This window comes from Paroedura picta, chromosome 8 (assembly GCF_049243985.1).
Source record: "Paroedura picta isolate Pp20150507F chromosome 8, Ppicta_v3.0, whole genome shotgun sequence".
Taxonomy (NCBI): domain Eukaryota; kingdom Metazoa; phylum Chordata; class Lepidosauria; order Squamata; family Gekkonidae; genus Paroedura; species Paroedura picta.
The window spans coordinates 37,010,275-37,082,363 of NC_135376.1; the positions used below are offsets into that span (position 1 = coordinate 37,010,275).

Below are 72,089 nucleotides of genomic sequence, written 5' to 3' on the forward strand. Positions count from 1 at the left end.
ATATTTGTCCAGTGACAAGGAACTATTCAACTGAATCATCTTTTAGGGTGTGTTACTTTCCAACCCACAGACCAAGGCTAGAGCCCTGTCATTAGTCAGGCTAGTTCATTTATAACCATAAGGATAAGAAGTATTCCCCCCTCTCCCCAGGAAGAGTAGAAGCAAATGCATTTTTTACTTTACTATTCTTATCTGGAATTGGATTTGCTTTTTGATTAGGACTTAAAGCAGTTTTGTGGGGGAAAAATGGTGCCTAGATTTTCATGCCCAATCTAAGATCATGGTTTCAGAAACTGGTTTATAGATCCAATACAAACCAGAGTGGTTTGTTGTAAAATAATTTTTAAAACATGCGGTCCATCCTTCAGACTGGGGGACAGCTCTAAGGAAATTTGTTTCCAGCTGTCTTTTCTACCCAAATGCAGTCTTGAGAATGAAGTCCTCATTGCTGAAGTTAGTCTCCAGAAGGTACATAGTGCATTGTCCAATTTCAGCCATTACCTGGTGATTGTACTGTTCATTGTTCTGAGTATACAGAAATACCAGTGGAAGGAAGGTGCTATATTAATGCATGTTAGGCATCTGAAATAAGCACAGCCATACCCTTCTAAGGCCACTGATTTATAGGGGCGTAACTCTGTTTAAGACAGAAGTACAATCTACCTACTATTGTATTTAAAAAATGCACAATCTTTTCAAAATAGACAGACCACTGAATATGTAGAATTAGTGCTGCTAGCCTCCCGGTGGGAGATTTCCCAGAGTTATAACTATCTCCACGCTACAGAGATGAGTTCCCCTGGAGGAACCAGCTGCTTTTGAGGCTGGACTCTATGGTATTATACCTCACTGAGGCCCCTCCCCATCCTAAACCTGACCTCGTTAGGCTCCTCCTCCAGATCGCCATCCCCAAATTGGTGAGCCTGTTGTATGTTATTCAGTCTTCGTCCAAGCTATTAGGACATACTCTTGTTTTAAACATTTCCTAGAAAATTGGGTCTGCCAAACCTACTCAGAAAGCATAGGGACATGCTATAACACATTTCTCATAAAGAACTGTTTTTTTATACTCTACTTTTCACTACACAAAGATGTCCCAAAGCACCTTACAATCACTTCCTTTCCCGTGTTAAGCGTTCGCTTAACACGGGTCTTCCGAAGCCTGGGGCCGGGAGGCACCCCCACTCGCGGTGGCAACGTGCGTTCTCTATGATTTTAACCGAAGCGCTGCTGCTGCGAGGGCGAGCCTTATGGCCCGTGCATAATGGGCCTAAGAGAATTGCTCTGTGAGAACAGTCCTAAGAGAACTGTGACCAGCTCAAGTTCATCCAGCTGGCTGCATGTAGAGGAATGGGGAATCATTCTAATTCCCCAAATTAGAGACTGACACTACACTATGCTGGAAATTATTGCCCCAACCCTTTCCCACCTAACAATTACGTGTTGCAATGACCATCTTCTGCTTGCTGTGCTGTTCAGTGCCCCCCCCCCCCCCCGTCAACACTGGCCAGACTCTCACCCACTGGCGCCAAAAAGACAATAAGGCAACCCTGTGAAATTACTTGGGGAAACCTGTGACTTGGGTCCCAGTGTTATGGTGACCTTTAGATAGGAGGTGCCATTTCCACATTGGCTCTTCCTGTCATTCCACCTCTGGCTCCCCCCCCCTTTCCTAGGGCAGGCATATATGAAAATCCCCTCTTTAAAAGTGCTTGCTGGGTTCTCAAAGTGTCACTTGCCTGGAAACACTCAGCAGCATCTCCCTGGCTGGCTGGAAACACACACCAGTTATCCTCTTCCTGAAGCCACTTCCTCCTCCCTGTTCCTCCAGAGAGCCATTGTTATCAAGGCACAAGCAAAATATACTCCTTTCAGATAGCACATTGGTCAGGGGCCCCTTGTAGCATCCATGATCCCGCATGTCATTACTCAGGGATTTTAGTAAGATATTTTCCCTTCCATTTTATTTTTTTAATGCCTAATAGCAGCTGACAGCAAGTCCATCTGATGAAACAGTGCAAGGCACCCATCATGTTCCTGTTTGTGGAAATAGATTTCCATTCAGCCTGAAAAGAGCTGGCCAACTCAGCCTGTGTTTATAATGAAGATAATTCAGGGGAAGAAACCCAACCTTGGTATCCAGACTGACTCCCTGTGGACCCTTCGTTCTAAGGAATGAAGCAAGCCTTCTTTCGCTGCGAAAAAATCATAGGGCACAGTTCTGCTCTTTCTGGCTTGATTTAAATGTGATGCTGGAAAGGCAAAGCATTTTCCTATAGTATTTGGCACTCACCCAGTGTCTCATTTAAACTGGGCAGCTACCCAGGCAATGTGGGTCTTTATTGAGGATTGTATCGATCCCCAAGCGGAATGATGTAGCCTGTTACCCCAAACAGTTATGTCCCTCAGAATTAAGCACTGGAGGCAAACTACAAAAACTCCACACAAAATATTCTTGAATGAGGGGCCAAGCCCATTGTATTCAGGAATAGAACAGGCACTAGATTAGGGGGGTGGGGTGGAAGAACTCTGGGGATGGCCTCCTCCACCCCATGGGACCTGGAAAGGCTGCAGGCAGCTGTTATGGAACTCACTGGCAGAAGCAGCTCTCACGCAGCACGGATCTGCAGCCTCCAAGCCTCAGAGGGAAGTGGAAGGAGGAGAGGGTGGCCAGGGGTGGGGGACAGAAAGTGATTGGCTGGCCGCTGAACAGACAGGCAAGCAGGTTGGAAGAGGAGGCACTCAGGGGTGGGACACACATCTCACCAGCACCACAGGGACCTGTTATACAGTGCAGCATCACAACTGTAGACCTAGACCCTCCCACCAACCAATCTGTGCAGACAAGCCCCCAAGAAGCTCCATGGCAGCTAATCAAGACTGTGAACATGCAAGCATGGAAGCTGTCCCAATACTTTTGACGACATAAAATAACAAAAAAGCACAATTTTTAGAGAACCAGCTTCCACCCATAGTAGTTAAAGTTCAAAAAGTTCACCATCTCTCCAGGGAGCTTGGTGGGTTTCTTATTTTCTATACAGGGTGGAGGAAGCATGCTGCAAATTATTTCCCCCTCTTTGTTTTGAACCTACCAAGGAAAATCTACAAATGTCCTTAAAAAATAGATGTGGTGGGATCATTTGTTGAAACTGCAAGATATGATCGGTCCTATAGAATATGCAATAAGAGGCTGGAAATTTGAGCAGCATAGTATTAGAAAGTGAAATTCAGATAGTTGGAAGAAGCAAACAATCTAAGATCAAAATGTCTTATTTCAGTGAGGTGTGGGCACCTATGGATACACTCAAGGAACCACACTGGCACTTTGCTTTGGGTTTTTAGATCCAATGTGAAATGTGTCTTCAGTATTTTAAATAGAAAATAGAAAAGTTAATTAGATGCAGGAGACTTTAAGGCTGAAGAAGCTGCACTTCCTGAAATCTCTTCATCGTCACAAAATATGACGACATACGAATGATAACATTTGTATCTGACGGGAAAGATTCCAACTAGAAACTTCAGCAAGTGAATTGTTACCTATTGTAACATCATTTGACTCTAAAAGCAAAGATTCCTAGTAACGCTACATGAGGCAATGGGGTTGGGGTTGAAAAACACTGTGCAAGGCCAACATCTCTTGTGTAGAGAGCATCCCTGAGAACCCTGTGGCCCTGATTCTCTTAACATCAAGAAAACCACTATGGCATTAATAGAGGTAGGTGGAAGACAGCCATGTTTGCCTTTGCTCATTCATTCTGCAAGTATCCTGAAGTAACAGGTCTTTAAATATTCCTGAGCTGCACACATACTGCGATCTGAAATGAAATTCTGATAGATTACGCTCATGTACAACGGGAGAGAATGGACAGGGCTTGTTTTCCTCCACTGTCCATACCATAGAGAGCTAAGGCCTAAGTTTATTCTCCCACTCCTGGGTGAACTCCACAATTGTTCAGAGGAGACTTAGACAAACCTGTCTTTTTCACTGGACTCACACTTTGTTCTGTTGCTTCAGACCAACAGGGCTACTCAACTGACTCTCCTACAGGTTAACAAAATTAATTTTAACGAGTCATTAGCCATACTTTATAAACAAATCAGCCCAATCACATGCATGGTCAATGCATTTGATGTTTGCCAGATGTTGAAAAATGAGTTACATGGCAGCTGGAAGTCACATACATGTGATGCCATCAGCATGTGTGGACTTTTTTGCATGACACAAGAAGACCAATAAGAATGCCAGTCTTCAGAAACACATTGATAGTAGTGACAGTTCATTCGGTCATTGGACTCATATCAGTGATGCCAGAAACACATTCAGGAACACCCTCTGCCTTGTACCATCTTTTTAGACCATCATGGTCAGCATTGCCTACTCAGAATAGCTGTGGCTCTCCAGGGGCTCAGGCTGGGGTCTTTCACATCCTCTACTGCAGTGGTTCTCAGCCTTCCTAATGTTGCAACCCTTTAATACAGTTCCTCCTGTTGTGGTGACCCCCAACCATAAAATTATGCAAGCGTTCATTCACAGAAATTAAACCGAAATTGACCAATGGCATGAAGATCCATTATTCATGATTGTATATAAATTGTTTATAAGGCACTTCAGAAGGAGCGGCAACAGTGGCGCCCCCCTTGGTCTAGCTGCTCGCTCTGCTGCAACCCCTGTGAAAGGGGGTTGTTCGACCTCCAAAGGGGTCCCGACCCCCAGGTTTGAGAACCACTGCTCTACTGCCTGGTCCTTTTAACTTGAGATGTCGGGGATTGAACCTGGAACTTTCTGCTTACCCAACAGAGGTGCCATAGCCCCTCCCCTGAGGTGATATAAAAGCCTGGCATGTTTTGATTGTGTTCCACCTTAATCTATAAAATGGATGATGAAATGCAAAGCAGGGTGGGGTGAAGATGCTATGGATATTTGGACTCCCGGGTCAGCAAGTGGCTCTAGCAGTACTGTGGCTCCTTCAGACACAGCTAATTACCAGGGTTGGACCACTTGGCTTCTTGGATGGATGCTTTCAGACCTGATTCTACCCACTCTTTCAAATCTGAGTGCTTGGAGGCCCATTTTGAGTTATTGTTTGTAGAGAAAACCCCCTCTTCACCCAGTTTCCTGCTCTTTTAGTGCTAAGAGACTATTTTCTGATCCCATGGCCGCCGCCAATTTATCATTTGGTCTCAGACGGTTACATTTCCTCTAGTCTCTACAATCTACCAATTCAAGCCCCCTCATAAATCTTTCATCTGCTGTAGACTAGTGTGTGCACTCATCTGTGTGCGCACATGCATATAAATTGCACAATGGAAGCAAAGCTCATAGAAAGGGTGGCGAGGAGTGGGAGGAATGTTTGCTTATTGGGTGACCTCAGCTTAAGGTTCAGAGAACAAGTGGCATAGAACTATTTCCAAGCCACTCTTCAACCAGTGTGTAGATTGCAAACATTGTTTTAGGCAGACCATTGAGAACTGGCATCATAAATACTAGTTCAGTTTATATACTATGCCAACAATTTCCAGACAAGGAGTTGGGATTCACAAGATTACTGTATAATGAGAGCATCAGGTTACCAACCCAGTGTTAATAGGTTACTTAGCAGAACAGAACAACTTCAGGTCATGAATTTATCTATTTTATCTATTTATTTTTCTATTATCCGCCTCTCCTAGTTATTGACTGGTCTGAGGCTGGTTACAAAGGATGGAAGGCTGAGTCAACCTTGAGCCGGCTGCTGGGATCGAACTCCCAACCTCATATGGGCAGAGCTTTCAGACTGCATGTCTGCTGTCTTACCACTCTGAGCCACAAGAGGCTCATATTAAAAGTTCCTGTAGGGCCCTTAATTCTTCCAGGAGCTCATTCCACCAGGTAGGGACCGAGGTTGAAAAGGCTCTGACCCTGGTCGAGGCCAGGCACAATTCCCTTGGGCTGGAAACCACCAGCAAATTTGCACCTGCAGAGTGAAGGGCAACCAGCTGGGTGACCTTGGGCTCACCACAGCACTGACAAAGCTGTTCTGACCGAGCAGTAATATCAGAGCTCTCTCAGCCTCACCTACCTCACAGGGTGTCTGTCATGGGGAGAAGAAAGGGAAGGCGATTGTAAGCCACATTGAGAAAAGTGGCATATAAGAACCAACTCTTCTTCTTCCTGTGGGGGGAATAAGGTGATAGATGGTCCCTCAGGTATGTGGGGCCTAGACCACTGATGGCCTTGAAGGTAAATACCAAAACCTTAAATTTGATTTGGAATTAATGCAGCTGTCTCAGCACTGGCTGAATATGGGCCCTCCAAGATGTCCCTGTGAGGACCCTAGCAGTTACATTCTGAACCAGCAGCAATTTCTGGGTCAAGGATAAGGGAAGGCCAGTATGTAGAGTGAGTTACAGAAGTCTAGAGGTGGCCATTGTGTGGATCACTGTGGTTAATTGTTCTGAGGACAGATAGGGTACTAGAAAAAAGCCATGTGGGCTATTCTGGTGACCTGTGCCTCCATCGATAGAATTCAACATCTTCTGTCCCTAAACCAAGGCAATATTTATATTGCTGGGTTTCATTCAAGTACTTTTCAAATAGTTACACAAGAAAAAATCTACTTCTGCCAGATCAGATTAGACTAGTTCAAACATCAGCATCAAGCAGGCTCATCAGACACAGCAGCTAGGCCTGGTCCATTGAAATCACAGGCAGAAGAACTAGCATGGGACAAATGAAAAATAAAATTTGTATTATATTGTGTGCACATATAAAATTAAAAACATTAGGGAGTCTGAATTTACAGACATTCCTGGTGGATGAATACATCCTATGAACCACATAAAACCTTCTATATAAGAAATTCTTGGCTTAACTGCACAGCATAAGAGGTAAATCAATTCTAATGAAATTCTAATTTTTATAAAAGGTTAAATATTTAATAAATTTAGTATAATTTTATCAATTTCAACTTTAATAATTTGGTTTCTTTCTCCCTCTTTACATTTCAGAGAACAGCACTTGGTTGTGAAAAATATTACGTACTCTCTGAATGCATATTATATATATGTTTACTGTATTTGTAACCAATGAGGATGCTGTAGAAGCTGAAGACACGTCTGGTTTTGTGGTTCAGAGGGCATATTAATCTACTAGGAATGTCTGTACGTTGTAGTCTGATATTCAGACCTCTAACATTTTTAATTTTATATGTTCACACTATATAATTTTTAAACATTTGTTGTCGCTTGACCATGTTGACACAAATTGGAAGAATTCGGGTTCAGTTTGTTCCCCCTCTTTTGCTGTTTGCTTACAGTTTCCTTCCAGCATCATCTGTTGAGCAAAATGAATAGAAATCAACTTCTAGCATTCTTGGAAACATCCATCTTCTTGAACTGAGACCACATAAGGCCTTGAGAAATGTCCTTCCCAGAACTGGACCAGACGTTCAAGCCCTACCATAGAAAAGATCAGCCAGATAAGCATGTACCCACCATGGTGTACGAGTTCAAAAAAACTGTTTTGTTTCCTGCTTTCCCAAGTGCCTCTGAAAAGAACTGGATATTGGGAGGGGGGAGGGGGGCTTTCTTTTCCTCTCCTCAGGGATGGCGCATTCCACCCATATGGCATGTACGACACTCCTGTTTCCAAAATGACAAGTGACTCTGTTATCTTGATGGGCAAACAAAGGAATATTCAATAGACAATGAAATTGCACAAGATTTTTTCTCCAGGAGCTATGGCTGTTCCTTGATGAACGCACAATGGTGAACTTGTTCACTTGATGTCTGCATGCTGTAATCTTCAGAAAGAACAGAGATTACGTAAAGAAATCAAGAGTGACTAAATCCAGGCATTCATTTGGGCTCCAGCATTTGTTGTTGACAGCATAGTCAAGCCATGTTGCTTACTGGTGCCAAATTGTGCCTTTGCCCTTCATATATAAATGAAAAATGCTCGAAATGTGACCTTTGTTCTTAGCCTGCAATAAGCAGTCCTCTTGCCTATTTCACCTTTATGTCTTCAAGTTCCTTTCTTAGCACATAAACCAAATCTAACTGGAGTACTTTTGCCACCATTTTCCTGCTGATCTGATACCAAAATATTCAGACTTCAGCATACAACTGATATACATACACAGCCATCACCCTTTGAGAGCCAGAAAGATTCAAATAGATTTATCTGCAAGTCAACTCTTGCCACCAGCCAATCTTGAAAACATTATGACACATCATGCCTTGCTATATTACATCTGATCTGGAATGGTTCAGTGTTCTGATAATTGTAATAACTTTCATTTTTTTTGCTAGCCTTTCTCCTTTGCTCAGCCACAATTGGCCAGCAACCGGGAAATGCTTCTTGCACTTTGTTTTGTTCGTTTGTTTTGTTTTTTTGCTGTTCCTGCTCCTTCTTTACCTACCTGTAAATATTTGCCATTGCTTTCACCATTAGCATTCTCTACTTGTATTTCCAGAGACTCGGCAGGAGCAGAAACACACCTCAGTGACCCTACAGGCATGAAGAAGACTACAAAGTGCATTGCTACCAATGATGTAAGAATGGGATTTGAACTTTGTATGCATTGCTTGGAATATCACGATGAGAGTAACTGTAGCAACAGCAGCTCTATTTATTTGAGGGAATGGAATCTACCTTATGCTAATAAAGACCCAAGGATCATCAGTGCACCGTCTGGCTCAGTTGAGTATCTAATGTTTTAACCAAAGATTTTGCTCAGCCCTGTTAGCTAAACCAGAGATGCCATGGACTGAATCTGGAGCCTTTTGAAGGCAAAATGTGTTTTCTTCTGCTCTAGGAACAAAAAAGAATTAGAGAAGCACAAAATCTAGAAAATACAGTAAGGGCAGGTGATTTTCACTATCCTCACAGTGAGTGTAGAAATGTCATCTGGGGTCTTAATATAAGAAAAAGTTTCATTTAATCTACTAGCAACGGAATGTACCTTGGGAAAAATCAATAGGAGAATGACTCTTTACTGAAAGATGTGGAGAATTTGGCACAACTGACCATAACACTTTGGGAGTGAATTTTTTCTCCCAGAAAGTGCATCAGTCATATTAAAGTTTGGAAAGGAGATTTTACAAAAAAAAGGATGGAAGTACAGGTAAAAGTTCAGATTCCTTCAAGTAGACATGATTGCCTCATTATAAAGCAGAAGGAAGACAACAATGCTTCTGAAAGCCCCTACATATTTTCCCCAAAACATTTTACTACCAAGATTTCCCATCATTCTACATATCTATTTACAGCCATTATTTCCTTATTTACAGACATTTTAGTGCTATTTTTTCTTTGCAAGGATTGATACACAGTATTGATTCCAAGGTCATACCGTGAGGGCCATGGCATCTACTACTGGCATGTTTTTTCTTCTTGACTCTTTGAGGGAAAATATATGCCCCTTTCTTATCTCTCCAGATTCCTTATGTCTCTGGGGCTGGCAACATTGTAGGGAGACAGACTGTAGGGAACCTGTGTCCAGCCCCATTTTGAGGATTTGTGGAGCCCGTAGCACCTGATTCGAGGGGCCTTGACAGAGCACAACTTGAAATCTGAAGAACATGGCTTTGAATCAACAGAGTGTTTTTGTGTTTAAACAACTATCTCATATTTGAAATAGCTCCTTAAGATGCCCGGGTGAATACTATCCATATTTTTAGTATTTCAATTAGCAACAAAACAGTACCCTTAGTCACCATGGGTGCTGAAGTAGCATGTGCAGTGCCCTAATATCTAAGGGGGCTTCTTATTTATTTATTTACTAGATTTTTAGCCTACCACCCTCCAGGGACTCATGACAGGGTACAAAATATAAAGATCCCCATAAAACACCATAAAACCCTATCCCAAAACAGAATAGACAAAACTAAGATAAAACAAGCCAAGTCTGGCCATCATAGTGTGGAGGTCCCCTAACTGTACAGCACTATGGGGTTCCAGGAATCTCAGGGCCTGTAGCACGTGCTACTCGGATAAATTACCTCTGGCTGTGCCTACAGTTATAGCATTGTTTTCTGGCAGTATATCTGAAGGCCTATGACAGCCCGTGGCAATTTATCCGAGTCACCCGTGGTGACTAAGGATACTGTTTTGTTGCTAATTGAAATACTAAAAATATGGGTAGTATTCACCCAGGCATCTTAAGGAGCTATTTCAAATATGAGATAGTTGTTTAAACACAAAAACACTCTGTTGATTCAAAGCCATGTTCTTCAGATTTCAAGTTTGCTACATGATTACCCCATCTTAAGATTCCACTGTGTGTAGGCAGTAACTACCACATTTGGTAGATTCAGGTGTGTAGCTGTGTTGGTTTGAAGGAGCAGAATAAAGTTTGAGTCCAGTGGAACCTTTAAGACCAACAAAGTTTGATTCAGGGTTTAAGCTTTTGTGTGCATGTGCACTTTGTCAGATTTTCTTCACATCTGAATATTTCTTGCGAATGCACCTATGTATAGTAATGTCCAAGATTGATCACATTCATCTGAAGCTAAAATTCTCTTGGCTGTGTCAGTCTCTCACTGCCTAGGTAGAACAACAAATACGCCTGGAACTCTGCATGACTAATAGAGAGCCCAAGGCAGGCAGGGAGAGAAATAAATAGGTGTAAAGCCTCTTTCAGAAACGACAATGAAGAGACGCTGTAAGCAAAAAGACACGGTTGACCATGCAGAGCAAAATCAGTATTGCGGAGTAAATTCACTCTCCTGTGCAGAGATCAGAAAAATCACAATGCTTTTAGTGAGTTTTCATCAGCTTTTTCATCATGCAAAAGAGGAGACACCATGGTCATTCTGCTGCTTTAAAATGGAATGTAACTGCGAGAAATCATGCAAGCGAGTAGAATCATTATTGCTGGCACAATAGATGCGAAGTCAACATGTCATGATCTGCAGATAGCGAAGCCTCAAGAAGGAAATGAGAGCCTCTGTTGACTCTCGAGCAGATAATTTGCTTCAGAGGAAAAGAGAGAAAGGACAGACCTTGGGTGTTTTGTTCCTTTGCAAACCCCGTAGAAATTGACAAACACATCATGATGACAACCCAAACAGAATGCCAGGATGCTGCGCTTTCATCACATTTGAAGCTAGCCGACTCGGGAATTCTGTTCCCCACACAATTAATTAAAAAACCCTTCTGTCCCACACAGCATATTATATTGAATATTTGCTTTGTATTATGGTCCAGTATGGCATAATTAAAGTCAACTCAGCAGGGACATGCATTAATTCAAAAACTGCTCCAAAGGTGACAGTGAAAAAGTCCTGTTGGCAACAAATGAATCGATCCAATCATTTCTGTGGCTCCTGGCAGAGCTTACAAACTGGGAGAGAACCCGAATCAGGAGAGAAGAAGCTGACATTATAACGCTCCCAAACGACATAGTCAAACCTCTTGCAGTGGAAAGGAATCCAGCTGACAATCTCTCCGTCAACAGTGTTTCCACATAGCTGACTCAGCAGCAGCGGGAGGATGCTCTCAATTGAATAACAAATTTTCTCTAGGCTCTCATTAGTTCTTTCATCTCTGAAGCTGCTCTGCAATGCTCCACTGGAGTTAGTTTTGCCAACACTCCTCTTCTCCTGGAGTTAGTCATTGACTGGTTATAGCCTTGTCAATCTGCTGATGCGATCAATCTGTTTGTGTGACACACAAGGAGTTGATCTCTTCCTCTATTGATTGCATTTTTCACTCAGTATGTTTGTGGGAAGCAGCCAGTGAGCTAAGGGGCCAGCCTCTGTCCGGCTTCCTAGGGGTGTCAAACTGCAGTTGTGCCCATGGTTGTACTGCTGCCCATCTTCCTTAAGAGTGCAAGCAAACAGCTGTCTTTGACTTGAGCATGGTAAAGGTAAGGTCCTACCTGCCTTCTGGAGCTGTCAAAGGCCTCCATCTGCCCTCTGTGCAACTCAGCTTCTCTTGCTTGGAGGTGCCAAGTGGAAGGCACTGCTCACTATGTGACTCCTGCCTTCTGGAGATGCCAAGTGCTTCTCTACTCCCCCTGCCATGTCAAAATTTTAATTGCCTATAAAACCAGGATCTTCTTGGAAATGTGAAAATGATAAGGAAATGTGAAAATAAGGGTACAGATCTAGAAAATGTCACCCAAATTGTCTTGAAACCAATGAGACCTATAACCAAAAGGCCACAAATGCAATAAATGAGCTACAATTTTGAAACAAAGACAGACTCAAGTTGTAAAAAAACCCTGCACATACACACTCCTGTTCACTGTGCAATCTGATATTTGCAGGATGCTACAAGTGGTTCTGTTTTTATGGCAAAGGTACTGGAGTGGTTTGCCATTTCCTTCTCCAATAGATAACCTTTTGTTAGAGCTCTCAGCTATGACCTGTCTGTCTTGGGTGGCTCTGCACAGCATAGCTCACAGCTTCACTGAGCTACACAAGCCCTTCGCCACGACAAGGCAGCAATCCTTGAAGGGGATCCTAAAAAGCAGAGACATCACCCTGCCAACAAAAGTGCGTCTAGTCAAGGCTATGGTCTTTCCAGTTGCAATGTATGGCTGTGAAAGTTGGACCATAAGGAAGGCTGAGCGTCAAAGAATTGAGGCTTTTGAAATCTGATGCTGGAGAAGACTCTTGCAAGTCCTTTGGACTGCAAGGTGAACAAACCGGTCAGTCCTAGAGGAGATCAACCCTGACTGCTCTTTAGAAGGCCAGATCCTGAAGATGAAACTCCAATACTTTGGCCACCTCATGAGAAGGAAGGACTCCCTGGAAAAGAGCCTAATGCTGGAAGCAATTGATGGCAAAAGAAGAATGGGACAACAGAGAATGAGGTGGCTGGATGGAGTCACTGAAGTAGTCTGTGCAAACTTAAATGGACTCCGGGGAATGGCAGAATACAGGAAGGCCTGGAGGATCAATGTCCATGGGGTCGTGATGGGTCAGACACAACTTTGCACCAAACAACAACAACAAGTAGTACAGCCGAGGCACAAGAGTACAGTAAGTGGGGCCAGGGTGCTGAAGTTGCAGGTTGCAGAACTGGTGGTACCACCCAGGATTAGAAAGGTGGCTATTCCCTCCCAATCTATGTCAGGGTGGGGCTCAGATGCAGAGACAGGATCAGCTCTCCTTTTCAAGCCACAGCCAAACACGGCATATTTAACATATTCCTCAGCAGTATAGCAATCACCACATTGTTCCTAAATGCGTAATAGCAGCTCTGGGATATTTTTTATTCAAATGCAATCAATCATCTGTTACAAATACTTCTGCTGGATGAATGGGCTAAAATAACAGCAACTTCTTTCCATAAAGGAGATTGCAGCAACGATTTCCTGAATTTTGATGTCCAGGTACAAATGGATTTATAGGATGCAGAAACTTACTATACTCCTTTCAGGAGCATCACCTCAATTACAAAAGAATGCTAAAGAACACCAAGTCTTGCTGTGTCAAAGTAGTTGCACTACTGGCCTTACCTTAATGAAGTCCAGGAGCACCTTAATAGACTCATGATAATCATTCCAGCAAAAGCTTCCTTGAGTCAGCAGGCCCCTCACAGCTGCATGGAGTCTACAGTTCTAGGAACTGTGCTTATACTTGTCATAAGAAACAGAAAGGTGGTGGTGGTGGGGGACGACGAGAGAGGCCATTTGGAAACCACCACCAATCCATCAGTTCAGGAATGGTCCTCAGCCACAGTGGTCCTTAACCATTCTGAATGAACCTTTCTTTGGTTATTGTTTCTAATTAGCCTCTCTTTGCAACTTCTTCCCAGTCCCTCCTAATTATACAAATCTGCTTCAGACTTCCAGTAGATCTATTTTGTATAAAACAAAATTACAGTGTCTCCAGTCAAACAGGGACAGAATGTAGACAATATTGAGCTTCACTATTTCATAAATACTTCCATGGATGCTGTGGAAAAGTGAACCATTGCCTGATAGCAATCCATCTTCTATCAGTAAAGGGGAAAAGTGTTTTTTTAGAAAGCAACATGGCAGCACTTCTTGATCACCAACATGTGAGGGTAGTTTACCAGCAGTCTTGCAAACTGGAGTGGATTCTGCAATAGCCTTTACGTGAATGACTGTACTGATGTTACACGTGATGATTAAACATTTCAGCTCAGTTGTAAGGGAAGAAAACCCTAACCGATGCCTCTCTGTGTCTTTCATATGAATTTAATTTTGTTACTGGAAGTGCATCTACTGCATGCTGATGAAAGCATTACTGCCAAACTGTATCAGCTTCACTCTGTGCAAACAGAAACCAAACATACTTATTAAATTCTAGGATAGGATGAGTGGAGAAGGGATTGATGGCTCTAGAAAGGTCCAAGCAGCTGTATCTCACCACTCGTGGTAATGTTCACTAGCCTGATGCCCTTATGCATGTGACTGGCCAAGAGGGACACAAGTACATTTACTATATTCCACCTTTGCAGCTATTTGTGCTGCTTCCCCAACAAACACTGGCCTGGAACTCTTTAGAGCTTTTGCTAGTTGTGATCAAATGGAGAAAACTTGTTTCAAAGTCTATTTTTGATTCTTGCTTAGTGGGAATGGGCTGTCATTGCTCAGGAGAAATTGGCAGCTAAGAAAAAAGTCTCCAAGGATTAGAATGCAGCCATTTTACCACTGCCAAGTCACCTTGTGACAGTAATTTCTCATGCTTCATCTTGAGAGTTTGACATCCTGAAAGTATGCAGTCCAGTCCACTGTAGCTTGGAAAGTGATGCTGTATTGCATTCACTAGGTCCACATGGCGAAGACCTGGCAGTTTTTGAACTCAAATGTGAAAATTGTTGATCCCCTGACCTATCTAAAGGGCTCCCCATGGACATTGCAGTGATGATAGCATTTTAGAGGATTTTGCTACTTAAAAATGCCTCCAGGGCCTTTCTACAGCTCAATGGCAAAGAAATGGAAAGAAATAGAAAATACCAAATGTTTTAATATACCAAATGGAATACCAAATATTAGGGGTTCCCGAAGTGGGACAGTAGGGGGGTGATGAGGATTTTGGGAGCAGCAGTCTGACTCTTCCTGCTCCAGCTGCATTTTCCTAGCATGAGACGTTCTAAGGTTGCTTGCCATTGCCTGCCTCTGGGTAGTGGCAACCCTGGACTGCTTAGCTTCCTGAAGAAAACACCAGCTTCAGAAGGTAGGCTGGGTCAGATCACGTTCCTGAGTTCCTTCCCCTATTCAGAGTCTGTCTTTCGCAGACTCCACCCCAGGTCTCCAGGGATTTCTTTACCCAGGATTGGCAACCATCCCCTGAAATTTTCCATCTTTAGGAAGCCTTCTCCTACTTGCTCCTGGCTATGGGATTTTCCATGGCTTGCTTCTCTCTTTCCCCATCTTTATTTCAACCCAATAAGGACCCAAAGTAGTTTTTACAAATGACTTTTACAAAGAACTAATTTTTTTCAGAGTAAAATATGGCCACTGCACAGCTACCAAAATAAGAAGTGTAGACCAAGGATAGTCAAACTGTAGCCCTCCAGGCAGGGGACATCTGGAGGGCCGCAGTTTGACTATCCCTAGTGTAGACAATAGTTTGGGAAACACTGGAATAGATTTAACATGTAGCTTAATTTGAAATACTGCCTGCCTATATCAATGGTTGCCATGTCCCAGAGGGACTTTGCTGAGCTGGAGGAAGTGCCGGGAAGGGCAGTCACAGGGGTTAAGGGATTGCAGTACCTTTCCTACAAGGAGGGGCTGACTGTAGACTTTTCAGTTTAGGAGGAAAAATCATCAGTGTAGGGGACATACACAGGTTTACAGAATTAGGCATGTAGTGGCAAAAGTGGACAGTGAGAACTTTTTGTCCTGTACTACCAGTACTTCTCTGGTCAACAAGTAACTAAATTGTGGAATTCATTGCTAGTAGACACAATCATAGCCAAAAAAAGAAAAAGAGATGGCTTTAGTTCATGGATATGTCCACAACTACTGGCTGGGGTGGCTACAGAAATCTCACTGTTTGGAAGCAGTATGTCTCTGAATACCAGTGCTAGGAGGTCAGCATCAGGGGAAGGCTATCCATATGACCTGTTGATTGGTCCTCCAGAGCAACTGGCTGGCCATCATGTGATACAGGACTTTGGTCTATATGTAACACCAGTATACATAATTCATCAGAACTGTTTCAAGTGTACATATGGGAAGTAATTAAAAAAGAATCTAGAAGTAAATGTCCCCTGAGAAAACTGCATGTGAAATGCATAGTTATTCCAAATATTAAATTTTCCCTTTTGCACCATTTCTCTTGGTTTTGCCCTGGTGCTGCCAGTTTCTCTTGACTTCTACTTATCAATCAGAAGGTAAAACCTCTGGGTGAACATTCCATGGGTCGTGACATTACCTAGATTTGCAACATTTGACAAAATATGTAAGAATTCATTCAATTAAAATCTGATACCATTCTTGTGGGCTAAACAAGGGGTAAATATAGATTTCAAGCAGTATCTCCTAGGAGAATCCATCCACATGAAGCAGTGAAATCACACTAGCAAGAATTTTAATCCAAGTTTTGACAAGCTGACCTCTCGTCGTAGGTTGACTGGCTCATGCTTTGGCAGAACGCCTCTCTATCTGAGCAGCCAAAGCATTCTACAGCCACCTCATTCATTCTCACATTACCAAGGTTGATATATTAAGCATTAGGGCCTGTTCCCAACAATGTGGGCTTATTTTATAACCCTCTCTCATGAACAGCATGAAGCTGAAAGTATTCTGGCTATTTAATTTACTTTAATATTGACTCAAGGTGACTTCCACTTGACCCAAACAGATATTTTTCTTGTGCTTTCTTGAATCTCATTTGTCTTTCAGCACCTCTTTCAATGTGTTGTTAAAACCAGAATAAGCACCTACAGCATGTTCAGGGTGTCCAAGCCAATTTGCTCTGGGTACCAGAATCACAGGGAAAAATCAACAACGAGTTTCCTATTGCAGATTGAATTTTTCACTAAAATTGACTGGATGCCATTACGTGAGTTGCCAGGCATAGATTGTGCAATCTTGATGTGTATGATTCATATGAAAGTACTGTTGATCTCCTGGAACTAGGACTAAACATTTATGGTAGAATTTTCAAAAGTGTTTAATTCTGGTTTGGATTTGTTCCGATTAGAGTCAACAAAACAGTGTGTTAACTTCAGTAAGTAGATTTAAACAATCATGGCTTTTGAAAATTGCCATTTTGATTCTCAAATATTGTTAGAGACCTCAGCACAAACTAACTTATTACAACCCTCTAGCCAGAATCCTTGATGTCGTTTAGTACACTGTAGATCTACACCCTTTGCCTGCATTTAACTTTGCTTCATACTACTGTAGTTTCTCAGCATGTGTGGCAGTATGTCACAATGAAAAAGTTTTCTCCATTCGAGGCCTCAGTGACATAATACATGAAGAGACAAAGATTCTTCTCACCTGCTTTAACATCCCAACATCTAAGGCTTTTGGAATTTGTGTTCTCTCATCATATTGTATGAGGCTTCGAACATGGCATGTCACCCATATCATGGCACAAGTTCAAGTTGGAAACAGATGTGGTTTAGTAGCTTGAGTGTTGAATTAGGGCTCATGGAACTTGGGTTCAAATCCCTGAGCCTTCAGGGAGGCCGGTATATAAATGTGAATAAACAGATAAATAGCTATAAGGCAGTTGTTCTCGACCTGGAGGTCAGGACCCCTTTGGGGGTTGAACAGCCCTTTCCCAGAGGTCACGGCAGGGCGAGCTGCTTGGCCAGAGGGGGGGGGGGCACTTTGTTGCTCCTCCTGCAGGCGTCTGCACTCTCCTGCCAGCCGCTGACCCACATCTCTTTACTGATGTCTCCAAATCAATTTTGTCTGAGGGAGGAGGCCTGCACACGAAATCTCACAACTTGAATAAATCTTTGTTGATCTTAAAGGTACCCGACTCAATTTTTTTTCTTCCAAATCACTGGTTTTTGTTACTTGGTTCATACCCTGCCCTTCTCTCCAAAGGGGTCCCAAAGTTGGGGTCACCACAACAGGAGGAACTGTATTAAAGGGTCGCAGCATTAGGAAGGCTGAGAACCACTGCTATAAGGTATAACCTACTCCCTTATGAACCCATTACAGTCATGCTCTGAGGCTCATGTTTAGATGCCGCTTCTGAGATTAGGTAGGTGGCAAAATAGGGAGGACCTCCTTGACCAATACTGTGGAACTCTCCTCTCAGGAAGACTCATCTGTCCCCCTCTACTTCTGCCTTCCACCCGTAGGTGAAGACTTTTTGCTTCATTTGGTGTTTCCCCAGTGATAAACCCGATGCTGTTAGTTTGTATTTTTGAATATGTACTTTAGATCTAGATTGAAAGATTCCAACTATGTGTTTTTGTTGGTTTTAATGGTTTCTAGGATGGGATTTCATTATGTTTTTGTTAGTTGCTTTGGTGACTCTTAAGAAGGCAGAAAGGCAGGGTATAAATTTTGGAAATTATATTTTAAAAGGTAATTCAACCATGAAGCTTGCAAGGTGACTTTGGGCCAGTCACAATCTTTCACTCTTAACTTACCTCGGGGGAGTTAAGTACAAAACAGCGTAAGCAAAAACTGTGTGTTCTGAATTCTCTGAAGGGACAACGGCATTAAAGCTGTGACTCAAAACTCAATTTCAGCCCATTAAGTGTCTCCAAGTGGAATTATGCTGCTGCATTTCATAAATGGAAAGCAACACATAGTATTATATTGTAACCCCAACACCTTAATGATGTAGCTGTTAAGTGTCATGATATTTTCACTCCTATCTTGGTTTCTTGTCTTTTCAGTCAACAGGCAATAAGCAAAATGAACACACTTGTATCTTCCTCTGGGTTCACGGCTGTTTCTCCACTCCCCATCCCCAGCTATTGTGTCAGAACTGCCTATGCACACAATTGTTGCTAGAATATTATATCCTAGATATAGGCTAATGGTTGACTAGGAGGGCGAGAAAATAACACCAGGCATGCACACATGACTGGGGAAGGAGGGGGAATAAAAAGCAAATGCGTATTAGAGGAGGAGAGAACAACACACAAAGGTTGCTCTCCTTCTATGGTATACACAAAGCAGAACTGAATGGATGGCTTTTGGAGGGCATATCATATCTAGTGATATCAGCAGCTTGGATTTAACACACTGCAAGTCAAAAATGTGGTTCCTCAGAGTAATAGTTATGCTGCAATTTGAGTGGGACTACCCTTTCAAACAAGCGAAAGACAAATCACTTAAATATGTTTAAGAAGATTTGCAGCTGTATGCATCATTAATCACAAGCCACACTGCAGAGGCGTTACCAAATCGGCATATGAGTGGGATAACACTACTCTGCAAAATGATGAGAGCTTTCTTCAGTGAGCAGGAGTGGCTTCCCAATCAACCCCAGCATTTGAGTTAAGGGCCAATTAAGACATTCTCAAGGATCTACAAGCTGACGCAACACATCATAGTCCATGAGAGGGACTCACATTATCTCTTAATATACAGATTTGTTTTACTCTTCAAATATGTCTTTACAAATATATATTTATATATTTTATTCCTTTCCATATCAATAAAAAAAAATCCTAAACACAAACCAGTACCTTTTAAACAAGAAAAACTGAATTCTACAGTACAAAATGAAAGACTCCTAATACAGGGGCGGCTGTGGCACTTCTACCATTTGGAACATCCTGTCCGCAAAATACAAGGTCCTGTATTATTACTGCTGTGTATGACGTAAACTTGAACCAGTTTTACATGATGGTTTACTTAAAGGGGATAATGCTCCCAAGTTTTCCCCTCTAAGATCTGCTAATGAAGAAGAGGGTTAAAACATAGGGAAAGGCCACTTGTGGTTCCAACCATATTGTGCTGTCGTCTAGAAAGAAAGTTCAATTGATAAAAAAGGCTATTCCAGATACACTACAAACCTGAACACCAAAACCAATCAAATCAATTTAAATACTTTGATATGGGAACACAAAAGTTCTGGGGGTGGGATATGGGAAAAGCCATTTGCTGGTTTAGTTTTACACACAAGTACACTCCATATACTTGCCAATTCAAACAACTCTGAAATTAAGTTTGCACCATCTTTAACAATGCCAAAATTCATCAAATTCCTGTCTACATTTCAGGAATTCTGTTGGGAGTCAAGATGTCTTGCTTTCAACACAAGTGATATGCAGAATAAAACCTAGTTGTAAAAAAATGCCAGACTATTTTAAGGCACAGTGATCTGGGAAGAAATTTCTAGTGTTGCTACTGCATACCCTGGCTTCCTGATTCCTAACCATATCATGTGGACCTTCCACTGAAATCACTGGAACTTACTTCCACATCATGAGTTTGGGAGGGAGGTTTCAGAGTGTATAAATAGATCCACCAAATTATGTATTTTGATGTTAAGTGAACCCACTGTCCCCTTGTAAGCAGTGCAGAGATGGCATGTGCTTGTGTCAGACGTAGGCTCCCAGAGCTGCATGGAATTCTGTGAGGCACTGCACCAACTGCTGGAATTTGGGTCTCTCCTCCGGATCTAGTGCCCAGCAGCAAGCCATCACAGCAAATCTATAAGATAAAGCAAGCAATGGTCAGGAAGCTTGTCACATGCTCATTCTTCTTTGCTTCTTTCCTGCAGTGACAATTCTAAGGCCCGTATTTGTGACTAATTTGTCCCTATAAGGTCTGATCCTCCTTCCCTTCTGATATAGATCCAATGCTTCTCAAACTACAAACCACAACTATTTTACTTGGCTCTTCCTTTCCTAACTAAGAGCAACAACTGTTTCAATTATGCTGAGTGCATCCATGTAACATGATCCTTCCTTGGTTGCAATGGTTTTAAAGGGTTTCTTTAGTATTCCTCAGTTATTAAGAGAAGAATGTAATAAAGTTAAGCATTTAAGCATGCTCAGGTGTCATGAATATTACAAGCATCACATCTCATCCTTTGTGGTCACTCAGCCATCAGTAATAAAGCAGCACAGAATTAATTTGTTTCCCTTGTCTCTGTAACCACCTCCTGCTATGAGAAAAAGAAATATGACCCATCTGCCTACCAAAATGCCTCGCAAAAGTCCTACAAACATCAATGGCTTAAGAAATTCTTTTTGACTATTTTAATACTACCTCAGTGTAACGGGAAACGGCAGAAGTCTTATGACTCCTAACAATCTTATTAGTCATCACTTACAGTTCATCTGGACAGTTGATAGGCTGAGCTATTCTGTACCCATCTTTTAGATAGGCAGCCATCTCAAAAGGGTCGATATCAACATACGGAGTTTGTCCTAAAGTCATCAATTCCCACAAGGTCACTCCAAAAGACCACTGGAAAAAAATCCAAACATTAACAGTTGTATTTAGATGTGTTGTTCCAATTTTCTTCCAGAAGTATTAATGATATACAAATACTTAAAAAGCACAGTCTCTCTTTTCATATAAAATTAAAGTCCTTGGCTCAAGGGAAGTTCATCTGGCCTCGACCTGGGCAAGGGCGTTCTCAGTTCTGGACCCAACCTAGTGGAATGAGCTCCCAGGTGAGCTGAGGGCCATGACAGAGCTTTCAAGTTCCACAGACTCTGCGAGATGGAGCTATTCTGCTAGGTTTTTGGTTAAGAACTGGGCTCCCCACTATGAGCAACTAGATCGGTATGGCTCCTTTTACCCCCACCATGAGATATTACCTGTCTGTATGAGCTGAGGGAGGAAGGGTTTGCCTCTGCTATCATGAACTGGTTATGTTTTTAGATGTAACAGTTTTTATGGTGGGTTTTATAATCTGCTAGCCGCTATAAGTTGGTTGATGGAAATGGCAGGAGAGAAGCTGAATTATAAATAAATAAAGATAAAAGGTGTACAAAGGCTGTGTCAAGAGGCAGCTCCTTCCTCCTCCCCCCCCCCCAATGTATGAGTTTAAAGAGACCAGAAGGCCAAGGCAACTTACTAGCAGTAAGCCATGCTCTGAGGCCAGCTCCTCTTCTACCCAGCAAACTTCTGAAACCGTCAGGAAGTTGGAGCCCAACAGCTGACCACATATTAGCCTTTCCTAACTGAGAGCTCCCTCCTGATTGGGGCTAAATTACCAGGGCAGGCCATTCCTGGCTGAGTCATGACTTACTCATGAGTAAACATTCTCAGGGTAGAGGCTTTTCCTGGCCACCTGGGTCCCAGAGGGCCAGCAGGGGGGCATTTCTCCTCCAAAAGGCAGCTCACTCCCCGCCCCCATGTCCTCTATTGAAAGACCCCCTTATTAGCTCTTCCTGGCTGAGGGCTCCCTTCTGATTGGGGCCAAACTGCATGCAACTTGAGCTCATTGGCAGAGTGCTCTCTCTCTATTAGTGGCACACCCACAGGGATGGGCCAGTCTGGTGGGGAGTGATATGCCTGCATTCAATTTGAACTGACTGGCCCTCATTGGCAGAGTGTTCTCTCTCTCTATTGGCGGCACATCCCCAGAGAGGGCCAATCAGGCAGGGAGTGAGCTGTCAACTGAACTTTATTATGTTTAGTGACTAGAACAACAGTAGAGAGAATACTTTTGTGTGAATAAGTTTGCTATTTAAGCAGAAGTAGCCACATTTAACAGCTATTTTCCCCGAACAGAACTGTTCTCTCTGAATAAACAGAACAATTCTTATAGTTGCAATATATTGTCCATATTCTTCCAATCCCATTCTGCATCTTATATCATCACTACATGTATTAGCTTAACAGGAGGAACTCCCATCTGAATGTCTGGAGAGTATGATGCAAGAAATACTGACAGTGGCATCAGAATTACTAATGATATTAATTTAAAACTGATTTGTTAGTTTCATTTAAAAGTTGGTCAGATTACTTCTGAAACTGAATGTACATAAAGCAGCTTTGGTATGATTTGGTAATCATAACTTTGATCTAACTTAGTTCTGTGTTGTTTACTATGTAAATGATTCTAACAAAACAATCAGGCAAAGGAGCATCTTATCAACTAGTAAAATATATGTAGTCAATATCTCCTTTCTTCTGGAAGTGGGATTTAAAAAAGCTGGCTGCATCGGATTAAGAAACTGTGCATGTTAAACAGTTAAAGTTTAAGAAGTTGGAAATGTCTTCTCTTTTTTTTCTAATTCGCTACACTGCTTTGAGTTTGACCATTCATTCTTAGCTTGATCAACTAAATCCAAGGTGTGGCAGAATGCTCTAGCTTCTTCTGACCAGTTTTTGCTTGTACAGATCTGAAGCTTTCAGATCTGTCAAATTTGCTTTACACTTCTGAAATACAACTTTGAAATCCATTCCTGTAAGGAAATCCTTTGAAATCACTCTATCATCATTCACAAATTATACATTTAAGAGCTTAACTAACAAGAATGCTGTGCAATGCTGTGCAAGCACTGAATGCTGTGCAAGCACCTGATGCTGTGCAAGCACCTGAATGCTGTGCAAGCACATGGAATTCCTTAAGATAGGTGCTAGTCTATTTGTGATATGTCCCAGGAAACACATAGTGAAAAAAACAGGAGGTGGCATAACATCCAGCTTTAGTTGGTAACTTACCACATCACTAGCACCAGAAAACTCATTATTAACCAAACTTTCAAGAGCCATCCACCGCACTGGTCTGTTTTCATTGTCTCCAAGGCAATGGTAATCCATTGGAAATAAATCTCTGGACAGAGCATTATCTGTGATCTTTACCTGAAGTGCCTCATCGATGCTGCATATTAAAATGAATACAGACAAGAACTTAGGACAGGCCATAACACTATTTAGATATAAGTATTCTGGAGGGAAGATGGCATGGTATAGCCCATCTCTTCACATCTTGGAACTTTGATCGGAGACCACCAAGGATGACTCTGTGGAGCTGGGGTGGCCAAACTGGCTCTCCAGATGTCCATGGACTACAATTCCAATAAGGCCCAGCCAACACTGTCTAGTCTTGCCTGCATGCTGCCTTACACTGTTGAAGTATTGCAGGAGGAGCAGGCTGGCAGGGGCTCATGGGAATTGTAGTCCATGGACATCTAGAAAACTATAGTTTGGCCATGCCTGCTGAAGAGGAAGGCAATGGCAATGCTTCTCACTTGCTTTGAAAGCCCTTTGCAGTGGTTAACATAATTTGGTTGTGACTTGATGTGGCTTACATATGTATGTATGAAGTTGTGCTTTGAAGTATTCACTTAAAATACAGGTTTAACAGTTGAATTCAAGATATTTCCCTTGAGAAACACTGGCATTCAAAATTAAGAAAAAAACCCACTATTATTATGGACTAGATTTAAAGCCCATTTTATATTCAAATGAAATGGGCGCTAGATGTGAAAGGGGAACCCCCCCTCCCAAACCCCAAAGGGCCACCCCCCACCCGTGGCTCTGTGGAGCCTTCTCCCGGCCGCCGGAGCGGCCTCGCCGCATCTGTGATGCGGCAAGGCCGCTCCGGCGGCCAGGAGAAGGCGGCACGGCCCACCCCCCACCCATGGCTCTGTGGAGCCTTCTCCCGACCGCCGGAGCGGCTGGGAGAAGGCGGCGCAGCCCAGTCCCCACCCATGGCTGTCTTGAGCAGCCGGCCAGATTCCCTGGCCGGGTGAAGCAGCCAATGGGGAGCCGCGCTTTGCTTGGGCCAGGATGGACACTCGGAGGAGCCAATCAGGAGCCACTTTTTATCCCGGACAGGGCCCGCCCTAACTCCTCCCACACAGTCCTTACTCCTTTATTCAGTCCGCGGCGCTCTGTGCGGCGGGGCTGTTTAAAAAGATGAGATGAGATATGTGCAGAGGAAAGGCTCATATACCACAGGGTCTCCTGGGGACACAACCTCCTGTGGCATACCTGTGTACTACTTGGGGGTAACACTGCAAGGTAGCCCAGTCCTCAATGACAAAAAAGTAACAAAGAACATACACCCCATATCTTTGTACTTAAAAAGATTAGCAAAATGAGTCAACAAAGGGGTAGAGGCTAAACCTGCTCTCTGCCCTTGGTGAATCAAGTCACCAAGGATAACTTAATGGCTGCAGTACTGATAGAGCAATTCATAATAATCTCTGTAAGCATCTCTTTGTCATGCTGCATCTACACCTGTGAAAAAACAAACTTGTTATGGAAAAGGGTGATTTGAACACAGACCAAATAACAAGACATTTTATAGTACATGTTGAATGGACAGTGTCTCTTCAACAGTATGGTAGTACTTACACACAGTTTCTAGCAGCCAAGTCTTTGTGAATGACCTCCCTTCTAGCCAAGTAGCTCATTCCACAGGCAATCTGAATAGCCATATGTACAAGATCTTGCTGTGAAATTGCCTACAGAAAGATGGTTACAACTTATAAGGTGTTCAGAATTGAAACCTATTATTGATCAATATTCCCTAACTGCTGAAAGTACAAAGTAGTGTTTTCTCCAGTACAATGAAAATCTGTTGATGCTTGTACTAAAACCCTGGTGTTCCAAAATCTCAGTGTTTATTTGCTATCATTAGTGGTGAAAATAGAATATCAAAATGTGTTCCCCTTGCCTACTGTTTTTCAGTGGAACTAGAAACATTTGTTCCCTCAGTACTGATAACTGAAGGACATGCAGTTCCAACTTCTGGCAAAGCAAAGACAAGATGCACTAGGTGCAGAATGCAGAATTTTACTGTTCCTAGGCATACAACATCTTGTCTAGACACAGGTAACATTCCAGTTCAGAGACACGTTAACACCAACAACAGCAAAATTATATCCTGCCTTTCTGTGTTGCTCAGAGCAGGTAACCACAATAAAATCACATACAGTTAAAAATTTAAAACATTTAGTTATTACTGATGCCCCCAATTAAAACCCAGAATGGTGTGTGTGTTGGCAAGGAGCCAGTTCTTCTGTTTTTAGTAAGGCTAGACCATTCTTGGTGGATGTTATTTTAGGTCCCAGCCATGGGCCTGGTAGAATAGTTCCATTTTGCAAGGCATGTGGAACTGATCTAGGTCCCTGCAGGGCCCTGATTTCCTTTGGAAGCACATTCCACCAGCTGGGGTCAGGGCTGAAAATCTGTATTGAAATACATTAATATTAGATGACAAACTATCTTGTGCTGGATTCAAGTGGGTAGCCGTGTTGGTCTGAAGTAGCACAATAAAAATAGAGTCCAATAGCACCTTTAAGACCAACAAAGATTTATTCAAGGCGTGAGCTTCCGAATGCACAAACTCTTCCTCAGACTAAATGAAAAACCATCATAACTGAAGATATAAGGCAAAAGCAAATTATGGCAATTAGTAAGCTGAGTCATAATATCCAAATTAAGTCATATGATGCCATATGATAATTCTTTGCTAAAACAGCTAATCAGTCCTTCTGAGTTCAGTGTGTGCATGTGTGTATCCACTTAGCTTCTGAGGTGGAATTTGTGACAGGAGAGTCCCATTTAACACAGCACAGGTCTGCTCATGCCACACAGGATCCAAGTCTAGTTCTTCAAATCATACCCGGTTTATACTTAATTACTAATGATAGCAACTTTCTAAAAACAAAAGAAGCGTATTTCCTTTGAAAAAAGTTCTACTGAATAATAAAAGTCTTTGTAATGATTAATCCCTTACAGTAGCGATCCCCAACCTGTGGGGTGCGGACCACATGTGGTCCTTCGACTAATTGGAGGTGGGCCCCGAAGGATGCCTTCTTCCCCCCCCCCTGGCCCTTTACTTCACCCCTCCCCCCCCCGACCGTTTACAACACACTTTGGGTGTCATTGTCTCCCATCACTCCCAGATGGGACTATCTCGTTGCAGAGAAACAAGTTCAGGGTTCCCATTGATTTGTCATTGTCATGAGTTAAAATGTCCATGAAAATAAAATGTTCCTTATGTTCATTGTTGTGGTGTGTCTGTATCTTATTTTGAAGGGATGTTTAAACATTACCATAGCGATCAGAGAGCGTTAGGGGCAGTGGTTGAGAGTAGAGGAGTAAACTACCCCCCCCCCACTGGGCCTCAGTAAAAGGCGTTGAGTGGTCCCCGGTGAGTGGTCCCCGGTGATAAAAAGGTTGGGGACCACTGCCTTACAGAGTCACCATTGACAGTTTAAATGTTAATAACAGAACCTTTCCAAGGCAATTGGTACAATAAATTTTATATATCAATAATTTTTTAAGGACCAACCAAAAAGGTTTCTAGATATACTCCGTTTTCACAATTTTTCTCCAGTGGTTGATTCCTTATACTCTTATCAACCAATTTTTATATATATAGATAGGCCACCGGCTCTGTAAAGTATTGTGGGGAATGTCAGTCAAAAAACATGTGCCAAGCTATTTTAAGTTTGCAACCTCTTACCTGAGGATTGTTGGCTTCTACCAGTTTGCACTGCCGCAAAAACAGCTTGAGGTTCCCCCAGTTCATGTAAGGCAACATCACCATGGGCTTTTCTCCTTCTTCTATACAAACATGAGTGATAGGAAGGAGATTTCTGAAAGAAGTGATACGTTTTAGTTGGTTGCACCCAGCTGGCTGCCCCTGGAGGAGCAGGAATCAAACCTGGCTCACCAGATTACAAGTCCGCACTCCGAACTACTACAGTAAGCTGGCTCTTACTTTATTAAGATGAAAATGAAGCAACAGTGCTAACCTGTGATGAAGGCCTCTGAGTTTACAGCTTTCTGTCAACATCATTGTCACTTGAACTTCTGAGGCTTGATCTATAAAGTCAAAAGTTAGAAAAATGAGTTCATAAACTGATGAACAGGTAAAATAAATCCTAGAGAAAGACTTAAGTCTTTAGTACAGTACCATTAATTAAGGCTTCTTAAAACAGAGAATGGAAGGGCTGCAGAGTGACCTACACCTTCCGGTTAGACATTAGTTTAATTTAACTACAGCGCAGAACCACTACATACCTTTTCCTTCTAAGGGCACTCTTATGGGTTCTCTGGGCCTCGAGGTGGGTTACAATTCAAAATAAAAACCCAATATATCCCCATAAAAGTGATAAAATTAATACATATAATTTTAAAAGCCTATAAACCAAGAAATTGCGGCAAAAATTCCACCTGAGTCTAAAACCTTGATCATCACCACTCAGCAGTCTTTGGATGCAAGCTTCCTTTTATAGAGAGCTGACAAAAAAAGAAAAAAAGAATTCAGCAGATCTTCCTCTATACATACAAGGTTAAGACAAAAGACCAGTCTTAGTCTCCTTTCGACCAGAAAATCACTTCCATTTGTACTGTGCACCTTTTGTACTGTGCACCTGGCTGGGTGGGGCCCAAGCTCAAGCCTGCTTGGTGGTAGCCTGACACTCTAGTCCAGGGATTCCTAACCAGGGAGCTCTGAAGAGGCGTGGTATGGGGGGAGGGATCCAGGTTGTCTTCACAACTCCTACTCTTCTTTCCAGCCTCCATGACATGGAGCCCCATAGTAGTAGTTAAGGCAGGGGGGAAGGAGCAAAAAGAGGGCTAAAGGTGTTGATAGTGATGTCACTTCTGGAGGCATGGCAGGAGGTGACCAGCTGATATCACTTCTGGGGGTCCTCGAAGTCCAAAAAAAATGTCAGGGGCTCCTCCACAGTCAAAAGGTTGAAAAAGGCTGCTGTAATCCCTAACGTCTCACCATTTCTCAAAGAATGCTCATGACAAGCCACAATCCTCCAAAGGTTCTTTGTCTGGATTTTAAAGGGCCAACGTGCCTCATAGTTGATCTGAACAATCTGGGGTTGTTTTGGTAAACCTGCTCCGTGTATCACAGGGTTCTAAGCAATGAATTGCTGAACATAAAAAATGATTGACCTGAATTCAAGTATATACGGAAATTCAAATCTTATCTAATGAAACAGTTCCAGCACTTTCATTGTTTTTTCTTATCAAAATTATTTCCTTGTTTCTTATAAGTCAACCCGTTCCTTCAGCAAAACACATTATGTAAGTTTAACCCATACTCAGAAGGGTAGATTGTGTAACTCAATCTGTAACAAATTACACAACAAAAAATCTTGAGTCTCAATTAAGACACAACAGACAGGGAGTATTAGTTAAATACTGTGTAACGATTTTAAACCAGGGCAGTCAAAAGCAAAACAGTTCATTCTTACTATGGTTCGAGAGTATTTAGCAAGTTAAAACCTGCAAAGATTGCAGACAGCACAGGAGGGCCCAAGGAACAACTAGTTGATCAGACCGTGATCAACCACTTCCAATAAGCTGGGAATGGGCCCCAGACACATATCTAAAGCTATACTGTAATATTAAGCTGGTTTGCATGAAAGGAACTCTCTCCTGATGCCACACAAACCTCTGAGGGGGTTGTAGAGGATTCATACTTAAATATAATCCTTAACTGAATGGCATAACATGACTCTAAGGAGCCAGGGTTTAAGATGCACATGCTTATATATGCTCTGGGAACCAAGTATGAAGATGACCACATCCTCCTATAATGTCCTGATGGACAATGAAATAGTGACTGCAGGTTCTCCAGTGTTGCTTCTGTGAGTGAAATGAGCAGTGTTCCTATGAAAGTGCATACCACTTCCGCTGTTCCTCACCTACAAAAAGGCCACCCACTGGGAGTCCATAAATCCCCTCCACAGCCCACTTTTCAGCAACAGCTAAAAACTTCTATTTTGTCAGGCATTTGGCTGACTATTCTGAGCTTAATCTACAATGGCTGTTTTATGTTGATGCCTGTGCTCATGACATCTGAAAATACAAGCAAACAATAGAACGTCTATGAAATTTATATTGCGGAAAGGTCATTTAATATAAAGTAAACCAAAAATATATCCATGGATCAGTTTTAGCTATTGACGCCTTCCCTTACCATTCGGACATATCTCTATCCCCCCACATCAACTGTGCTGTGCAGCTGACCCCCTACCAAGCTTATGTGGAGGCACACTGCCCACTTATGGCTGCATTTAAGGTTTGCTGGGAATCAGCTGTCTCTCAAAAGTGTACTAACACAACACCACACTCCCTTCTGGTCTTTCAAACCACAGCACTGTGACTAGGTCACAGACTGCAGGGTTGATTTTCTATCAAGCAACCAGAAGCTTTCATCAGGTTTGCCTAAACACTAACAATGAATAAAATGAAAGCCTACCTTTTACTGTTTTGACAAACACTTGTTTTTCTTTACTAGGGTCTTTTTCTTCTATTAGAGTTCCATGGAAAATCCTCCCAAATGTGCCTAAGCATGATGAAGAAAGAAAATGAGGCTGACATCCATTTCTATACACTTCAAATAACTCATTGATGAAGGTAACAATAGACCTGCCCGTTAAGAAACTTCACATCCATGGCATTTTTTGTTGAGCATTTAATCATTCACACTAGTAGCTGCTATGATCTCTTTGCCAATGTCGAATTTAGATATGTTAAAAAAGCAGCCTTTCAATATTTGGATTGTATTTTTGTGACATCTGCTTTGCCAAACATTCTGTGGAATGTTCGTTATACTACCTACACATTAAAGTCTATTTAATAAAGAGCTTAGTGAAGACTCCAATCAATTATTATTTTTAAACATTACACCAGCAAGAATTTGTCTTGAGGGTACATGTTTCTAGGGAACACATAGAGCATGGTCCCTAAAACTATTACCAGTCTTCTGAAATCTCTTTGGAGAATTCCAAGTAAAAGGTCAAGAAGCACAACAAGCACATTGCATGCACGCCAAATCACATGAGAAATTTTTTTCCTAATACCTTCTTGAAGAACATCTTTTAGTGTTATTCTCTCTCTGGAAATCGCTATATCTTTCACTTTAGCTTTTGCCTCCAATAAGGTTACACTTTTAAGGTCATTCTTCTCTATCCGTAAAGTTGGATAACCTGAGGAGCCAGCAGACCCAAACAATACCAATATAAATACCAAATGTAAATACCCTTACCACAAAAATCCAGTTAAATCAATTAGAATAGAAATATAGGGGGGGGGGGATATCCTATGTTACTGTATAGCATGAGACAAATATTTATTGTTTTGGTCATATTTGCAAAACTTATACAGGAGTAACTACAAAATTGCTACTACCCAACAGAATACATGCATGGAAGTAACGTCATACAATATTTTTACAAGTTGACATATCATCGCCCTCTTCTGGGCTCTAAATGATATTGCTATATCTTTTAATGAACTTACTAAAATTATGAGCCACACATTTTTGGAATAATTATAGTTTCTATATGACCCCTCAAGTTCTTTAAGAAAGTTAAGAAATTCTATTGACTTCAGCAGGCCAAACGCACTAAAGGAAAGTTATGCAAGAGGAAGAATCAGCCCCTTCTTAATTCATACTGACACCAAGAGTTCCAGTTAGAGGCAACCATCTTGAACCACCTTCTTTTGCTGATTTGAGAACAGCTAGCTACTCTTGCATACTAGACATTGTGTGTGTGTGTGTGTGTAATTTGTGGAGAGAACTCTCCATGTCAATTCTCCCCCTGTTTGCATTTCCTTGATTTAGGATTAGGAATGAAACGTGAGTTGGGAGTCTCATATTCTTCTAATATGCAGTTCCTTACACTGGCAGCCCAGAGAAACCCAAGATATTCAGATCTCAATCCGTAACTTTTCAACTGGAACTAGCTGCCCAGTATCAGTTTGGTTTCTTAGAACAGATTCCTTCCTTGACAGAAACCACTGTTATTAGATTAATACTTACTAGTAATTGGTGTTGCATTGTTGGGTGTGTCAGCCCTCAGGTACTGTGTGGTTTGAGTGGAAGGCTGAGATAAGCCTTGAGAACTGCTGCTATCACTAATGCTGTTTTAGGGGACAATAAAACAATGTTTGTAACAGCTTTTCATTTCCTGTTCAAAACCCCCAACATTAATCTGTACTAGTAACAGGACATCACTTTAACTGCAATGGTCCTAAGCAGTATACTGTGTATGAAGCTGAATACTGCAGCTACAGCAAGTCAGCAGAACTGGACTCTCTCAAAAATATAACCAAAAGATTTCAAGTAGTATTCCTTAAAACTGGCAATAAAACCACCCAACAGCATTTTAGGGCACTGAAGTTTATCAAACAACCTGCAGTTGAAACTATTCAACTTGACTCAAGATTTGAAGTTATCAGAAGAAAGAAGAAATCAATCATAAAATCCCAAGCATATGGGCTATTAAGATCTTGGCTTTATATTTCAAATCAGAGTAAAAAGAAAAACATATTTTATCAAGTATGAGTTCAACTGGTGATATGTACAATGTGAGACTATAGCCTTGCGTAATTTTGTTGCTCAGGCAGCAGCACTGATCCACTGACCATTCCACACACACATACCATTTAAGGCCAACCAAAATCACACAATAGTGTACAAGCTTCAGTTTTGTCCCAAACATTATCAGGCTGAATGTTGGAAAAGTTCCCCTTTTGTGTATGCATATGTTTTAAACAACCACAACATACTGCATTGTGATATTTTGGTTGGTCTGAATAGCTTTCATTATTTTTGTCGCATTCCCAGTGCCCTGACTTGGATGGTCCAGGCTAATCTGATCTCATCAGACCTTTGAAGCTAAGGAGGCTAAGGAGGGTCAGGCACGGTTAGTTGGATCCAGGGTTGCTATGCAAGGCAAACAATGACAAAACACCTCTGAATATCTATTGCCTTGAAAGCCCTATGGGGTTGCCATAATGTGTGTGTGACTTGATGGCACTTTTCACCACTGGGGTTTACAGTGTAGAACAAGCATTGGACTGGGCATGATGGTTTTCACACCTTCAGAGATGTAAGTGCTCTGGGGAAAATGTCTTATTGTTAATTAAATATTAACATTGACCTCAATTGAATGATAAATTAAATATTTTATTTATTGTTTCAATTTATCATTCAGTTAATACTGCGCTTTCAAGAAGACTCAGGGTAGGTTATAACATCAATAAAATATACAAAAAATAAAATTAAATACAGTTAAAATATTTTACAATAGTATTTTTATATGGAAATGGGTGGGTGGGGTTCCCACTTAACATGGCCCTCACTGAGAAGTACATCCTAGTGGCTACTGGCGGAGTAGTCAGTGCCTAGACATTACTGAAGGCCTTAACCACAGAACTGGAACAGCTGTTTTACCACCCCTGTGGAACTGTCTAAGGTCCTGTAGGGCAGGGGTAGTCAACCTGTGGTCCTCCAGATGTTCAAGGACTACAATTCCCATGAGCCCCAGCCAGCAAATGCTGGCAAGGGCTCATGGGAATTATAGTCTATGAACATCTGGAGGACCCACAGGTTGACTACCCCTGCTGTAGGGCCCTGATCTCTTGTGGCAGGAGTGTTCCACCAGGTCAGGGCCAGGGTTGAGAAAGCCAAGGACCAAACTATGAAGCTAAGGATCAAACATTACAGGTTTCCTATAAAGCTGCCCTTAGGCCTGCAAAATCAAGTTTTCAACTCTAGTAGTCTCTTCATAATTTTTTAAAAATTATTTCTGAAATGTAACATCTCAGACAAGCAAATACATCTCACAACTTGGGCTATATGAAAAGCAAAACATCTAACTCAACTTTATGTATTTTAAAGCAGTCTGAAACTGCAAAGGTGAAGTGCTATCCGAGATTTATTTAAATGAAAGAGGTAACTGGAATTTGAAGAACAGCAAACTTTCCCATTAAAACGGATGGAATTTTAAAGCATTTTAAAATACTTCCCAGAAGTATATTGGAAATATGAAATCTTGCATGTGATGTCTCCTACCTCCAGTATATACTACATATAACCTACATATAACCTGAATCCACATCACTTTGACATGTTAAAGCTCTTAACCTACAGAAATGTCTAAATAAACCCAAAGATTTATTTTTGACACTGCCACCATCAAAGTTGAATGTGCTGTTAAATATTGAACACATTTTAATTATGGCAGAATTTCAATGAGGTAATAGATGCAAGCTCTCAGTGGGGAATTCCATCAGGCATCATCTGTCACTTGACATGATAGAACTCAGTAAAGGAATGCATGAAGCATTAAAGAACTACCTGCCCCAAATAGGATTTCTAATTACTCCTCATGAAAAGAGAACATGTTTCTACTTAGCATGTATCCCCTGCTCAGTGAAGTTCCACCTTCATGCTATATGGGCTCCTAACCTGATAGTTAGTGAGATGGTTAAGAAAATATTCATAGAAGTGTACAAGCCTGGGGAGGATACCAAGAAGAACCAGCTCTCCTTACAAAGGAATGTTAGCTGGGGTCCGTTATGACTGCTTCTTCGCTCCGAGTCAAAATAACCTGTCAATTTAGGTAACTAAAAAAGCATTACATGGCACGATCTAGGAGTCTTAAGAAAAACAAGATAGCAATGGAAACATTTTAAGTTCTCAATATCCACACTGCCACAACTCTCTTGCGAGGCATATAGCAAAGCCAATAAATATAATGTAAGAAAATACAGATCCATGCTTTGTTCTTTACCTGTCTTCCAATTCTATTCTCTTCATACTGTGAAGATGCAAAACAGCTAGTATTATTGCTACCAGGAATATGACTGCACAGCAAACTCCTACACTGATATAAAACACACGAGTAGAAGTGGTGGGAGCTGCATTTACAGGATCAACTGAAATTGAAGTGTAAAGTATTACTGCAACAAAATGGAAATAACATTTGCCCGTTTCAATGAATTTTATATACAACTGTGGAAGGAATAAACTTGTTCTCCCCTTTTCATATTATGCTAGCATTATTATACTTTAATTCATAATGCAAAAACATGGCAAAGGAAAAAGGCAGTGGCAGGATTATTTTTAAACTACTGAACCCAATTACTAGTAAATCTAGAGACAAAACACTGTAGCATCTAGATACAGTGATACCTAGATGTCTCCCCCCCTTTTCATTTTTTGGTACTAGTATAAAAGGAGGATGAAATATTCAAATAAATGCCTAGTACACCTGGGGGGAAATAAAACTGGGAATGTTTATCAAAGTTAGTTTGAGGATAAACCTTGGGAACAAGATTAACATAGTTTTGAAGGTATGCAATTCCATAAATGTTGGCTCCCAAGCTGAAATTTTAGTTCTTGGACTTTTAATTTGAAAAGCAGAGTGACTAAAATATATAAAGTTGAATATTTTATTTGGAATTTTCATGCACATGCTGTCTATATACCTTTATATCAAAAGTTTAATTGCATAATTTCTTAACTGTATAAAAGGAGGCATTTGGATAGAGCTACTGCTTTCTTTGTGTGCCCATCCCACCACCCCTTTTTTGCCTAGGTCACTGTCTAATCCTATTCTTGATCTGCATCTACTTGGTTGAATTTATGCAGTGCATAAAAGGAACTTTTTCAAATTGATACAACATCTGAGTTGGTATATTGCCACAAGGTAAACAGGACCTTGCTTGGCATAACTGTTTTCATCGTATCTCATGAAGTATGTTAATATGACTCAGTTAGTTCCTAATGTAGAACATCAGGCAAGACAATGGGAGCTAATCATCACGATATAATTCTACTATCTAAATGCACATTTCTGATTTCTTTACCACATATTCTGGATGATCTGTTTCATCAAGTATATCAGTTCTGCTATCTGATTAGGCTTGTCTTCAGCAGAAACTCTTTCAATCTTATCAGTGGCCTTCCTTGAAGAAGAAGCATACCAAAACCTCCGACTGTGAAATCTGGTAAACAGCACAGCCTGGTCTAGTGTGCCTTGCCATCACTTTTTATCTCCACTGATTCCATAGGCAAAGTGTTGAGCAATAATTTGTACTTTACTCGATATTTCATATTTGTGTTTTAGGACAGGGGTAGTCAACCTGTGGTCTTCCAGATGTCCATGGACTACAATTCCCATGAGCCCCCAGCCAGCGTTTGCTGGCAGGGGGCTCATGGGAATTGTAGTCCATGGACATCTGGAGGACCACAGGTTGATTACCCCTATTTTAGGATATTAGGAGTTGCGACTGTTTTATTGGTTTTATATAATCAACAATGTTTCTTACTGAGGCAGTATCTTTCAAGAACCTAGAAAAAACTGGGTCACCAAATTGAGCTTGAACTTTTCACTTGAATATTCTATTGTAATAAGACTTCAAAACAACAAAGGAAGATATTTTAGCCCACAATTAAGGGATATGGGGCAGAAAAGTTTCCATTTCTAAATACATAGTTTTATAAAATCCATAATATAAACAACAAATATTGCCAATACAATATTAGCAAGTCTGGCAATTTTAAACTTGTAATTAATCTTTCATAAGATTATCCACAAAACTATGCATGTTTTACTGATTTGTAAATATGGAGTGGGAAATCAAGTTATACACATGAATTCACCTGATTAGCTTTGGTTTTGATTTGACCTGCACAGCCAAAATTCTAAAGTACGTGTCTCCTGTCTCATGGTGAGATGCTGGAATCTGAGACGGAACGAGCAAATGATACCTCAGAAAGTGACAATGAAAACGAGGTGTTCAGTAACCTCTGTAGAACAGTAAAATTATCCTGCTATAGATGAATGGGCAACCATGTCAATTGCATATCATGCACAGTATTCTGCATGTGCTAAAATTAGTTTGTTGATTCACATGTCTTTGTTTTAAAATTCAATATACACAACGTAGGGCAGGTATGATAGGCTGCAGCTATATTTTATTTTGATTAAAACTGCCAAGCCTCCAATTTGTTTGGACATTGTTTGGACTTGATTCCCCTTCCCCCCCATTCAAGTATTTGTTGAAATAACTAGGACATACCATTAAAATGGGATACTTTTAAATGTGTTTAGTAAATGTGTCAGGAAGCACTGGCAGCAGTCCCCTCAACTTGCAAGTTCTCTGGGGAGGGAGCAATGTCTGGACCCCTTCTGGAGGTAGGCAAGAAATCTAAGTCCCTGGTTGGCTCATCCCCACCTCTATGGAGACTGACAGGGGGAGGAGCTAGGATCTGTCCAGACTGGCAGCCTATTGGTAGCCTGCCATTGTGCTCAAGCAGCCAGTAGCATGTCAGCCAGGCTGAAATGCCAAGGACTGTCTTGGTCCTTTTGCCATTTAAGCACCCACCTGCCTTAAAATGGAGAGATGGGCTGGGGAGAGGCTTGCATACATGACTGCACAGCTAACATGACATTCCCAAACCATATGGAGTATAGCAGTGGTCCCCAACCTGTGGGCCGCGGCCCGGCGCCGGGCCGCAAAGGCCATGGCGCCGGGCCACGGCTCCCTCTCCCCGCCCCCCCCCGCAGTAAAAAACTTCCCAGGCCGCAATCTTGCGGCCCGGGAAGCTTCTTACTGCGGGCGGGCGGGGAGAGGGAATCAGGGCCGGGCCGTGCCCGCGCGGCCCGATCCGCGGGCGCGGCTCGCGGGCGTGGCCCGCGCGGTCGCGGTCCCCGCGGGCGCGGCCCGATGCCCTGCCGGTCCCCAGCCTAATAAAGGTTGGGGACCACTGGAGTATAGGGTTGAGGCAGGGGAACACCTCCTTTAAACTTTAAAGCCTTGCCATTGAAAAACCTGCCCATCTTATAGCCACTATATCTGATGGAGGATGGCTCATTGGCCAAGTCCCTCGTGGTAAGGCCCCAGTTTCATTTAAAGTTTACACTCCCCATATCAGCATTTTAATCCCTGATTTAGTAGGTCAAGATTTTAAAATACAGCATGGAATACCAACATTTTTGTCTTTGGCATACCCAAACTTAGTTAAAGACTGGTTCCTGACTTTACCGCCAAATGCCCAGTCCTGTCCCCCCATCCTGAAACATGACCACTATAAAAGGAAAGAGCAAGCCAATTTATTTATCTTGAAAGGTCCACAGATTATTTTGATGTGGCCTTCAACAATAAGCAAACAGTCTACATCATCCTCTACCCAATTTACTTGTCACACAATTTCAATTCACATACAAAAATGCAACATGTGTTGCACGTCACTGATGCTTTCAGGAATTTTACCCCATTTTAGAAAATTCAGGAAAAAATTGAATACTATATATTTACAGGAAAAGGACATTTACTTACAAATAGGTTTGCTGCTATTTTTGTCAGATACTGGTGGTTTTACTTCTAGTTCTAGCTCTAATGACAAGAGAAGAAAACAGTCTTTTAAAATCACTTTTCTTGTAAAAGTATGAAGTAATGCAAATGTAAAAAGCAGGTTGTGTTACTAAGGTTCTACTGAAGGATGACCATCAGCTACGTAACTATTTATTCAACAACAAAAAACTATTCTAAGGTGACAACTGAGAAACAGTCCAATATGGGTCTACAAAGGAAAAGTAACAAACTGGTGTTGAACCATTAACTTCAGCTACAGCACCAGAGAGAAGCCAGCCCTAACAGATGTTTAAGAACTTAATTCAGTACTAACTTCCAAAGACAGCAATGCCTAAACATGGGAAACTAGAGATGAAAAAGCCCAGTTAAGCTAAATTAAGTCTGAGATTTACGAAGCTCCAAACAAGGGATGAAAGCTGGATTCTTGTAGGCATTAATATAATATCCTGCATATCTCATATAATATAATATCCTGCATATCCCTAATATAATATCCTGCATATCCCTAATATAATATCCTGCATATCCCTAATTTGGGGTCTTCCTGAAAGTCTCAAAATTAATGAATCCACTGGTACCTACCAGATTAAGAAATAGTATGAAATTCTGCTCCAGTAAATAGAAAAGTATTCCCCAAACACATTACAAATGCAGCAGGTTTAATAAAAGCATTACCACTAGCAGCCCCCAATACACCTTCCTCTGCACTGATTGCATACAGGAATCACAATACCTCAGTTTGTCACTAGGGAAATGCAGCACTTTATCTGGTTCTTTGGAGGGCTGATGAAACAGAGGAGCCCAGCAGATGGAAAGGTGCCCAGAGTGATTTGCAAGCATGTACTGGGTTTAAAAAGGAGGATAAAATAAAACACATTACTTACTTTTGTAACACATTTTCCTCCGTTTGAAATTTAAAACTGTGATGTTTTTGGAAGCATTTACTGTCATGTTGAGCTGCATAAGTACCGTAACTTCAGAATCAAGTCTGCCAGTGCAAGAAAGTTCTACACGGAACACTGAAAATAGAAAAGCCATATGGGGTTCTAAAATATGAAGAAGAGTTGGTTTTATACTCCACTTTTCATTACCTGAAGGAGTTTCAAAGTGGCTTACAATTGCTTTTCCTTCCTCTGCCCACAACAGACACCTTGTTGAGGTAAGTGAGGCTGAGAGAGCTTGGACAGAACTGCAGTGAGAACAGTTCTAACAGGACTGTGACTAGCCCAAGTTCATTCAGATGGCTGCATCTGGATGAATGGGAAATCAAACCTTGCAAACTGGCATGCATTTTTATTTTCATAGTAGTATTTCACTTTGCTGCAAGTTATTTATTTTACTTAATTTCTGTGTGCATGTGCACAGCACTTCTCAAGCCTTTGAATCTAAAGTGTAGTATAAGTTCAGTTATTCTAACGCCTAGTTACGGTCACTTCTGAAGAAAACCATTTGTTTGGCATCTGATGCACATCACTGTCATGATGAGTATAAATCAACCATGATTCCACTGTTCTTTTCAGTAAGAACTGCTCACTGGTGCTCTCTGCTCTTCCTATTCATACTTAGTTGTTCTTCAGGAAGAACCTTTCTTTGAATGCCAGGACTATCATTTTCATAATGATTATATTAAGAAAACAAGTCACACTTAACCTATCGTTCAGAATTCCTTGAAGCCAACAGCAAACATGTAACTAAAGATAACAGCCATAGGCTTTGAAGAGTGGGAGTAGGTACAGTCTGACTTCTTCCCATACCAGAAAAGTAATATTAAAATCTTGAGCTCATATGGGAGCAGCCCATCTCACAGATTCTCCCTATATCAGTACTCATCATCTCAGAAACAGTCAGCTTAAGTGTTCCCAGTGTAAGAAAATCTAATTGCTAATGAAGCACTACTTACCTGATAGAGTACGAGGGACTTCTCCTTGTAGAGAAATATTTACATGTGGCGTATCCATAGCCAGAAGGTTATCAACTTGAAACCCCAGTTTATATTCAATCTGCAAAAAAATGACACAATAAAGCAAAAAGAAATACACTTAGTAATGGAGGTGCATCCTAATTTAGATAAAATAAGATTCAAAATCTGTTAAAGCTATGCACCTAAGTAAAATGATCATGGCATAAAGTCAGAGGACCTTACCAATTTTTAAATTAACTTTGAGAAAGATATGTGGCTGTATAAGGAGCAGTTGCTAAGCCCTAAGTATCCTTTTAAAATGCCCAACAACTCCTTCATAAATTCATGTTCCCACAGACTGTACTCCTGTACCCCAGCTTGTTGGAGTTTATGGAACGCAGTTCTCTTGGGGGGGGGGAGCATAAGAAGAGAGGTGGCCCCTCAAGATTGGAAGGCCCAGACCACGTATGGCCTTGAAGGCAATTACCAAGACCTTAAGCCTGATCTGCAGTTCAACTGGTAGTCAGTTCAGCTGTTGAAGAGTGAGCTGGATGTGGGCCATCCAGGGTGTTCTTGTAAGGAACCTGGCTGCTGCATTCTGTACCAGCTGGAATTTCTGGAGCTGGGATAAGGGTAGAGTGAGTTAATAACATGGATAACTGTGGTTGCGGGGGGGGGGGGGGGAATCCAACCTACTAAAAGCCTATTTGTACCTGAAAGCACTAAAGAGAATTCAAACCACTCTCTCTGCCTCAGCCAGGTTTCTCCTTTGACTACAGCAGCCTATCTCAACCAGGGTTTGATGAAACCCTGGAGTTTCCCGAATCAGCAGGAATTTATTTTGATAATATTTTTTCAAATTTGTTAAATATTTCCCAGGTGATATGGAGATATATGGTTATGTAAAAAACAAACAAACAAAAACAATGGCCAATGATGGACCTGGAGGGGGTGGAAATGGGAAGGCTTCCCAACCACATTCTGCAGGAGAATCAACAGTCACACACTGAACATTTCCTGGCACAAGTCATCCACCACCATCCATTCAATCACCTTCCTCAAGAACAGAACAATAGTTATAGAAGTCTTCTTTAGAACTAGATTCACAGCAGCCTGTTTCAAGGCTAAAGATATCACTCCATTTCTTAAGGATGTCTTTAGCACCTCTCTGACCCAATCCAAGGTTCCACACTTACAGCAGATTTTGTTTTACGTATTTGCTGGCGTATAAGACTACTTTCCCCCCCTGAAAAACATGCCTCCAAGTGGGGGGGTCGTCCTATACGCCGGGTGCACTTCAGTTGGGATAGACATAGCTGCCCATAATGGCCCATAGTACTGTAATGTAATGTAACAAACTCTATATTTTGAGTGGAAATGTTGGGGAGTAGTCTTATACGCCCAGTCGTCTTATACGCTGGCAAATACGATACTTATTCAAAATATTTCTTTGCTGCCTTTCCAGCCACATAGGTCCCAAGGCATGACCAGGAAGGGCAGTAGGACAATGGTCCAGCAAGCATGTATAGGCCTCAAACTTCCAAGGATCCTGCCCACATCCTCAGAATGAATAAACTGAAAAGTATCCAAAGAGCTGACCAATTCAGAACCTCCATCTCCAAAGGGAGTAACCCCCTGAAGTCTAATGGTAGAAGGTAAGTCAGGGAACAACTCGGCCTCTGTGCCATGTTTACTGGTCCTTCAGGGCAACTGGTTAACCACTGTATGAAACAATGTTGATCTAGACAGTCTACCGATCCAACAGTACTTGTCATGTTTTCATTTAAAGGCAGTTTTCTAATTCAAAATCTGATGTCTGCAAACAGGAAAATCAGAGCTTGACTGTTTATCACAATAAAATCAGAGTCCAGTAGCACCTTTAGGACCAACAAAGATTTATTCAAGGCGTGAGCTTTCGAGCTCACTCCTTGAATAAACCTTTGTTGGTCTTAAAGGTGCTCCTGGACTCCGATTTTATTGTGCTACTTTAGACCAACACAGCTACTCATTTGAGAATTCTACCAAACAGAAGCAATCAGACTTTTTAAAAAATCCCACATTTTAAAAATGGCTATATTTCCTGCCAGAACATTGCCTTAAATAAGATAATCTTTGGTCCATGGGGCAGTTTTATCTCTAGCTTTCCTATTAGATACAAACACTGACACACAATGGACTTTTCTGGCTTAGTGTACCTACACTGAATAAAAGATAGTTGATGCTTACCTTTGCCTTAGCATGCCAACTGAAATGGAGGCTGCTCGTCTCACTGGGTACCAAGAGATTGAATGACAAGGCATAGTGATTGATAAGATCATTCCTCACATAATAGAGTTCTGCATCAATACCTGGAATGATTTCAAATAGGAAAGAAAATAATAGGTGAGAAATCCAGCTACAGATGACTTTCAGCATAATTGACCAAACAAGTCAATTATGGTTGGGTTTAGGAATATTTTTAAAAAATAAAGCAATGTGCCACCTCATAAACTTGCTGGAGTAAAAGAAAAAAGAATACAATAAAATCATAAACGTAACACAGCAACATTATCAAAAATAAAACAAGCCATACAAATGTGCCAGGTACAAAAAAAACGGCATAAAATAACAACCTAAAAGGATATTCATAAATCAGTTCTCAGATTAGAGGAAGACAACCCCCCCCCCAAAAAAAAAGGTGAAGTCCCTCAGCAAAAAGGTCTGATGAAAAAAAATGTATCTCAATAGCAAGGCAGCAGTAGACTCCGAATGAGGACACCATTACAAAAACAAGGAGCCTACACTGAAATACCACTCTCTAGATGCCACCCATTTTTTCTTGACAGGTGGAGCTGCAGGAAACAAGGCTTTGGAAGACCTTAACTGGCCATCTGGATAGTGCGGGGAGCTGCGGTTGTATGTTCCCCCAAGTCATTTATGGCTGTAAATGTAAGAATAAGCACTTTATTCTTTATTTTATTTTTTATTTGTTTATTCTTTATTCTTATGATTTATATTCATAAGAGATAAAAACAGAAGCCTTTTCTCTTTCTTTGTGTATCTTCCCCCCTTCTTTCTCTTTAATATCTGTATTTTATGTTATGTTTTAAAATTTTAAGCATCATTTTAAAAAACATATATCACAACCATGGACTACAAATATTCTAAATACCTCAAATCTATCTCTATTTTTAGGAAGGCAATATGTGAAGGAACAATAACTATAGGACAAAAGAACACACTAACTCTTATGAACACATAAAAAGAGAATTTAGAATTTTCAAAGAATCTATTGTAGGTAAGGGAGGAGCAATTCATGCAATTGGTTTAAATAATCTGTCCCGGAAATCAACTGAATGGATCTATCTAAAATTCTTTTGACACGCAGTCTCCACTAAACAAGCTCATATGCAGAAAACGTAAGGATCAGAGATGTAGTTTCTCATTACTGAATCTTACTTATCCTAAAGCAAACCACATCACAAGGCCTACATTTTTTTGCTTTGCATTTTAAGAGGAAGCACAATGTTTTGCCAAAGCAAGTTCTAACTAATATTCATATACATTTTTGTGCTCTGCATCTGAGTAAAACCAGAGAGAATAAATTAAATCAAGCATAGAATAAGGGAGACTTGCACCATACCATAAAAAGACAATGTCATATTTTAAAGAGAACACATTCCGAAGCACAGACAAGAGCAAAAGACAGATATTTATTGTTCATCATGAAAGATGCTTCATGCACCCATATGGCCTGTCGAGGGCAAATCATTCCTCTGACTTGAGAGCTGGACCAAGTGCTGGCTGCCGACCTGGAGCTGGGCAGTGAGGGGTTGGCTGTTTTGCCTTGGCAAAGAGGATGCAAGTGGGCATCCTCATGAGGGTGCATCCTCCTGGCAAGGGAGTGCAAACTAGCCTGTATCTGTGACCCTTGGATAAAAGGCAGCATTGATCTCTGAAATGCAAAACTTGTACAATGGAACTGTGAACTCTGCATAAGAAGTGCAGAGGCTAGAGGCCAGGAGGAACAGCAGGTGGAAGAGGTTGAGTTGAGTTGACAGTTTAATTGAGTTGACAGTAGCACTAGTTTTGCTGGGTACATAGCACTGGTTTTGCTGGGCCTGCAAATTGTCCCCCTTCTGTTTCTACTGCAGAGATTTTCTGAGACTCATGATTCTGTTCTTCAAGGCTTCTATGACCCTTGTTTGTTTGTTTGTTTTTGCTGTTATTTTCCTTCATCTTCTTTGGAACCCGATAAATCTAATACACAATTAACTTGGAGGGCCTGTAGAGGAGAGTCACCAAGAGGCCCATGGCAAGCTTGGTGTCTTCAGCAAACTGGGGACCATTCTACCATGTCACAAACAGAACCAGTTTGTTTAGCATCAAATTTTTGATGGCCCACAGTATGTGAACTGAGCACCTTATGAATTGATCCATATTTTTCCAGTTAGTAGCCGTCCCTATATATATATGTTTTTTTTCAAGTGGTACTTGAATTAAAGTAGTCAAGCATTAGTGACAGAGTTTCATAAAACAGAAAAGTTCTCAATTAGCATTGGAAAGTTAGTTTTGTTTATTTAATAGGACTTCTCTTTGAACTTCAGAAATTCTCTCTGAAAAGCTGTAATTTGAAAAGCTGCATTTTGTTTTCCAAGCATTTAAATGATTTCAAACAATCACACGCAACTCTAGTGTCATTTTCCTTTTATTTTACGTATGTTCTAGAGCATCTATAAATTAAGACCAATTCTTGTAACCATTTGGTTCTCATTGTGTTAGCAACTGGGTTAAATTTTTGAAGTCGGAAATATTATTCCAGGAAAATGTTGCTTAATATTTCTGAAAGGACTTTTGTGAGGCAGCTTCCCTTTATGGGCTATGACATGGAGATGGGAAGCAAACATGAAAGATTTTACATTTAACTGGGTGCACATCCTTTCAAAACACATTAACATCGCATTTACTAAAGAACACACCTTCCTTTGAAGTGAATCTAAACAGGCACGACATCCAGTGTCTTCCAGCCAATAACTCTAAATTTCTCTCATCAGTATACTGGGCCATAGCTCACGTTACCACTATATGCTAGCATCTACTGATGCTTCAGTGCTAGCATCTACTGAATTTCAACTGATACTCATTTGAATCTATCCTTATGAAAGTTGACATAAGACTTGCTTCCACCCCCCAACTACCACTTCACTACCAAAATATTTAAATTTTAATACAGGAAAACTATGCTTTGTTTATTGGCAAAAGGTACTACAGGGCACAACACATAAATATCTACAAACTCAAGTCAAAAGAAAAACAGGCTTCTTAAAAAAATGTTTTAAGCCACTGACTGCCAAAGAGACAAGCCACACTAATGAAGACATGCTATTGCTGAGTTTAAAGTTTGTGTAGTAAAACCAAAACAAATTATATTTACATACATACACTGCTCTCAAGCAGTTATTGCTTCTTTGAGTTCCAGCCATAACCATTCAAATGCAGTGATTCCTAGCAAAATAGTCTTTAGACTATATTTTGACATACTGTTAACGGAACCGTTTAGTCCCAGATACTGACACTTGAATGAAACTTGCTTTTACGTAACACATGTAAAACTGTGGTAGAAGAATGTTCCTATCATTCCTAGTTTACATATCACTATACAAACGGTAATGCACTGGCAGGGCCACTCTGTATTGAGTCTGCCATGAAAACACCCAAGGGTCAGACATGACTCGGTGCTTGCACAGGGGATACCTTTACCTTATACATACAAGCAAGCAAACAGAGCAAAGCCATGTACTCTACCTTCGGGTAGAGAAAAGCGGCATGTAAGAACCAACTCTTCTTCTTCTACTTGACATTTGGATGACCATTTGAAAAAAGTAGTCTCTTGCCTACTGAGCAGATCAGTGCCTGAAATTGTCTAGGACTAGGTCAAAGGGCATGCTGTAACTTTGCCTCCAGAGCTGTGGTAAAGGAAGACCGCACACTTTTCTTCGCACAAGTTCAACGAAGGAACCAAAACATCACATTTACTTGAATGTCATCGGTTCTCACTTGAAGGCCATTTCCCCTCGCACCATTCCCATTGAACAAGCCTGGTACAAGTTTTCTCGGTGTGTATGTACTAAACTGAACTAACTTCAACACATCCAAGATAACAGAACCCAGAAAATAGAGCTTCAAGTCAAATATTAATTTCTGTGCATTACAGTGCATTAAAAAAAGGACCCGTCCATGTGCTGCAGAAGCCATGTGGCCAGTGCCCATACAGTTTGAGTTACCTAAAAGTCAAAGTAACTGGTCAGCTCCAAACAAAACCAATTCTAGTCAAAAAACACTTATCTGGCTGCCCACTGGAACTTTAGATTGCATATTATTGGTCCAAGATATTAATTTGCTGCACCCTAGAAATCTTCAAAAAGTCAAAGCAAGCTGATTCCCTACTACTATGAGTGTATTCAGCCTCATCACCCAACGGGCCCAAGTCTCATCTTGTTGCATCGCCACCATAGAAGCAGATCTTGAGAGTAGGCCTTTTCTTAGTATAACTAAGCCTAACTTGAAATCGGGACTCACAAAGCAAGGCAAAATGTTGTGTGTGTGAAATGTATTTCATGGTAACTGCAACTTGTTTAGAGTATGGCAGTCCAATTATTGTCAGGAGTTGGTAGGAGAACTATCTCACCCATCTTTAAACTACTATATTTAGCTGCCAGTTTGTTTCCAGGTTGAATTCAAGGTGCTAATTATGACCCTTTTACAAACCAGGACATTCTCTTCCCATATTCCCTTGCATGGAAACTGCAGTCTTCAGGCTATCACCTACAGGCTGTTCCTTGGCTTAAGGAAGGTCACCTAGCAGTGACCAGAGCTATGTACCTGTTTAATAATAGCTCTCACCCTATGAAACAGACTCCTTGAGAAAGGGAGGAGTGCTGTCTTTAGAAATTTTTAGGAGGCCTTTCAAAACTGTTTAATTTCTAGGGCTTTTAATGAAGTATAAGGCTGCAGCCATTGGAGGGGGTGGCATTGAGGTTTTCACAGTATGTGTTTTAAATGTGATTTTACCAGATACCTTTAGCTTAGAAGGAAATACCAGGGGTCTTCCGCACTCATTCATAATAGCACAATGGTTACAAATTGAAATCGCTACTGTTTTGCTGTTATGCACAATGTCGTTGACAATCTGCAACACTCCTGAAACCGATCCGCAAAAAGCGCTTCGTTGTAGCGCTTTCAGGGAAATCCCAAAAAGTGGATTCACCCTCCGGAAAGAGCTACACTCTTGCAACACTAGCGGGAAAGTTCTGTGCGTTACCATTGTTGCGGTTTCTGCAAAGTCCCTCCCCCTAGCTCTCTCCTCTGATCTTCCGGCGAAGCAATCACCATTTTTTTTTCTCGGAGCGAGAGGAGATCAATGCACCGGCGAGCCTTCGTTTACCCAGCGAGGCTTCCCTGGCTGCAGTCCCTCCCCAGAGCTGTTTTAAGTCACCAAGCACGAAGCAACACACAGCCCCATTTGCTGATTTATTTCCCCTTTATTTTCCACTGTATTTTCGGCCGAAAATCGCACCCGTGCGAGGGGGTTATTTTTTTTCCCCCACTCGGGGGGAGCGTGGCAACGATGAAACGGCAGCTCAAACACCACCTGCTAGCTAGATGGGTCTCTCCGTTGCAACATGTGTTTTTTTTTAAACCTTCCTTAAAGGGAAAGGGGCTTTTTGGGAGCATGATAACAGCCGCCCATTGGCTGCTTGACGGCCAGGGGCGGGACAAAGCTCGGCCATGTCGCTTTCTGGCTAGCGATTTTTGCCGAGACCGGAACCCTGTGGGAAACGATAGAAATGCAACTGGATTCCACTACAAAGCCAGGTATGCACAACGACGAATTCCACTATTTAAAATGGAGTTTTTTCGTTCCGCAACCAATTTGCTATATAGATCCTGGTGCGGAATGGCCCCAAGTATAAATTAGTCTTCCAAACAAATACAAATGCATTTACCAGAACACAACTAATTTTATTAACTATTCCCAGTCATTCCCACAAGATAACTCGGGGGATAGAAGCAACTCTCTCCCTGTGTAAATCACAAAGTGCACACTTGTGCTAGGTTCAACATTTACCAAATGTTAGCATAAAATTAAGCATTTTAATTAATTAAGGCTCAAAATAAGATATAGGCAGTTATACAAGTAGTGGTGGGCAACTGATGAACTGGAAACATAAGAACTACAAAATATATTGCAGCCAACACTCGGGCCTCCAAGCAACACTGCATCAATTCTGCATGCAGAGGAACACCTGCAGCACCTTTGATATCCTACGTTATCCTATGCAAAAACAGCAATACAAGTTCATCTATCTGTTCCCTCGCAGCCTCCACCCAAATAGGGACTCCATAAAAAAAAACTGTGACCCAACTTCGCTATTAAATAGCACTCTAGCTGCAGGGGCAAATTGCCTGCCTTGAGTGTAAAAAAACGACAACATCAGACAACCACCTTCATTGCTATTGCAGCTTTGGACTATGCATCTCTAAGATGATATGACCAATTCACAGACGCATGAAAAATTATACCTAAATTTGCCCATTTGCTCGCTAGGTTTCCCATCGACATACCAATTCAAAACACTCCGGGACAAACCCCATCCCCCACAACTCGCGGGCTGCGGCAAGCGAGTCTGCCGGCCTCAGTTTTCCATTTGCAAAAGCAACTTTCACTAGGCGGTTGTGAGGGCAGGTCCGGCAAGCCCCTTGCTCAGATGAAGGGCCACCCAAAGGAGCAGGGCTGCAAAAACCAACACCCCTCCTGCCCCCCCCCCCGGTGCTCCATGCTTTCCACGCCAAGAACCAATGCAATGTGCTCCAGGCAAGCCGACCGTGCAGAAGGGCAAGGAAAGCAGGCCGTGGGGGATCGAGGCCACCCCCCTCCCCCGGAACCCACGGCCCAGCCCCGGCCTGCTTGGCTTCCTCCAGCTGGAGCCCATTAGGTCCGCGCCCGCCCCGCCACCGCCGGTCTCCGGCCCCCGTCTGCCCACTCACCGATGAGACGCCGCACCTCCTCCTGGCTCATGTAGACACTCAGGCCGGGCGCGGCGGCGGCGGCAAGGGGGGCCCCGGAGGGACCCACGCTCGGCCCCCTCAGGCTTTCGGCGCCCGTAGCCGGTGGCAGCGGCGGCAGCAGCAGGAGCAGGGCGGGGAGCAGCGCGAGGACCAGGCTGCGGCGGCGGCGACGGCCGGGCCGGGACAGGCTCGCCGCAGAGGCATCGCCGCTTCCGCCCCCCCGGCCGCCCAGCACCATCGCTCGCTCGCTCCCTCCCGGCTCCCCCACCGGGGAGGGGACGCCGCCCTCCGCCTCAGCGGCCGCTCATCCTCCGGCCGCGCGCACTCGCGCCACTCGGGCCGGATCCTGGAGCGGCCCCCCGCCCCAGAAGCGCGCAAGGCCGAATCGCGCCGACTGAAACTAGCCCCGCCTCCCCCGTGCCGAACACGCCTGCGCGCCCCTGCCGCTTCTCCTGCGCCTGCGCCCAGGAGCCCAACCCTCGCTGGCCCTGCTTTGCCCAACCGGAGTCGCGCTCAGCGCCGGGAGACGTCGAAGCCGGCTTGGGAGGGAGCCTCGCGCGAGCCCGCTTTGCACCGGGATCCGGCCATTCGGGAAATGTTAACCAGGCTTGCTTTATTTTTCTTTTTTTAAACATTATAGTTGTTAGTGGGATGTATTGCACTGGTTTTATGTTATTGCAAAAAACTTTTAACCAAACACTACCTGTTTGCAAGGCATGGTACATCAGGATATGTAGGTAGTACTGGCCTGCCAGAGATGCCAGAATGTTTGCAAAAGAATGGGACTTCGTTCCCGCTCTGTATGATCCAAGCTGGAGTCTCAAGGCAAAACAAAATTGGTATAAGGTGACAGTGAGATGTTCCTGAATACATCAAGAGACAGCAAATCGATTGGACAGTGAGTAATATTTTTGTTAAAAAGGGAAAGGCATAATGATAATAGGAATCAAGCTGTTACATGTGACTGTGTGATGAGAATACTTTCAGTGGAACACTAGTGGAGAATTAAATATTTCCTCTGTAGTGAGAGTTGCACAGTGTTAATTAAAGTTTGTTCCACAAATATGCAGTTTAAGCAGAGGTATACCCTTCTAAACTCACTGGAAGTCAGAGTATTTAGAAGGGGTGTATCTCTGCTTAGGATGGTACTGTCTCATTATGGCATTCTTTGCAAAGTTTGTACTAGCAGGTATCACATTTTCATCTGCTCCATTTTTATCGCTTTTTTCTGTCATAGAACTGGGCTGTATACATAGGTTCCCGGGAGGTATTCTATCCCAAGCATTCACTCAACCACTACCTAAATTCAGATGAATAGTCGTCTTGGTCTGCAGTAGGAGAGCAAGATTTAAGTCCGGAACGCTTTAAAGACCAACAAAGTGCTCTGCATATAAGCTTTTGAGAGTTAAAGCCCTCTTCATCAAATACCTGATGTAAGTAACTTTGACTCTCAATAGCTGATCTCCTGGACATTTAGTTGGTCTTTAAGGTGCTACTGGTCTTGAGTCTTGCTCAACTGAACAAGGGTCAGAATGGAGGAAGAAGAGAAGCTTCATGATATAGGAACTTTGTAAGCTTATGGGTGGGATTTTGATTACCCAAATTATTTACTCCTTAACACAAACCTTACTTTATTACTGCTTTATTTCCAATTTGTATCTCTTCATGCTTACATGTTTTATCTGTGTGTGTGAACAGGAATAGGATCTGTGTGAAGTTGAGGTTTTCCAGGCAAAAGAGCACTATTACAAAAGAGCACTGCTAGACATAAACTTCCTCACATGTAAAAACTCATTTTATAACTGCAGTTTAATTTTGCTTTGGGGATTTTAAAGTGAGCAACGTAAATTGTCCCCTGAAACTAATAAAGAGCTACAGCAACTGTTGCAGCCCCAGTTTGTCATTTTCATGTCTCCCCATCCCCTGAACAAACCATGCTGTGTAGCATTCTGCCTGTGTGTTGGTGGGCGAATCTCTGTTTTTCAAGGGTGCTGCTGGCATTTCATATGTAAAACATAAAAGATGCTGTACTTGCATCTTCGTGTTGTAGATCTGATCAGTATGTAAGTGATTTTCCTGAATCCCTTTGATTCCCATTCAACATCACCTTTGTCTTGTCAGTATGGGATGGTACTTTACTGGAGGGGCTGACAGTCCATTTGTAGATTTAGCTGATTCCAAGTCTGGGCAAAATGTGGAGATTATCTCACACAAGGGCCTATCGAATTCCAGTCCAGAGTCTAGATAGACCTTGTCATCCAGTGGTCCCCAACCTTTTTATCACCGGGGACCACTCAACGCCGGGGACCATTCAATGCCTTTTACTGAGGCCCGGTGGGGGGGGGGGGTAGTTTACTCCTCCACTCTCAACCACTGCCCTAATGCTCTCTGATCGCTATGGTAATGTTTAAACATCCCTTCAAAATAAGATACAGACACGCCACAACAATGAACATAAGGAACATTTTATTTTCACTCATGAAAATATTCACTATTTTAACTCATGACAATGACAAATCAATGGGAACCCTGAGCTTGTTTCTCTGCAACGAGATAGTCCCATCTGGGAGTGATGGGAGACAATGACACCCGAAGTGTGTTGTAAAGGGCCGGGGAGGATGAAGTAAAGGGCCGGGGGGGGGGGCATCCTTCGGGGCCCACCTTTAATTAGTCGAAGGACCACATGTGGTCCGCAGCCCACAGGTTGGGGATCGCCAGAGGACATTGGGAGCAATCTATTTGCTTTGGTTTGATAATAGATGAGGGAGAAGAATACAGTCCTCCTATTTTATTTGTTTTGGTTTGATAATAGATGAGGGAGAAGAATACAGTCCTCCTATTTTTGTCTCCCTTCTCTCCCAAGTTTTTGCTCTAGTTCATGGTCTTGAACCATGGCGTTCCCCCCTCCCAACAAGTTATCTTAGCATCTCTCTCTTTTCCTACCTGCCTCCAGGAATCTGAGGTTTCATGCTCGATACAAATGTTCATGTTAAAACAGCTGACTGTTCTCAAGAAAGCTGGTCTTTGAAGATAGTGGGAATGGGAAGGAATAGCTTTTGGGGGGGGGGAGGGGGTTGTCTATAACCACCCTGTCCTTGATTGTTCATCACCTGACACTAAGATTATTTCCTGGCTCTCTTAGTCTGCTGCTCAGTGTCCTGACCTTGCTTATCACTCTAGCTCCTCCTCCTCCTCCTGTTCTGTGCCTCTAATGTCATATGATTTCCCAGTACAAACTTTCTGCTGAATGGATTTCTTGATGTCTGGAAGTTAAAGGTGATTCCCACATCTGGAAAGGTTTATTTTTTATTTACTTCATTCATTCCCCACTTTCCTCTCCAATGGGGACTCTAAAGAAGATTACATCAATTTGATTTCCTTTGTTTTAATTTCACAACAGTCCTGTGAAGTAGGTTAGGGTAAGAATATGTGACTGGCCCATGGTCATCCAGTGAGTGTCCATGGTCCAAGAAAGGATTTGAACCTGAGTCTCTAAACACTAGACAGCAAAGCAAAATTACTAGAATCACTGACCCAGATTCACCCAGTCTTCAGGAGAAGCAAAAAAGTGAGTCACTCAAAGCGACACTATCTAGGAGGTGTTAACATCTGTTAACGCCAATATAGAAAAAAGTTTCAAATCTGAGGGTAAGTCAAAAGTATTGCTACTTTCATACATGCATAGGTTTATTCCAAACAAAACATGTTTAAAGTCATATTCTAGGTGGCAAATAAGCAATTCAAAAGCCAGTAACAAGCAAGATATTTCACCAATATATACGAGGAGACTATCTGGCAAGAAATCTTAGAGGCAATTCTAAAAAATAATAAAAAGGAATTTTATTGAAAAAACAAATAAAAGTGGTCACTAACAACATACATACAATGTAATCTCAATAAGCCACACAGAGGAAACTAAAGTGCAAAGGGAGAATTCAGGTCATATGAAAATCATATTTACCATCTGATGAACTGAGAGGGAGGGGTTCCAGAAGAAGTAGCCTGGCTAGCAAACTGGGTTTTGCATAAATAAGGTAGAGCCAAGTAAGATAACTAGGATAGCTTGTCTCTGCTCTCTTTTTATAGTAAATTTTTACCTTGAGGGTTAGGGGCAGGGCATGGAAGCCCAAAAACAAAGCTTTGATATGATCAGGAATGCTGTGACAAAGAAACAGAGGTTAGTTAATGAGTGAACCAGACTTTGATAAAGAAACTCTAATGGGCCATTAGGGGACCCTGAATGGGAATGGACTTCATCTGCACTCTGGTTCAGAGGGGGAATCCATGTGTGGAAGACCCTTTGTTCATGGGATTTTAATGTACCAGTAATTAAGAACAAAAGAAAGTGTGAGTTCACCAAGAAGAGAGCTTAAGGTGAAACAATACAGCATAGTAATTAGATCATTAATTAGTCCCATTCCTTTGTTCCAGTTATACTTGGGAAGAATATCCTGTCCAGCCCTCTGTGCAGATAACTGTATCACCCTTGTGACAGCCAGGAGATCTCTTGCTGGATACCTGATATCACATACAGACTGCCAGTTGACCTATTTCTGTCATGCAAAGCATTATGGATAGCCATGTGTCTGGCTTGACCTGTCTTGCTTATAGTGAAACAGAAAAATGGAGGATTGCACCTGCTTTCCTTCCTTGCACAGCAAAGGGCATGCCTGGGGCCTATCAGAGGAATTCCCCCCCCCCATAATGACAATGCATCTGCTCATTCTTCAAGGGTAACAAGGGCTGTCCTATGAGAATTTTATTAGGAAGCCTTATGCCATCCACCCTCCAGCCTGATCTTGCCCCTTCACACTTCGTTTTATTCTTAAAACTCAAAAGAACATTGAAAGGGAACACATTTGCTTCCCTCAAGGATGCCAAAACTACCGTTTTGACATGGTGTAAATCAACGAGCACAGAATTATTTGGGGAAGGGTGCTGGGAACGTTGCCTTCAGAAGTGTATAGATCAATAGTTTCACATTTTGATATTTTCGTTTAATTTGATATTTTCATTTATGCATTTGTAGCAATACTTTTTGTCTTACCCTCTTATTATGCAGCCCTCCTTTAAGTGGAGTTCTCTCTTCCTCTCACTTGTCACCACAAAAAGCCTTTATAATTGCCAGAGCCCTATATCCTCAGGTAATGGCTCAGGCCACCTTAAGTCATAGCTCCCTACATCACCAGCTCCCTCAGAGAAGAACTAGTTTTTGGCCAGGTATGCAGTTGCCATATAGGACACAAAGTCTATCTCCTAGAAGGGGCTTTCAACTACATGCAACTTTTACCTCTTCTGGACAGAATGTTGGCTATTCTATTAATTGTCCATCACCTAGAAGGGTTTGCATTTTCATCCAAGACCCTGTGAAACCAAGATCCTTCCTCTGAGACCATCAAGACACACAAAAGGACAAACTCGATCTCTGTTTTGTTTGATTTCAAAACAATTGAAAGGGTAAGTAACTGGATTTGGGGTGCAGCACTGAGGAAGGAGGTGTCTTACTACTTTCCTTCTACACCACTTCCCTGAATGAAACCATCCTAAGCAGAGTTATACCTTTCTCAGTCCACTGAAGTGAATACTTAGGATTACTGTGTAAATCCACACTCCCAAGTTGACAGTGTTTCCATGTTTTCCAAAATGATTTCTTTAAAGCATGGAACCGAGAGTGTAAGTTGCACATGCAAATACTAGTACGGTAGCAGCTCAGAAGACCAAATATGTGGAGACTTAGCAAGCTGTTGCTACTTCCAAGCAATTCCACTATGCTGTTGCACTTTGTGGGAAACAGCACAAAGGTTCCCAGGAGTGTGGTTTGTCATATGAAGTAGCTTCTGGAATATGTGGGTGTGTTATTAAGGTCTACCCCAGGACTGGCTGCACACGCTAATCGGACCTGACACTCAGTTTGTAGTGATTTGTGTGTTGACTTATGGCTACCTCATGTAAGGGGCTTGCAAGGCAAGTGAGAAACAGAGGGGGTTTGCCATTGCCTTCCTTTGCCATTTCCCTGGGGGTCTCCATCCAGAGACTAATCAGGGCTGACTCGGTTTAGCTTCTGAGATGTGACAAGATCGGGCTATAGCATGTCACCTTCTTTCCACAGGAAAGTAATGCATTAAATCTCCCTTTTGGTCCTTCTCATCAGAAAAAAATCATGAAGTCTTGTTTATAAGACTGTGCATTAGAAGGCATTAATGCTCAGGAGCCAGAGAGCCTTGCGGCAAAGTTGCTTTTATTTTCAGTGAGCTAATTTATTTCCCCCAAATGTAGCCAAGATGCGGGGCAGAAGAGCTGAAATGCATTTTGGACTGTTAAACATCTAACAGATCAGAGACAAAGCATTCTAGGCACATTAGCCTAGGAAATTAACTGTAGCTATGACTGAATGAAATAAGCAGACACATGTGGGCTGAGGCTGCAAAAGAGCAGAGCATCTGCACATTATTACAGCCTGTGGTTGGGAGCCTACATACCATTCTTTTGTTTGCCTTATAAGGGGAGTAGTGTGTGGGGCAATGGTGCTAAGCATGAAATGATTTTTCTCTAGGATTTTACGGTTGGCCATCGCCTGTGTGCCTGTTTCTGTAAGAGTCTGGAATCTTGGCCAGACTTCAGTGTAGGCTGAATATTAATTTATTCTACATTTATGGAAGGTTGTCATGGTACGTATATAACAAAGACATTTCTTGCCCCGGCTGCAAGCTGAGCATTACATTGCCAATTACCCAGGATTCTGTTTTGTGTTTAGCAGACTACGGCATAATTTGGTGGAGAAGATAATACTTCTCTTCCTTGTATCAAAAGGAATAGAGAGGGATCGTGTGACATTCTGCCTCCCTTTTTGCCGCAGAGTTGCCATTCAGGATATCCAGTCCAATCCCCTGCTCCATGCAGGATCATCTTTGTGTTCCCTCTTATTCATCCTCTGTCAGTTATGTTGTGGGTTACACAGGCTGGATGCCCACTGTAAATGTGTGGTGCCCCGCTGGGATTGGAGTCACAACCTGAATAGGAAAAAAAACTTTGTTCTATCTCATGCATTTTTTCCCAACCTGAAATGAAAAGTGTGTGTCTGTGTGTGGGGAAAGCGGAAGACCAATCAAAGCCATGCACTATTTATGTAAGAATTAAGGAGAACCCACAACTTGTGTCTAATTATTTCACAGGATGAAAAACTATTTCCCAACCTGTGTAATCCATAATGTGTGAATCAGCTGCATGGGCATCTTCCAGCAGTAAGATTGTCCCGTCCCCCCCGCCCTTAACTGAGCTCTGTTGTCATAGACATTTGCATAAGATGCAGAAATCATGCAGGGGCAGTGCTTTTTTTAGCACAGAGACAGAGAGAGATGGAAGAACTGCATCTGCTGGATTTTCAGCTGTTGCATGCCATCGTAGGCGATTTGAGAAAGGTAGCAAAGTTTACCCAGAAGCACCCTCAGTGTGGCCAGGAGAAAGAAGCAAATGGGAGAGGAGGGCATCTCTGCTCTCTCCAAGGTCTTCCTACTCCCAAGGTTGCCTGTATCTGTGGCAACACCACCTACAGCTGGAGTATAACCCAAGATGGGGAAGGGACCATAGAAAGGTTGAGGTATCAACACTCCCTCCTACTGGGATGTCTCAGATCATTATGTATAGTAAGGGCTACCAGCCTACAGGATTACAACTGATCAGGAGATCTCCTGGGATTACAACTCATCTCCAGGTGACAGAGATCAGTTTGCCTGGATAAAATGGCCCCTTTGGAAGGTGGACTCACTACATTGAAGCCTCTCCCCAAACCCTCCCCAAGAACCTTCTCCTGAGCTGCAGCCCCTGCCTCCTCCTCATGGCTTAGTGACAGAACATCAGCTTGGCATGTACAAAGTCCCAGGTTCAGCCCTTTGCACCTCCAGTTAAAGGAGATCAATAGGTGCTGGGAAAGACCTTTATCTGTGGAGTTGCTGCCAGTTACAGCAGATAATATTGAGGTACCCTGTGATGCTCTGTCTCAGTATAAGGCCAATATTGAGATGCTCTATTTCGGGATAAGGCAAATTCATATACTGATACGATAGCCACAGCTGAGGTGGCAGTTCAACTAAAGCAGCAGGAACAGGAAGCAGACCTTCAGGTCTAGTTTGCAACTCAAATGACACCTGCTGGACTTTCTACAGTTTTAGGTGGTGCAGAGTGATAAGGCAGCAGACATGCAGGCTGAAAGCTCTGCCCATGAGGCTGGAAGTTCGATCCTAGCAGCTGGCTCAGGGTTGACTCAGCCTTCCATCCTTCCGAGGTTGGTAAAATGAGTACCCAGCTTGCTGGGGGGTAAACGGTAATGACTGGGGAAGGCACTGGCAAACCACCCAGTATTGAGTCTGCCATGAAAACGCTAGAGGGCGTCACCCCAAGGGTCAGACATGACTCGGTGCTTGCACAGGGGATACCTTTACCTTTACCTAAAATGCAGAGCTTTACCACACTGCCACCTGCTGCTGTGAATGAAAGTCAAAAAATTGCAAATGTTGGTCCATTAGAATAAAAATTTGTAGGTAACAGTCACACTCCAGCCTTGTTATTTCTACTAGTTTTGTGACAACTTTCTTCCATACCAGTTCACACAGATAGAATTATCCCACATGAAATGCGATAATGAATCGACTCATCCATTTCTCATTTTAATGTGGCTTTAATATTGCAGGATGTCATTTATTGGTGTAAACCTCCTCAAGCCCTCCCACGTGGAGGGGTGGTATTAAAAAATATCAAATTATAAATAAATGAATAAATCTCAGTACCACTGAGGGTCTAATTGGATGACAAAATCAGAATTATGTGCATGAAGTTCCCAGTTGTGCTTAAGATCACATTCCTATGGGGATGCAATTTAGACTGGGACTGTGGTGCAAGGGAAAGAGAGTTTAACTCTGTCATCAGATTCCATGAGCCTAGAATGCAAAACTTGGTTTAGAATTGTCCTATCAATTTCCCCCTTGCACTGTTTTCTTAATCCAAAATGGCCCCAGGGATCTGCCATTTGGTGGAGGGCAGCTAAACACCAATTCATTCATAGGATAATTTTCCATATGGGCATCTAGAAAAGTCATGTGAGTCCAGCTTTAGTCAATCAATCCCTTGGGAAAGTACACATGAAGAACTAGGGTGTTGATGAAGAGAAGTCCAAGGCATGCTCTGGTACCACTAGAGGTCAGTGTTCCCTAAGGGTCTAATTTAATCATCCTGAAAGAAGAATACCGTCAAATACACTGCTGCACAGTGCTAACAGTTGTGCAGCGGGAAGGCCTTTCTTTTAAAAAGACAGCTTCTCACATATTTATTTTATGGGAGTCAGCGGCAGAAGCTTCCTTTCTATTTGTTTTAACTAATGGACAGCTGCTTAAAAGTTTTCCCCGTTAACTTTATTTTTATTTATTTTATTTATTGCATTTGCATACTGCCCTCCCCTGAGGCTCAGGGTGGTTCCTATTGAACATAAAGAACAATATATTGAACTTGGTTTTGGGTCAAGTAAAATATGGCAATAGTAATAATAATAATAACAACAACAACAACAGAGAACAACTATTTAACAGAACAACAATCAAACAGGCCCATGGTTCAGTTCAGGTACATGGATTCCTGGGAGGGAGGTTCAGGTGTCCAGTGGTGTTACTGGTTCCAGTTGACCTCAACCAAATGCCTGATGGAAGAGCTTCCTTTTGCCGGCCCTGTGGAACTGTTTTAGTTCTGTTAGGGCCCTGATCTCCTCTAGGAGCTCATTCTACCAGGTGGGGGCCAGGACAGAGAAGGTTCTGGCCCTAGTCGAGGTCAAGCAGGCGTCTTTAGGGCCAGGGATCACTAGCCAATTGGAGGCAGCAGAGTGCAAAGCTCTTTGGGAAACATAGGCAGAAAGGCGGTCTCTCAGGTACACTGGGCTCTAACCGCATATGGCCTTGAAGGTGATTACCAAAACCTGTAGCTTGATCCGGAGTTCTACTGGTAGCCATGGTAGTTGGAGGATGGGCTTGATGTGGGACCTCCGTAATGTTGCTATGAGGACCCTGGTCACTGCGTTTTCAACCAGCTGTAGTTTCCAAATCAAGGCTAAGGGCAGGCCTGCGTAGAGCAAGTTGCAGAAGTTCAGTCTAGAGGTGACTGTCTCATGGATCACTGTGGCTAGGTGTCCTCAGGCCAAGTAGGACACTAGGAATTTGGCTTGGCAAAGGTGGTAGGACCCTGGCCATTGCATTTTGGTCTTAAAGGTGCTATTGGACTCCATTTTTGTTGCGTTATTTCAAACCAACACACTATCCACTTGAATCTGTCCATAGAGAAGGCCAGTGGGCACAGTCAAAAGTGGATTTGAAGTCAATAAAGACGATAACATTTCTCCTTCCGCACCTAATTCTTTCTTCTGCTAGTTGACGGATAGTGTACACTTGATCAGTACAGCCTAAATCCTGCTTGCTTTCCTCTACTAGACTGTTTGTGATGTTCCTGTAGCCTTGATTGTCTGATCTTCATGAATACTTTGCTAATAACTGACAGGAGGCTAATGCCATGGTAATTCTTACATTCTTGGTTGTCATCTTTCTTCAGGATTGGCACTATGATGTCTTTCTTCCATGTTGATGGAATGCGTTCTGAGAACCACATGAATGGAGCTGCTGTAGCAGAATGTCTCCCCCAGCTTTAATCATTTCAGCAGTAATTTGGTCTGCTCCAGGTGCCTTTCCTTCAGTGATTTTATTGCCCTTTTTAGTTCAATGATAGTTGGCTCACTGTTGATGAGTATATTTTCTGGCAAGTCAATAAGTGGTGGTTCTGGTGGTGGTACCTGAGGTGTATATTTTGGGGTTATTCCACCTGTTATTATTATTTATTTATTTATACGGTCACAGATGGTTATTCCACCTGGATAGTTATTCCACCTACCTTACCCCTCCACCTCACTATATACCTTAACTTTAAAACGGCACATTCTCTTTCAGATTTGTAGATGTTTCCTGTGGCTGTAGAGCTGTAGAGCCACAGGCTCCATTGTCTGAAGCAATGAGAATCAGATACTGTCAGAGAAAGACACTTCGCCTTATGACCTGATATAGGAAAGCTGCTTTCTTCTACCGAGCTGTGCCAATCACCCTTCCATTAATGATTCTTGTGCCTTGGTTTGATTCTGAAGCATGTGGCTGATGGAAGAATTCCAGAGTTTGGATAAAATGTCCTTACGGCATGGAAGGGAAAAAAACGAGGGGAGGATGAGCTTGTGGAGGCAAGAATTCCAGCAATTCCCTCTTGTAGTGTGTCATACATACCATTATTCTTTAGCATTTTTGGCATAAACATTACCTCTATGCTGACCGACCCTTTTTAATGGGGGTTCTTCCACAATGGGAATAGGTACCAATTCTACATTCTCCCTACAGGGGATCTTGGTCAGCGTTTCTGGGACCAACATCTGAAAGGAATGTGGCCTCTGGCACCCGAACAAGAACTGACATTCCAGTCCCCTGTTCAAGAATGTGGACAGAGTGTTCGCTCCAGACTACTGGCACATGAGTTCATTCACCTTCCCTACACTGTGGTGGGAGATGCAAAGCAAGAGGGGAAATGCAGCTTGCAAAGGTCTGAAATGGTGAACCATGAAAGGATGCCTCCAGTCTTCAGACAGAGTTGCCTGCTTTTGTCCAGCTATAGGCAAGCATTGGTAACCTGCCAGCTACCCAAATGCTTCCTCCACGTCTGGAGTTCTTTAGTACTTCCCAAGAGTGGGTTACACATGTTGAGCAATTTTCCTCCCAGCCAGATCTCCTCCGCCTATTCACATTGCATAAAATCTCCATTGTGACAGCAGCCCTTGCTCTGTGGAATGTAATGTTGGGAGGAAAAGCTTGAGGGCATCGGGACTTCTTTTATTGCAATTCAAGTAAGGGAAATTAGGAATCAATGTGTTTCCATGCCTCTCTGGACTTCCATCAAGCATTCTGGAGACTCACTAGACTGGTGCAGCAGACCTTAGATTTAGTTCAGACCTTTTCATTCTAGAATATCCCTGATCTGGATAGCCCAGTCAAGCTTGATCTCGTCAGATCTCAGAAATGAAGCAGGGCCAACTCTGGCTAGTGTTTCGATGGGAGACCTAAGGTTTGGAGTGGTAGTTCCTCCAAGGAACACAAGAGGCCATGGCACAGAGGCAAGCAGTGGCAAACCACCTCCGAACATCCCTTGACCGGCTGCCAGACAATCTTTGTATCTCCTGACCCCATGATATTATATATAAATAAATACATATTTCAGAATACAAGGCCGGGCCATTTGGGGTAACCATCCTACAAAGAGTATGGGAGAGATTTCATCAGAGGCAGGCAAGGCTACCTCTCAGTCTTGCATGAAATCTGTTCTTATCACACCTTCATAGCTCATCACTACTCTACCAATTTACTGCTTGTAGTAGTAGTAGTAGTATCAGCATTACACAGCCAAGTAAAAACACCAGATAACTGCTCCATCCTTTGAACATACCCCCTTTGAAAGCAGGAAAGTATTATTTATGTAATTTGAAAATATTTTGACCCACAACTTGGGCTGTGTCTGCACTGCTGGTATTCCTGTTGAATCTAGTCAAATTTTTGTTTACAACACTGTTTATTGCACATTTGCATTCTTGTTATATGTTCTTTCCTGTACATTTGTACATACTGCACATTTCACAATTGTGAAACATAAACATTGCTAAAGCATTATATTTCCAGTGGGGGATGGCCAGAAACTCACAAGCAGCAGGCTGTGCTCAAAGCTATCCTCTGTCCCTAGCAGTTAATATTCAAAGATAAACTGTCCCCAACCATGGAGGTAATATGGCAAATAACATTGATAGACTTATATTCCTTGGATTTTGTGTTATGATATAGATGGATGCCTAAAGGAGGCAAGGAAGCAGTTTGTTGAGGTTCTGGGCAGAAAGGTCCATGGACTCGCCTATCATATGAGAATACAAGTTGGAGTCCTAAATGCTTCTCTCTTATTGTGCTATGGCCTGATATCTGCTCAGTTGGCTAACCCATCAAAATTGCTGCATAGGCACTCTAGAATGACAATGTCTTAGCTTTGGGCTTCTCTTAGGGTTCATTCCCGGCACAGCACATGGCCACTGGCATGGAAAGTCTTCCAGCAGGTACTTTCTCTATAGCAGCAAGCAGGTAGAGCAGGAATTATCAAACAGAATACCATGGCTTACTGGTGTGCTGTTGGTGCACCCAAGGTGCACCATGAAGAATTGGGAATTTTAAAATTATTATTTTAAAACCTCCTTTATATAGGCAGGTTGACCCACCTCCTCCCCAAGTGGCCAATTATGAGCCTGGAAGGGGTGATAAGGGGAGGGGCTCTGGCCAATCAAACCATCGATCTGTGTCATTGGTGGCAACTGGAGTCCAATGAAGTGAGTTCTTTCTTGGGGTTGAAGGGGGGTGGTTGGGAGGGGTCTTTGAGGTTTTTGTTTTAACTTGGGGGGTGGGCAGAGTGACCTTCTGTGAGCTCTGGGCCTTGAGTGGTGGGGAGAGGCCTTCTGCAGCCTAGCATCCACCCACAGGCAGAGACTAGGCTACAGACGGCCCCTGGATTGCTCTGGACCTTGGGTGGCAGGGAGAGGGGCCTTCTGTAGCCAAATACTCCTATGGCCTAAGTGCCCACCCCAGGGAGCTCTGGGTTCTGGGTAGCAGGGAGAGAGGCTTCTGCAACTCAAAAAAACCCCATCTTTACAGTGAAAGCCATGAACCAACTAAAAGAGGCAGTCATTGACAAAAACAAATGGCAAAAACTTTCCTATAGAATCGCCAAGGGTCGGACACGACTGAACGGATAACATCATCACCATCATCACAGTGAAAGCTGCTTATTGATGGGTTTCTCATAGACTGCGGGTCCTAGGTGTCCTATTCCACTGGGCCTCATCTGTGGCAAAAAAAATTGCTAATGGAGTAGTGGTTCCATCTGAGTGGCATCACTTCCAGGTGACATGTAACTTCCGGGGAGGGGAAGTGGGGGGGCATGGCCAATTGATAGCACTTTCAGTATGCCTTGAAGCCTGTGTTTGCTATTCCTACCCCAAATTCCATTTCCCCCCTGAAGGCACCCCAAATGAAGCCCAATGTCCATAACAGATGGGATGAACTATATATTTATTTCCTTACCATTGTTTGTTCTAACCCTGCCCCCTACCACACGCCATCCCATGATTTGGATTCTCTGACATTTCTGATGTGATTTACTGTTCCTGTTGTAAATGTTGTGGAGATGAATGTGTGAGACAGAAGAAAGGGAAGCCCCTACACACTACGGCTGAGCCCTGCAAATCAGACAGCGAGTCATTTGGCTGATTCCTGCCTTTCCCAGCCATGGTTCCAGCTGCAGATGACACACCCCATACTTTTCACAAGTTCCTCATTCCTCTCACTGATCGGCTCTATGAGGCAAAGGTTAACTCTTTTGATTGAGCTGGGCATGCTTGTTTTATTTGTTTTATTGTTCTGGAGGCTGGGATAAGGGTCACTTACTTATAGCGTGGCATCCTGAAGTCCCCAGTATGCAGGACAAAGAAGAAGTTAATACATTTTACTAAAAGGAGCAAACAATTGGGTTGCCAATTCAGGTGTTTCTCAACTGCAAACTTAAAAACTGGTTTCACAGACATTCTCTCCTCAAAGAACCTTGGAATTGTATTACTGGGGTGTGTGTTTCTGCACTACAGATGTCTCCCAGAAACTACACCAATGGCCAAAAGCATTTGGCTGAAGCCATGACAGTGCAATTAGTATAAAAGTGATATAATCTTGTGATGTTGCTCGTACACTGCATCTATATAGGTGTTTTTCTTCTTTGTCTTTGTCTTTTCTTCCAAAGTGCAACAGGGTTTGTGGTGGAGGCATATACACCATTTCATCCTCTAATCCAGGGGTAGTCAAACTGCGGCCCTCTAGATGCCCATGGACTACAATTCCCATGAGTCCCAGCCAGCGAACGCTGGCAGGGGCTCAAGGGAATTGTAGTCCATGGACATCTGGAAGGCCGCAGTTTGACTACCCCTACTCTAATCACCCACTCTCCATAGTTTTCCCATCCCTGCATGTCTTCTCAACCATGGTTTGGTACAATCTCTCCAGAAAGAATGCACTGCCATCTGGTTTTCCAAACTCTTGTGAGAATCATTCCTCTTGAGAGAGTGTGGCCCTCATTTTGATCCCAAAATGGTGGCTTCATTTGTAAGTCCCACCTGAAAGGGTAAGGAGCTCCCTAAGATATTCCAGCCCCTGAAGGCTGAGATCTTTAATGAGCTGAAGTGTAGATATAGGGAACCCCTTGATGCAATAGATTCCATAATATGTCAGTGTGGCTTCTATTACAATCCTCCTGGGTGTATGAAAAATGATGAGTGGTGAAAAAGTATAATATCCTGGAGGACTGCTGGGTATCAGGGACATAAGTACAAATTTAAGAAGCTGACTATGGAAAGTGACGCATCCTAAAGAATATATACCCACCCGTATTTTAATTACCTCAATGCGCAATCGTTCCCATGTTTTTGCATAAAATCCAGTATGAAGTAATGCAATGGATGATGTGGTGTGGTTTTGGGGCTGTGTCCATGCCCAGTGCATACCACCCACCTGCACACATGTAGTGCAAACACCACAACCATTTACCAAGCTGTATCTTCTTTCATGGAAAATCTAATATTTTCCCCTTGAATAGTTGCTAGATGGCCTGAAGCTCTCAGCATTCCTTAGAGCCCATCCAAAGTTTAGAACTGCATTGCTATGGCAATAGAAACATGTTATTTTTTCCAGCTGTCAGAAAATGTTGAATCTGGGAAATAAAATAGAAACCAAGAGGAAATTCTGATAAAATGAAATAAGCTGGAAAAATAACATTTCAGTTCCCTCTCCTGATACAGCTCTCTTTCCCATCCCACCACAAAAAAGCCAAGGGAAGTGGGAGCCCTTTTATTGGGAGGGGGGTGTCCATAAAAGGCTGGATGGCTTCCTGAATGCCCCATTTATAATGCCAGAAGAATCTCTCAGTAGGTTGTTTCTAAACTAAGTTTGAGTCTTGTGGCCCGACTTATTCAAGGTGTAAGTTTTCATGTACATGCACAGTTCCTTGGACATATTTCATTGGACTCAAACTTTGTTCTGTTGCTTCAGACCAACATGGCTGCCCTTCTGAATTTAGGCTAGTTCTGGTTATGATGATTTGTTTCCTTCAGCAGGGTTGCCAACTCCAGATTCCTGGAGATACTGGAGGTGGAACTTGGGGAGGTTGAGGTTGGGAGCTCAACATGGAATAATGCATAGAGTCTGCCCTTCAAAACAGTCATTTTCCTCCAGAGAGACTGATCTCTGTCATCTGGAGATGTAATTTCAGGAGGTCTCCAGGCCCTACTAGAGACTGGCAAGCCTAGAGACCTAATTGCTGCCCAGAGTCGATGAGCAGATGTTGTGATCTGGACTGTCCGATTAAGACCTGAGAGACCAGTCTGCATGTGGTTTTTTACCCACTACTAGTTCAAATGAATTCCTGCAGTCTATGCTGAATTCGATTTCCATTTTGATTTGGGGCACTTTAAATTTTCCCTCTTCAATATGCATGATTGATTCGTGGTGACCCTGCCATTTTCCCGCACTATTTTGGAGTGGATATAAGCTTCAATATTTGAAAGACTGCCATGAGTAAATGTGTAGATGGCTCCTTTTTGCAAGGCTTGTCTTAAAGTGACTGCACTCCAGAAGCCCTAACTTCTCTCAGCAGAGATTTGCCTCTTGGATTTATTTCCCCCCCTCTGCTGTCTTCAATCCTCTCCCCCCCCCCCCTTCAAAAAAAGAAAGAGCCTCCTGCTGTGCTTGCCTTCCCTCCCCACTCTGAGCTTCCCCAATCACATGCAGAATACTTTCTGTTTTAATGTGGGCAGGGGGTAGAGGAAGACCCATATTCAAATCAATTCAACAGAATCCATACCAGAATAAACACAGTAAGTGCCGAGTCAGCCCAGGACTCAAATTTCCACTCAGCCATGAACTCACAGGACTGACTATGGGGCCACTCAGTGTTGTCATGGAGATAAAATGGAGCAGTCTGAAGAGCTGTGTGTGTGTCACCTGAGCCTCTTGGAGAAAGGGTGTGATAAAAGTGGATAGCTAGAAGTGTTCATCACTTTTTCTGATTAGATAACCCGACAGGGTTGTTATAATGGGAGCATTTAAGAAGCAAGACTTTCATATTCATAGGTTGTCCAGTCTCAAGGCTGGAAATCTCCCAGAATTACATCTGGTCTCTAGGTAACAGAGATCAGTTCCCCTGGAAAAATTGGCTGCTTTGGAAGGTAGACTCAATGGCATTGTACTCCAATGACGTCCCTCCTGACTCCAGCTCCCAAATCTCTAATCCAGAGCTGACAATCCTAATTTGAAGCAATTTACAAAATGGCGCCAGGCATCACCAGTCCAGTACCCATCACAAACCATATCTAGCAGGTGCCAAAGATGCAATCACCATCCACACAACTGTCTGCATCCACTGCAGCTGTGATATGCCAACTGTGGAGGAAATCATACTCTCCTGGCAACTAGAGATTTGTTTCCTGCAGCAGAAATGGTACTAGGCTGAAAATGGCTGGATCTAATGGCAGGTAATGAGTAACAACTCTTTATTTTGCAAATAAGTGATTGTGCAGAGAATATGACTGAAACGGCTGTAGTTACAGAACCAAAGTCAGGCTTACTGTCAGAATAACATAAATAGGGTCAATTAAAGCTGTGGCTGCTCCCAGGCAGTAATATTGAATTTTCCAGATGTAATGTGTTAAAGACTAGCAGTTTTTTGTGTCATCTGCTGTACTCAGTTCGTATCGCATTACAACACTAAGCATCTGTTTACAACTATTAGTTATTATTATTGTACGGTTATTCACATGTTATAGACTGTTTCATGTACTGTTCTTATGATGTTCCATGTAAACCACCCTGAGCCTCCAGGGAGGGTGGTATATAAATATAATAAATTAAATAAATAAAAATAATATATGCTGCTAGTGATTTGGTTTATGGTAGAAAGCAGCATACAATATTTCCACACAAAATGGCACAGGACAAGGATTACAAAGCGGAACCCTCCAGCAGCCTGCAGAGAAGTGTGCTCTGCCTTTCACAAGCCCCCCCCCCTTACAAAAAAGCTCAAATGCATCTATTTGGTTCAGCTGACTGGGTCACATCACCAACACCCCATGACTGTTTCACCCCATGAAACAAAGCAAAATGTGGTCGGGTAATCCCCAGCTACAGGTCACTGACCTGGCACAAGGAAAATCTCAGGAGAAACTGCAGATTGGTATGTTTTCAGGAATCTAGCTGCATATCAGCATATATGTTTGTGAAATGTACCACTGTTTGTTAAAAACAGATGAGGAATGTGTCCAGAATATGAAATCAGGATTCCACCTACAGTTATGTAACTAACTTTCTATTATAAACCCATTCTTGAGTTGATCTAACAAGATGTGCATATGAAGTCACTTCTGGTCACCTATGAAGTAATGACCTTGAAAAACATCCTATCATTAACAGCCTTGCTCAGGTCTTGCTTAGAGGGAGAATTGAGTCAATCAGTGTCATTTTGAGTCTTCTTTTCCTGCTCCTTCAACTTTTCCTTGCACAGGGATTTGAAAAACAGAATTTTCTCTGCCACTGGAGAGTAAATTAGTCAAGATCTACTGGAGTTTGCAGTATGAATACAAACATTTATTTTGCTTTTTACAAAACACACCCTTTTGAGATTCCTCCTCGCAAATCGCATTGGCTTCCTGCTTCAAATCTGTCCTAAATTTGAACTTGTCATATTTTAAACAGGCTAAGCATTTAATCTGAGCTGTCTGCTGTGACCAAGTTTTAAAACAAGTTCACCCTGCCCCTGTGGATGACAGGTAGTTAACCCTTTATAGTGTGCATTCATCTGGTTTTCTATAGGAGAACCTGTAGACACCCTTGTTTTTGATGGAGAAAAGGCCATTGTAAATGTTATGTTCCTACTGAAGCTGAAAGTGCATCACTTAAGTATCTATACTCCCAAGCTTGCTTTATGCTTCCCTAACCCTGCCCCCAATTCCATTCCCCATTCCCCTAACCCTGCCCCCAATACTCTCATTCCCGCTTTTCCACCCTGTTGTCAGTGTTTACTTTCTAAAATCAAAGGTGCTGGGGCTCAAGGCTCTATAGAAATCACACTGTCTGCATGGGAGAAAAGAGGCTTTATGGTTACTTAGTTCTGAAATTTGCCAAACTGCAGCTGGGGCCTGGAGATCACCCAGAATTTCAGCTCATTTCCAGACTCTAGAGATCTGTTCCCATGCAGGGCATGACTGCTTTGGAGACTGGATTCTGTTGTGTACTGCAGAGAGAGTATCCCTGCTGAGCTCCTCTCACCACAAACTCCACCATCCCTCCTAGGCACTGCCTCCAAATCTCCATCAGTTTCTCAAGCCAGTGGTGGCAACCTTAGCGGAAACAAATGTGCAGCTCTATATTTGAGCGGAACAGTGGCATTTCAGGAAGCAGCATCTAGCCCTTTCTGCAGGGCTATTTCCACACTTTAATTAACGCCCTGAAACACTTATTATCTTTGCTGTGGATAAAATCTATATTGCACTCTGCTTTGTTCATTATGGGGCTAATAGCAACTTTGGGGGGTTGATTTAAAACATTGAGAATCAATCGTGTGCCTATGTGTTTGTGGGGGGAGGGGATAGTGTGTGTGTGGTGGGGTTATGAACTGTATTCATTGGACCAAAGATGAAGCCCTCTCTCTGAAGATACTTTTAATCTTGATACTTTTTAAAAGAAAGAAGCATCAGGAAATCCAGTCACAAATCTATCATGTTGTATCTTGTTTGGCCCTCCAGGTCAATGAACGCTGTCCTATGCCTAGTGATGCTATTACAGGTGAGCCATGGGATTGTACTTAGGTTGTGGGACAGAAATGCAGCTCAGAACAGACAGAACCCCACATGTATCCTTTCCCCTCATCCCAGACTCTGGCATCTTGCTCAACGCATACATTCTTTGATTCCACAGAGGAATTCTGTAAACATGTGGGTGATTTTCTTGTTCCAACTATTCACCCTCCCACTGCAGATCTCTACCTCTCCTCATGCTCTTCCCTGGGGTAAAGGTTGAAAATTTCCAGAAATCTTCTGCAGGATCTAAAAACATCATCTTGAGATTCAAGTCTTCCACATTTATGTCTTGTATAGATCAGATTTTGATGTGGAGAAACTTGACAAAGCAACTGTGAAGCTGGCACAGCACTTATTGGCCTATGCCAATAACAGAAACACCCTGAACCATCTTGTCCTGTTCATCTTTTCACTTAAAATCAACTAAGTCAAGGAAAGGGGAAATGATCTTCTCAGTCCTTCCTAACCATGCAGTTCACCATGGGTTAAATCTGAACATTGATAGTGAATATGGCCTTCCTCTGTCAAGAGGAGGATCTTTTGTGCATTATACAAATTCCTATAATATTCTGAAGATTCTTGTCTACAGCTACGCTAGACCATGAAATGTTGTAGCAGTGTCAAGAGTACAGAACATAATACAGAAAATGGTTGAGCAACAGAGACTGGTTTGAGCCTGTTCTGTGATAATCAGTTTTCTTAGCCAAGGACAGATTTTAGAAGGTTCTGAAAAAGACTGTTTTTTTTCATCTGCAGTCTTTAGAACTGCTTTGACTTTCAAGGTGAGATGCAGGCCCATCTTTATACTAGGCTGTTTCCAAGTTACAGTGAGTACATGTACAATGTTTACAGCATAATTTGATTGTTTTTAACACATGCATTGAGTAATTCTCATGTTACATTCAAGGCATGTACACACACTTAACCATATACAGGTATCCCATTCCATTTGTAAAGTGAATGTAGATTTGCTGTTTCTTCCAAAACAGATGTAAGCACATACATGCAGGATATATATTCTTTCTCTTTAACATGTGAACAGTGTTTATTCACTTGATTCTTAAAATGCTTGCATTGAGTAATTCTCATGTTACATCCTGTGCTAGGGATGCCAGTGCCCTGGTTTTACAGCTCATCTCCAGGTGACAGAGATCTGTTCCCCTGGAGAAAATGGCTGCTTTGGAGGGTGGGCTCTATAGCATTATACTCCATTGAGGTTCCTTCCCACTCCCAGTGGGATCCTACCCACTCCCAGCTCCACCCCAAAGTCTCCAGGTATATCCCAACCCAGAGCTGGCAACCCTGTCTTGTGCATGTACAGCTCAGTATTATTATTATTATTATTATTATTATTATTATTATTATTATTATTATTATTATTATTATTATTATTATTATTATTATTAATACTGAGGGGGGGTGTCCAGATCTTCTTCTGGCCTCAATCATAAACCTGGCGGAAGAGCTCCGTCTTGCAGGCCCTGCGGAATGCAGAAAGCTCCTGCAAGGCCTGTAGCTCTTACGGGAGCTCATTCCACCAGGTGGGGTCAGGACCGAAAAGGCCCTGGCCCTGGTCGAGGCCAGGCGGGCTTCCCGGGGGCTGGGAATGTGATTTAACTCCTTATTTACCAAGTTACTAGTCCCTGGTTTCATTCCTGAAGTGAATGCATGCTTGCTCCTTCTTGCAAACAGACAATGCAAGTACATGCAGGATGTATATGCATTCACTGTAACCTGTGACTACTGAGCCACTGTGGTGTAATGGTTAAAAGTGCTGGATTAGATGTAAAACTGTGCCCCCTCCACTGTGTCATTACAATACGAAAAAGGAACATATGCAGAGAAAAACAAAACCTTCCCAAGGCAATTGGTACAATAAATTTTATATATCAATATTTTTTTTTGGGGTCCTTACAAAAATTTTTTTGGGGGTCCTGGTTGATCCTTAAAAAATTATTGATATATAAAATTTATTGTACCAATTGCCTTGGAAAGGTTCTGTTTTTCTCTCCACTGTGTCAGTAAATTGCAAAGAAGCAGCTGGGAAGTATGCCCACCTATCCTACCCCATGCCTCTTGTTACGGTCAGCTTCCTTTTTCCTCTTGTCATGTCAGTGCACCAGCAAGGATGCAATGAGAATCATGCCAGCCTCCCCACCTCCAACCCCCGCAGCTGTCCAGCAAACTCCTTTTAAGGGCTCAAAGGGGGGAGAATATGCTGCCATTTTGAAGATGGAGCTTAGTTTAGCTTGACCGCCCCCTACAGTTCATTTTTGGAGATGAAGCAAAGAGATTTCCCTTTGATCTGGCTCAAAGGGCAAAGCCCTGGAAGACTCATGAATAATGCTCACAATAAGCTTCCTTTAAATGCAGGAGCACACTGCTGTCCATTGAGGGGGGGAACTATGTGGATGAAGCCCATGAGTATGGAGACCCAACTATGGATTCCCACTTTGCCATGGAAACTTGCTGAGACACTTTGAACCAATCACTTGTTCTAAACCTAGCCATCCTCACAAGGTTGTTGTAAGGATTAAACAGGGGAGCAGAGAAGAGTGCGCTGCCCTGGGCACTTTGTAGAAATGCAATGAGACAGGATAACTGTGGCAAATTAAGAGTCTTGCAGAAAGGTCAGCTAGATGCTTGAAGGGAGAATTTCAGTTTGCTGATTCAATGCTTTTGATCTTTACCAACATGGCAATACTGGCCTGTGGGATGCGGAGCTGCCACACTAAGAAAGATCAACTGAATTATGATCACTCTTTTCCGCCACTGCTTGGCATTGTGTCCCTAGAGCACTGAACCCAAAACTTCTGTTCTTCAGTTACAGGTTCATTTTGGGGTGGCATCTCCTGTACTGCCTGAGCTATAGCAACTGGCCCAAGAATGTTTATAAGGAATAGCAAGCAAAGATTTGTGTCACTGAGTCACAGAATCCTCCCATTCATTGACCTGTCTCAGAAGACAAGTGATTCTGGTCCACATACACCAGCTACTGAGCTGGTCTAAATTATGTAAAACATGTCTAGCCTGAGGTCACAAGAGCACATCAGATTCATTTCCCCATAGTCCCTTTGCAGCGATTCTTAGTGACACAACACAATTACAAAGGCATTGAACCAGTGAATATGCAGAACTGGATGGACCTTCTGGAAGTAACTTCACACCCCTGCTTGGCAACTGCTTTTTAACAGAGGTGATG

General features: G+C 42.4%; 1 protein-coding gene across 4 annotated transcripts; it reads right to left on the minus strand.

Annotated features, from left to right (window-relative positions):
• Window positions 1–19,460: 19,460 nt before the first annotated feature.
• RYK (receptor like tyrosine kinase) lies at window positions 19,461–49,303 on the minus strand. 4 transcript variants are annotated; one of them, XM_077349103.1, is made up of 15 exons: window positions 48,880–49,303; window positions 42,079–42,200; window positions 39,853–39,952; window positions 38,837–38,971; window positions 37,917–37,973; window positions 34,364–34,508; window positions 31,606–31,706; window positions 30,644–30,769; window positions 30,040–30,126; window positions 27,572–27,641; window positions 27,280–27,412; window positions 25,161–25,270; window positions 23,520–23,679; window positions 21,172–21,308; window positions 19,461–20,546 (listed from the first exon to the last, which is right to left on the minus strand). In XM_077349103.1, exons 1-15 carry the CDS (start codon window positions 49,136–49,138, stop codon window positions 20,435–20,437), a joined length of 1,854 nt encoding a protein of 617 aa, XP_077205218.1. In that variant the 5' UTR covers window positions 49,139–49,303; the 3' UTR covers window positions 19,461–20,434. The 4 variants fall into 4 exon arrangements, with proteins under 4 accessions (XP_077205218.1, XP_077205216.1, XP_077205215.1 ...); XM_077349101.1 differs by having other exon boundaries at window positions 30,644–30,777; window positions 31,605–31,706; XM_077349100.1 differs by having other exon boundaries at window positions 34,364–34,532.
• Window positions 49,304–72,089: the final 22,786 nt, after the last annotated feature.

Coding starts and splice junctions, on each gene's coding strand:
- RYK (XM_077349099.1), bottom strand. CDS start 49,138: ATGGTGCTGGGCGGCCGGGGGGGCGGAAGCGGCGATGCCTCTGCGGCG. Junction 30,127..30,643: donor AAAAGATGTTCTTCAAGAAG/GTATTAGGAAAA, acceptor CATCATGCTTAG/GCACATTTGGGAGGATTTTC. Junction 27,642..30,039: donor GTTTGTCAAAACAGTAAAAG/GTAGGCTTTCAT, acceptor TTGACTTTATAG/ATCAAGCCTCAGAAGTTCAA.